Consider the following 71,391-nt stretch of genomic DNA (forward strand, 5'->3'; position numbering starts at 1 on the left):
TAGGTTTTGTTGTTTTGTGAATTGTTCAGAGAGGTACCTGGCAGGGAGACTTTGATGAAGTGCTTTCCTAGGGCTTTTTAAAAAATAAAAAACAACCTGATCAAAACTAATAAGCCTAGTATGCTGAAGAAAGAAAGCAAAATCACAAAAATCAGAATGAAGCAGACAAGATTAAGTACAGTGCTAGGAAACTTCCATAAGACTTTGGTATCGTGCTGTTTTGTGGAGGAATTTTAGACTGGAACTAGGGTTTTAGATGTCTTGTTCATGAAGCCTACACGTGTCATATCTAGGGGTCTGTGGACAATTCTGTGACAACTTTGGAAGAAAAACCAGGAACACTGAAACAATGCAAAATGTGTAGTTTTGTAATGGAGAAACCAGAAGAAATCACCACCAAGGAAATGGAAGACAGCAAATTCTTCAAAGGATTGGTTTTCCTCTGTGTTTCACTGGCAACATGCACCTAAGATCCAGGATGCGAGGATTAAGCCAAAAAAGGTAAGGCTTTAAGAGCCCAGTGAAAACACTGTGATCTTGGCTCAGCACCTCTTTTGAGGTGCTGGATCAGAGTTTCGGTCCTCTAGAATTGCTTTTATCTGAACAAATAAATATCTGTTTAAATTACGTCCTTGCTGGTGAAGGACACTGTATCTTTAAAACTCTAAGGAAAAATAGTGAAATAATCTTGCAGTCAGCCTACTAGCTGATGTGCATGTATCAAGGAGTTTTTAAATAAGCAGGTGCTCTCATGAGAAAAACCTCTGTGTGATGGATACTAGGTGGATGGCTATGCACAGAGGAAAGGAAATGGAGCTTTTTCTTGTCAATATTCGGTGAGGCATAGTTGGGAGAACCCCCCTCCTCCCCTGAAGTTTGCATTGTATTGCAAAATACAGTGAATTCCTGGCAGCCGTTGCAGTGGCACCCTGTGAGAGCCCTAAGCCTGGCAGTATAATCTAAAGGGAACGCAGCTGAATTGTGATCTATTGCTATATAAAAGGGGGCGGGTCACTCTGCTCGTTCCAGCTCCTTTTCTGTCATTACTGCTGCAGAAGCACCAACCAAACGCAGCTGGCACGCCTCTTCCTTGGCTCTTATATAATATGGGGTTTCACAGGGCAATGATGTAGAAATAAAGTCAAACATTCTTGAGGCAGACTCATATTACTTGTCGAATTGCTGGTGCTCACTTTGCTGTGGGGTGTAGGGCTGCTTTTGGAAGGGTGATCTGTGGCCCTGTTTGAGTGAATTTTGGAAGGTGTGCAGGATGGCTCCAAATGAGACAGGAGATGAACTTGTTTTCTTTGTGAATGGTAAAAAGGTAAGGAAGATTCCAGCTTTCTGTCCAGCTTGCTCCTGGGTTGTGACTTGATTACTTGTTTTTCTAGTAATCTTTTTCCTTCTCTGAAGTTTTCTAATATGAGCACAATTGCCATGACTTTTAAATATTAAATTGAAAAGATTGTTTATTGCTTTGCTAAATGGCTTTTTCTCTTCTTTGACTTTACCTTGTGAATTATTCAAAGCGTAACACAACTATATAATGTGCCTTTTCCTTTTAGATTTGTTGGCAATAATTTACTACAATTCTGAGGCAATTACTTTTAAATAAAGGTGCACTAACTTAGTATAGGCATTTCTACTAGAAATAATTTCAGTAATTACAACAGATCTGGAAAATGTAGCTCAAATGTAAGCATCCATATATAATTCACATTCAGTAAGTAATTCTGATATTTGATTTTTAAAAGGGATTTAAGTAAAATGTTCATTGCGTTTCCATCTTAGAAGCTATAAAACTTGTTAAAATCCAAGCCCATTAACTGGTACTGTTCCCCAGATCAACTGCTGACAATTACCTAAAGTGACTGTGTCTCACAGGAGGGCGGGGTGGTCCTTGCACATGCTGGACACCTTTGAACAGTTTGTCCCAGGGCCCCGTTTGTCAGTTTGGACTTCCCCCAGCGAGCATTGCAGCCTTGACTCTTCAAAAGCTTATAACAAGTCAGGGCTGCCTCTTTTTTGAACTATGAGTACTAAGTTAGTTCTATTTCTGAGCTCAGCTCAATGCTGATCTTGCCCTGCCACCTTCCTCTTGCCTAGATACTTGGGCAGGGAATGTCGTGCCAAAGCAGCTTCCAGCTGGGAAACTTGGAGAGGGGAGACTGTACTGTGCCACGAGCCACAAGGACCTTCCTTGTGCACTGCTTAGGGGTAAAACACATGCAGCACTAAGTTTGGGCTAGAGAAATAATTTTTTAATCCCTTGAGGGATCGCACAATATTCTTATTTGGTTAAAAAGCTCTGTGCCTTGCCCTACAGGCTGTCACAGAATTGCTATCAATTTTGCTTTTGTTGATCTTTCGTGCTAATTTAATCAAGTGTAAATGTGGATAAGATTGTTACTACAATTAGAGTGTTTTAGTTATGAATTTGGATCCCAAACTGGATTGGAATTCGAACTTCCAAAGTACTAGGGCATTTGATATCAAAGTTTTCTTTTATCTACATATCAATATTTAGGTGGAGAATTAAGTTTATCTGGTATGGATTATATGTTAGTCAAAGAGCTCTTTAGTGTAATACTGATGTATAACCCAGCCCTGGTTCTTAGGTTTTATGAAGAAGGATGACAACTGAAGCTTTGCTCACACAGATCAGTAATGGTTCGTATGTCAATGTTAATTGACATATCAGCCATTCATTGTTTCTAGAGGGAGGTGAAAACTTGAAGCTCCAAGTTAATCATGACTAGCTAATTGAGCCTGGTAATTGAGATTATGAAGCAGTGGCACAGGGTGATCTGTGAATTTATCTGATAAATTTTTGGTTATGGTGGGCACAGGTGGTATACCATGAACTTGTTCATGCTCTGCGACGGTTTTAGTGACTTCAGATCCCTCCCTGTGAACCCCACTTTTTAGAGGGCGAACTGGTAGCCTTTTGAGTCTTGCAGTAGGTGATTGCCACAAACATGTTGAGCAATCCAGACCCTGATACAGGCCAAGTGTACTGTCTTGTTTTCTTTCTCTGGTATGTTCTAATGGAAGACAATTGTAGTTTTGGTACCAGACCAGCTAAGGTTCAAAACCAGTATGCCACTCATGGTAGGTATGAAGAGTTTATAAACAAATTCCTCTGTACATTTACAGCTGGTGCTTCTGCATTGGTTGGTGCTCAGGTATTACAAGAGCACTGATTGCTCTGCGTAAATCAGTAGAAAAGCCCTTCTTCCTGAAGGAGACTCTTGGGTAACATATGAAAATATGTGTTAGTCAAAGCAAAAGAGAAGAGACTGAGCTGCAGAGAACTGGTTCTGTGGGACTTTTGTGCATACAGGGTGAGGTGGAGGAGAAGAGAAAGAGCAGCCTTAGACCCTGAAGGCTAGCAGTAGAAGACAACCAGTTCCTTTTGTATCTGCTGTCTGTTCTTGCTATGTCCTGGAGCTCATGAACATGTTGCAAAACGCCATCACCCTTGGTGCATTTCAGCAATTTTTATGGAACTGCTGTTCCTGTTTACAAAAGCCACATCTTGGAGCTGACCTTGTGCATGTGAAGGGGGCTTATCACAGTGGGATCTTGGTAGTTGTTGGCTAAAAAAAAACCACCAGGGAATGGTTAATACTACCAATGGTACCACCTCATTCCATGTGTCAAGGCTGTCTCAGCATTCTTCCCTGCTGCTCATGGAAGCAGCAGTGCTAGCAAAGGAGCAGGTTCCACCTGACCAGAGAGAAGAGGGCTTCCTGTGCCATGCTCTACCCAGAGCCTCCAATGACATTTTTTTTTCATATCCCGTTTTTGGATGTGCTGCCAAAGTGGCTTGAGGTACACCCCAACCAAATGCAGGTTTAAAGAGAGAGATAATTGGACTCATGGGGCAATCTGATCTGTGGCAGCAGCTGTGGTTTGTTGGGACATTTCTGCACATGAGAGGTTATGTGATAGAACGGGTGATGGGAAGTGCTTGGGCGATACTGCTGAAACAGCAGGTAGCAAGTCAGGGTATGGCTCCATCCATCTGGAGTCCTGACTACATATTCCAGTCAACTTGCTGCAAAGAATGTGATAGCATGGCCAGTGGGAAAGGTTACTGCTGTGTGAATTTGTGACAGTTTGACATTGCTAATGGGCTGCTGATATTCTGTCATAGTACAAAACTGCGTGATAAGAGGTGTTTGATAAGATAGGGACTTTCATGGCAGCAAATCCTTCTCTCTTGCTTTAGCTCAGTCTGCAATGTTAAGAAAAAGTCTCCTCAGAACAGCTGAGCATACTTCACATTCAGGATTGTTTATTTTAAGCACCTGTTTACTTCACTGGGCATAAAGCTTGGCACACAACTAACTCTGTTATCTTGATGGTCAGCCTAGGCTAGAATGGAAAACACCACATGCAATTTAAAGCTAATAGTGGCAATTTTGTCTTCCACAGCAGACAAGTCTGTCTCATGCATATGTAGCATGTAATTTTGGTTCAAACACGTGGAGTCAATATTTCTATTTTGTTCCTGAATGTTAAGAGGGGGTCTATGCTGGAAGCCACATTAGACATCTTTCAAAGCCTGTGCATGTTTGATTGCAGTTGGGACCAACCAAACTACAGGAGTTTTTTGAGCTTTGGGACCTGCTGCGTCCTATATAAGCAGTGAATTACAAGTTTTCAGTGTGCTGGTTTAAAGCAGAACAAAATATTCTCATGACCAATAGCAGATTTACATTGTGTGTTTATATGCAGTTTGTTCATCTGTGTTCTAGTCATTTTCCCTAGTAAATGAATTTGAAATTTCTCATTGACTTCAGAAGTACACATTCACAGATTTTAAGGTCCTAGGGGACCTTTACTGTTGACTGGTCTGATTTGCTGCATGGCAGTTTGGTTAAAACCTTTCACCTTCTCTTCTTGCAACTAATTGAGTGACTAGGGACTAATGATTAAATGGGAGCTTGTCATTCAGAAAAGCATATGTTTCTCATTTAAAGACCCTAGCTGATGGAAAGCTTAGCATGTCGTTTGGTAAACTAGTAAAGTTTCTGTTTTCTTTTCCTTTTTGTTCCTTTATTTACCTTGCTCAACTACTGTTCTTTTAAATTGAAAAATCCTTTCTTTAACTTGCTGGGAATACTAGTTTAAATATGACACTTCATGTTGTAAAGGCAAAGTTACCTGAGTTAGTGAAAGGCAGGTAGAGAAGACAGCAAACAAAATACTTAATTGAGGTCTGAGTTACATGAAATCATGGGCAAGTGAGCTCAACATGTCTCTGGACCAGCCCATGGGCTCTAAGAGTGTAGAGTACTGCTTAGGAACTTGTTCTGTGTAGTACTTAAGGCTTGAAGAACTGTAGGGCCAGGCTGGACTCCCTGCTGAGGTGATCTGAGTATGTAAGATTCATAGAATCAGTAGACAAATAGATGTATAGTACAAACACAGCAGTACAGAGCAAATTTGGGAGCCATTTGACTGTCACTGCCATCCTAACATTTCCAGCAAAGTTTCCTTCTGCATTTGATCAATATTTAAGCTACCACATGTGGTGAAGTTTGCAATTTTGAATCTGTCAAAACATAGTTATCAATCTGATGTATCTGGCATTATGGCATTTGGTTTAAAGAAATTTTGAAAAACCCTAAAAAACAGGAACTGAGCAAAAAGGAAACATTTCTTTGCAATATCTAAGTAGGCTGATCCAACTCCCACTGAAGGCAATGGCTATAATTCAGTTTCCTTCTGCACAAGGACACTGGGGGAAATGACCAAGAATTGTTTTGGTGGGTAAGATATTGAGCTGTGAATCATACTGTTCTGGGCATCAGACAAGAGAAGATGTTATCCCCACCCACAGAGTTTTAAAATATTTTAAGAACAAATCACAGCAGGTGATTGTAACAAACCACTGGAGGAACGACAAAAGGACTGACCACTGGAGGACAAAACCAGCATCAATGACAATGAACAAAAGGCAGGAAAAAGTTCTTACTCTGTGATCAGCAAGAGAGACTCGTAAACAAGCATCCCCCCACCAGGAATCTGAGTGCAAAGAAATGCCTCCTTGCTTTCTGACGTGTGAGATTTGGTTTAATCCAGAATGTCCTGCAAACTCTTCCCCCTTATCTCCCAAGTCTCTGCCAGCATTGCAGATACACAGCTACAGTGGAGTAGTTTGAAGTGACTGAAGTAGGAATTGGGGCTATTGGTTTGAACAGGATAAGAGTGTGGATTCTTCAGGACATGTTCTAACTGCATAGTGGGAGCCACTTTCTGATAAAGTTGAGCAAAGGTTTGACTTTGGGATGTAACATATGCTTAAGTACTTCACTAAAAGTGTGTGGAGCTGAGTGGCTAAATGTTTTGCTGAATGAAGGCTTAGGATCGTGTTTATTTTCTTACTTAACTTCCTGAAAAGGAGCCATTGAGCCAAACTTTTAATTACTTGGTTTGAGTACATAATGGTGTGCTGCTTGGATCCTTTCAAGAAAACTTCTTGAGACATTTTCTTTGATCTAAGCTTAGAATAATCTCAGTAGTCTTTAACCATCTGGAATACTATTCTCTGTGCCTGGCTCGCTTGGAAGCTGCTTTGGAAGCATTTGCAATGGCCATTGGCACAGCCCTGAAGAAGAAACTCAGCCTGACAGTGAGGGTGTGAGTTGCTGGGAAAGGCTCTTTGCCTGTGAAATGGCTGTGAAAGGCCTTTTGTCCATGGGACACTTGTAGTCACAAGCACTTTTTTGAATTATCTGCTCATGTCTGTCTGTTTACCAAACTACTGCAGAGTAGTGTGTGCTTGCTTTCAACTAGCTGGTCATGAGAGAGCCACTGTATGCTCTTGTTTCTATGTATCCAGAAGGATGCTCTGAACAGCAGCAGTATGAGTGCTGCATGATTTAGAGTAAGACATCCCCAAGCTAAAAGAATGAACTCTCTTTCCTTGTAGATTATCTCCAATGCAGGAATGAGTTGTGCAAAAAATGACCAGTTGTGTTTTGTAGCAGCAACTTTATCAGATAGTTCTGAAAACGTGGACTCAAATAGGAGGTATGAACCTTGTCTCTTTAGAATAACCCTGTCACGTGTCAAAGGCATAAAATTGAAGCAGTACAGAGATTGTGCAGGTTTCTTATCAGTAAGAAAAAAAGGCTTACACAAATCACCTTTGTTTCAATTTGCCCTTCAAACCGGGAGTGATTAATTTAAATAAACTGTAACTATTGTACTTAGGACTTGCACAATGTAAGAGCCAAGAACACATGATTACATCCTGGCACGGAGTGAATTTGGAAAAGTTTCTTGACACTCTATTAATAACAGAAAAAGGGGAAGACAAGCTCTGTGGCCATTTGGAGGCAAGGGCAGAACTTTGGTTTCTGACCATCGGGCAGAGGTTGAAGTAAAATCTAATTTTATGTCTAATAGGTAACTGCTAATAGTGTTGTTCACTAATAGTTGGAGGTGACTCAAAATGTGCAGAGAAAGTTTCTCCTTGGTTGGAATTTCACATTCCCACATTTAGGATGGCTACTAATGTAACACTGATTGATTTAACAGTAGCAGGGAAGAAAGAGAAACTTCAAGATGACTGATACTTTCTGTCTGTCCTGCAGCACCTGTATTGGCCATGTTAGGGTTTCCACTGTTGTTTTTTCTCTACAAAGTCTATTATTTATGCCACTCTGTCATTCTGTTTATCTGCTCATTTTCTCTGTCTCTTCTAGCAGTAGGAAGGAGAAGGGACAGAGGTCAGTTATGCATGGTCAATAAAGACGAGACACAATTTGGGGACATGTCAGGAATTCAAAACTTGAGTACAAAAACAAAATTCAAAACTTTCTCCTCTGCTCACTACTAATTCTGTTTGGCATTTTTGATGAAGTTGTTTTTAAGATTTGCCTCAGTGTGCCATGGCTGAAATACTCTCACGTGTGTAACGCATATACTTTTCTCTGTCACAATGAATTCAAGGAAACGTTGTGTCTGGTACCTGACCAACATTGCTGAACCTAATAGGAGGAGTTAATCAGTGGTTCTGCTTCTTGCTTTGGAAAAGAAGTTGCAGAAAGACTGAGCTTTCTCCTTCCAACTAACATGTCTGTGTTTTAAAGTGTTTTGTGTGTAACAGTACCTTTCCCTTCTTGCAGGTGGTGGAAAAAGATGTGGACCCAGAAACAACTCTGCTAACCTATCTAAGAAGAAAGTGTATCCAGTGTCAGAAGAAACTGCAGAAGGCTTTAAATGCCTACAGCATTTCATAATTGTTTACTGTTCTGCCTGTCACTTGAATGCTAGGCAGAGCTTGTGCACAGAGTATAAGAGGGAGTGCTCTGCATGGTCTGGTATTTCTTGCTGGCAAAGATTACAGCTGGTATTCCAAGCTTAAACGATAGCAAATTTTAAATAATATATGTTAAATAAACTTTGAATATTTTATTAATATTTTAAAGGGAAAACTCTCAGAATTGCTAGGAATTAGAATACTTTGGAAAGAAAGCTAGCTTGAGATGACAATAAAATTGAGGGGAATTTAGGTTTGTTCCACGCAAATGGTAAAAAATTTTCTGGCCAAAACACTACAGCCATTTGAGCTGCTTCCTGTATCATCCAATAATTTGGATATTACTGGATAGTTAATATCCAATAAGTTGATTATCTTGTGGCCTGTTTGTCAGATGATGCAGGGATGCAAACTCAGAGGCAGGGGTTCCCACCACGTACTGTGGGCATGTTTACAGGAGCAGATGCAAGCAGTCACATTTCACTCCTGTTTGAAACTGGTCAACACATGAGTCAGATTAGCTTCAGGAGCTGGGTAGCTATTACTGTGATGACCAGGCTGGCTATACCAGGTCCGGTTCAGTAGGTAGTGTCATTCCATGTTTTCTGAGTTTTTGTCTGACAAGCTGGGTGTGTACCTATGCCAACCTGTTCAGTGTTGGTGTATTCCTTAAGAAGAATCATGCATACTTATTTCACCATACTGCTGTGTTCTGATTGTCTGGGATCTGAAAGAAGTACAGAGATATAAATCACGCTCCTCTTTGGGGTTTCCAGCAGAACTATCAACAACCCTATTTTGTCTGACTGTACCTTGGGTGGATGAAGTTAAAGAGGAAAAATAAGTGGCATGACTCTTGTGCCTGTGTACACTTCTTACTGCTAGACCATTTATGTCGAAGCTTGTTAATATCTAATGCACATAGCTTTGTAAAGAGATAATTTGAGCTCTTCAAAACCTTCTGGTATTTTACATGAACATTCTGGTGAACTTATTTTGTAGATGTCTGGCTAGGATCAGACAAATACTTTGAGAAACATGTTTTATTGAGGCAGATTAGCACTGTTGTCAAGAGAAACGTTGGATGGCATAGGAATGTGTATTTCTGCTGAAGCAGGCACATGATTGTATGAAAAGTAGATGTGCTGCTTAGGGACATGGTTTAGCGGTGGACTTGGCAGTGACAGGTTTACGGTTGGACTCAATGATCTTAAAGGTCTTTTTCAACGTAAATGATTCTATGAAAATAGTCAGTTCCAGAATCTTTGCAGTGAAGGCAAAGATGATTTGAGTTCCCTACATCATGATGCCTGTTGCTTTTCCACAGGCCTAAGCTGATTATCTCAGCACAGACATGTGTCCATTGCCAATGAAAGCAGCTGTTCTTTTCCCACCAGAAGTCTCTCAACATTGGCCAATCCTCTTCACAATAAATAAGAGCATCTAATTACCTTCTAATGAGTGAAGGAACCCAAAGCAGAAGTGACTTGCGGAATTCTTTCCTGAAATCTCTTTGCAGAACATTTAATGTAATGCCTGATTGTAAAGTACAGATGTGCTCTGCAGCCTGTGGAGGAATCTGCTTAGGCTAGTCTGTACACTTTGTGAGTTCCCAAGTGTCTGTGCAGTGGTTCTGTGCCTCTCTGCTAGTTCTGGCTCGCAGTGTCTCCCTCCTGTGTTTTTTATGGGAACCAGGCTACTGGGGAGTGTACTTGGCTGGTTTTGTCCCTAGCAATGGGGAAGCCATCATAAATGGGGCCAAGAGAAGAAGCTAGTGTGGCCAGACCATGACTCTTGAGATGCAGGTAGTTTGTGAGCTGTTCAAGTGCAGCTCCCATGTCAGTGCTAAACTGTGTGACTTGTAGCACTGTGTGACTGCCCCGCCTGGGCACCTTCTAGGTGGTAGGAATCACCAGGTGTAGGAAGAGGTCAGCCGCCACTGGTGAGAGGTGCTGAAGGAGATGTCACCATGCATCTCAGGGATGTGGCTGCATGCCTGAACAGCTCCTGCTCAGCAATTACCGAGTGTTTCGTCTCCCTTATGCTATTTCCTTTTCTGAGAAAGTAGGAATTGTTGACGTTCAGAATTTTTTTGTTTATTCTAAGAGTCCAACATAACATAATATCATGGATTGCCTCCTTATCAGGGCTTTGGGTGTTGATCTCAAAGCTGACATACCAGCATTTGAAACTTTGCTAATGTTTCAAAAGTTATTAAGGAGAAAAAATAAGTGCGTGGTTTCCAGCAAGAACTTGTTGCTAAGCGTTGATTGACAACTGTTTGAGCAGGCTTTTGCCAACACTCTGTGTTTTCCTTGATTCCTGTTCTCTCAGTGGGCCTATGTGGAACCAAACTAGGCTGTGGAGAAGGTGGATGTGGTGCTTGCACTGTTATGATATCCAAGTATGATCACTTTCGGAAGAAAATCCTGTATCCTTTGCAATCTGAACTCTTCAACAGAGAAATGAAACTGGGCCAGATCCAAGTTCTTGACATTCCAGACATGCTACTATTTAAAAAAAAAAAAGTTATATAATGTATGTTTCTGCCAAAACATAATTTTTCACTTTCAAGAACATAAACTCAGAAGGCTAAAACAAGAAGGTATTTTTTTCCTACAGCATTGCACAGTGCTGATAGGGAACTATTTCATTGTGCCCTGAAATATCTGCACTGGCTGTAGCCTGCAAGCTATCTGCCTTTTCCCAATTCAGAAAACCTTTATGTTCCTTTCTTGCAATGTAATATAACTTTTTGCATGATGACCTAAGTGATGATTACTGTGATAAAATCTTTATTGCTATTGTACTACTACAATAATCTGGTTTCTGTATGCCACTTTAATTCTATTGTAACCTTCAGAATGGCTCTTATTTCCTGAGACAAACTTTTCTCTTGTTCCCTCTTTAATTAATGGAAGAGTGAAGCAATGGAATCAAACAAAAAGAGGAATAGAGAGACGATGAGGCAGAGGGACAGGCCCCAATTTATTTTTACTGTGGGGAATGGAAAGCACTGAAATCTTAGATATATTTGGAATAATGTTCAGAGATACTTTAACTTGGGATCATCTAACTTAGTGGTTCTGCTTAGTAACGTGGCCTTGAATAGGATATCTTTAGACAGAATATCTCATCATTCTGTCTTGGTAGAAATGGAGTAGCTAGTTCCTATAAGAATTTTTTCAATGTTATCCTATTTTGCCTTCAGCCTGGTCTTTTTCCCCCTGTGTACCCTCTAGAAACTGTTTCCTAGGTAAAAGGCCAAGAGCTCTGTGCTCTTATGTAACTTTGTGGGTTGGCCAGGCCAGCTGTATAACATCTTGGAATTTGTAGTCTGCCCCTATGAATTACTTACATGTGTTCTGTAGCTTAACATGCAAAGAGGATGTTTAAAGTTGTTATTTCTAGGTCAAATCCTATGGTGCATACTGAGTTTAAACTCCAAGTGAAGTTCATGAGAACTATGGCTGAGTAGGTGCTGTAGGATTTGGCTTGTAACTAATACCTGTATCACATCTGGTCTCCTGTTGTATCCATTGCTACATTTTCTGAGTACTCTTCAGTCCTTCTGTTCCCTTTTTCCTTTGTTGAGCAGCACTGTCAAATGAAATGACCTTAATTTATTATTTTAGCCACCATACTGCCAATGCTTGCCTCTTCCCTGTCTGTGCCCTGCATCATGTAGCTGTAACTACTGTTGAAGGCATAGGAAACACTAAATCCAGGCTGCACCCAGCCCAGGTAAGCTGTTAATACTGGTAACTTTAAACCCTCTACCCATTTTTTTCTTCTTATGTTAAGTAACCCTGTTCCAGGTGTTGGGACCTCCATCATACCGTTGAAGACAGGAGTTTGACTTTCCACATGAGTAGTCTTTACTTGCAGGAACGACTAAGTGACGGAATCAAACTCCCAGGTCAATGCTGCAACTCTGTTACGCCCTGACAAGTTAACTGCTGCTATCCTGGCTGACTTGCTAATGCTTTTGTTCTAGGGCTACGTGGCTGTATTTGGTCCACATCCTGGACCAAATCCCAGGAACTGGGAAGGCTGATGTTGTGGTGAAAGCCTATGTAATGACTTGGAGCCAGGAAATCTGAGTTAGGTTTTGGCTCTCCTATGGCCTCCCATGAGTGCCCTTGGTTTCTTGTCCTGCATAGTTAGGAACCTTCCCTGCAGTGGTGCAGTAAGGTTTGGTTCAGCAATGTTTCTGGAGTCCCAGAATATTCTTGTTGGGGAGGAGTGACAGGAATGTGAAGCCTTGCTCTTCTAGCAAGCTGTTATAATGCACTCTTTATGGAAGCAGACTTGCCTCACCTTTGTCAGAAATACTGCTCCTTTAAGGGAAACGATGATTCATCTCAGTTTGTACAGTGGGTAGGACTTGTGCCAATATCTATCTGAGACAGTAAACAACAAAGTGAAAAATAAGTTAGACACACATGAATGGATGGCAGCTAGTCTGACCTTTGTTTGCTTGTCGTCTTTTCCCTACCTCCCCTGAAGATTCTGACAGCTAAGTTTTGAAATTCAAACTTGGGTCTATACAGGTAGCCCCAACTTTTCTAGCATAGTGAATCTGAAGAATTCCTGATCTCCTTGGAGGGTTCTAGTCGCCTTCATTTACATTGGGAGTTCAAAGCCTAGATGCAAACTTTTCAGAGTGTTCTCTTTTAAGTCTACTTCAAAGATTAATTGACCATCTCATCAGAGAACATCTGATGATAGTCTTAGTTCCTCTGGTGAGATTGTGGTTTGTTTTTTTTAAGAGGTGTTACAGAAACAAGCACAACAATGAACTCACCTTGGTATTATGAGCTGATGGTCGTTGTTACTTTTTCTCAGGAGAGAATAGCAAAAAGTCATGGATCCCAATGTGGCTTTTGCACTCCAGGCATTGTCATGTCCATGTATACATTGCTTCGGAACAAACCTGAGCCCAAAATGGAGGACATAGAAGATGCTTTCCAAGGTAATACTCATACCCCTGCAGAGATGCAACCTGTTCTGCTTTCATTACATCAGCTTCACCAAGTGAGATGGAGGTGCACCTTTTATATTTAAATTTAAATTTATATTTATATTATGTTTAATATATTTTGTTAAAGATAGCTGATTGTTATGAGGTTAAGAACTAGCTTTTTCACTAGGAGACTGGCCAGGTGCTATGAAGTGAACAAAAATGGCTTGCAGAAAATCTCCCAGAAGCTCATTGTTTGTCCTGAAGCAGGGGCAAGTGGCCTCAGTCTTGGATTAGGACCCCACTAGGCTTAACACAGAAAAAAAGGTGGACTGTCCCTGGGGGGCTTATAAAAGCTGCCACATGTCCTTGTTCATTCATTGCTGTCACAAGAGCCTGCAGAGCTGACAGAGAGCATCTGGGCCAGCCAACCTCAAGTAAAGGACCAAGACAGCAATAAATATGATGGATTGGGGGAGAATCCAGCTGCATAAATCATCTGAGAGGCTGCTGTTACTGCTGAGGTTAGAGCTGCTACCATGCTTCTGGCAGTGACCTGAAAAGAAATCAGATGCAGAAGAAAGCAGCCTCTGTGTAATTCAGAAGCCTGTATAGTTGGTATACTGATTAGACTCACACAGTTGAGGTAAATGAATACTGAATAAGGCAGATTGCATTTTTTCTAAACTAATTTCAATTTAAAATTTCAACAAAAAGGGATTGTAGAATTGTTGCAAGATTAGTAATGAAAGTTTCCTCCTCCCAGTTTTTTCATTAGCTTTATCTAGTTTTGACAAGCTTTTGTGAGAAACAATAAAATCTTCTAAAAGAAGAGAAGTTCTCAGCCAAATGACACTAAACCTCTATCCTTTTGCTCTGGCAATGCAGGGAACTTGTGTCGGTGTACAGGGTACAGACCCATTCTGGAAGGATACAGGACATTTGCTAAAGTAAGTGGCTTCAGATAATGTTTAAAAAAATGTGCAAGGCTGGATGTCTTTCTGTTACTAAAATACACCATGAGCTGATATGGGGAGGAAGGAAATATGCATGCTACAATAACCCAGCTCCAACTCTTGACCCTTTTGTATGTGCTTCATGCATTAATAATGCAGAAAGACCAACTCCTTTACTCACTGCAGTTGCTGGCAATGAAGCACTTTATGATCCACCTGATGGTCCCTTTTTGGATCACAGGTAATCAGACTCTCTAATTCTTTTCCGTACGTCTCTGAAAACCTCAGTATCTCTGCATAGTACAGCTTGCAGATGATCCCTGATGTAGAAAAAGTGTAAAGGTATGGTGCAGAAATAGGGATATGCTGTGGGGGAATCTGATGAGAAAGTTGCTTTCTTGAAAGACCAGCTGCAGAGCTGAAATAGCTCTAATGAAGTTGAAGTCACTGCTATATAGCTCTTGCCCAGAACTCATCTGCTGGTTTGGGTGAGGTACAAAGCTTTGCCTTAAGTTTTCTGTAGTCCCCTTGTTCCTGAAAGACTGCTGGAGGCTGTGAAGTAAAGTAGATTGTTAGGTACTTCAGTGATTACTAGACACTTATGAGGCTACACTGGTATTAAATATCAAAAGTAAAGAATTTAGAATGCTGTCCATTAATTTCATTTTATTATCCAGAATTACGATCAACAAAAGAGAATTTTGCAGGAGTGAGATGCATTACAAATAGTTGATAAACCCAGTTGATACAGTGTGCTTGGATTTCCAACAGGCTTTCAACAGTGTCTTACCAAAGGCTTTTAAAAACAATAGGCAGCCATGGGGTAAGAGGGAAGATCTCTGTATGGATGAGAGATTGGTTAAAAGGCAGGAAATGGCAGGTAGGAGAAAATGGTATGTTTTTGCAACGGAGGGAGGTCACTGTGGAGTTGGGCTGGGACCTGTGGTGCAAGCAGGGCTGTTCAAAATATCGCTAAATGAGGTGGGAAAAAGTGAGCAGTGATGTGAGAAAAAAAGTTAATTGATGTCAAGTTAGTCTGGGTAGTGAAGACAGGAACAGACTTTGAGGAATTTCAGAAGGACTTTATGAACTTGAGAAACTGGAGAATAGAATGGGTTGCAAAATTAATGGCAAATAAATACAATGCAATTTACTGAGTGAAAGACAGTCCTCATTTCACATATGAAATGATAGACTGTGAGCAGACACAAGATCATCTTCCTGTTACCATGCAGGAAGATGACCTTGGAGGCGTGGTAGACAGTTCCACGGAAGCATCAGCTCAATGCTCACTGGCAGTCAAAATGACACTTCAAAGGGTAGAGAACAAACCAGAAAACACTGCCATGCCGCTGTCTGCATCATGACTCTTCCTACACTTGAGTAGTCTGTGCAGTTCTGGTCCTCTCATCTCTAGCAGGGTATAGCAGAATAGGAAAAGATTCAGAGAACTGCAATAAGGATCACATCTGTAGTAATCTGGCTTCCATGCAAGGAAGCACTGAGTAGGCTGGGCTGCTGCATCCTTGAAAAAATATGTCAGGGAGGGGAAAGAGCTCTACGTAGCCCATATAGTGGTTTGTGTTGACCTCTAATAGAGATCTACAAAATGTGACTGGCAGGTGGAATGTAGACAGGCATCTGCTGTTTGCTACCTCTTCCAATACAAGAGCAAGGTGTCAAGAAATGAAACTAGTAGGAGTCAGGTTGAAAACAAAGGCAGATGGTCTGCTGCGTACTGGGTATCTGACCTGCAGAACCCACTGAAGCGTGTTGTGGGCACCAAAAACTTAGACAGGCTCTGGGTGAGACTGAGCAGGTACTTGGACAAACAGCTACTGATGGTTACTAAAGAGACAGAAACAACACTGGGCTAAGGTAGTCCCCTGAGCTGAATGCAACTGGATTCTGGTAGAGTACTAGGTGTTGTACTGCATGTTTTTGTCCCTTTTACTCTTCTCCGGGTATCTCCTCACAGCTCTATCTGGACCAGAGATACTGGCTGAATGGTCAGAGTAGTTCTAAACAAGAACAAGAGGTCTATTAGTAGACTGGACATGACCTGGCCATCACACTGCAGGTTACTGCCTTCCGTTGGCAAGGGAAACACCTACTTGCTTGGCACTTTCCATCTCCCATTTCTGCTTTGGATATAATAAAAGTGGGATCAGTTTTTCTCAAAAGGGAATCAAGTCTACTTCATTTCCTTGGAGTCTGCACATTTTTCTCAGAACAGTTTTTGTCCCCCCAGGACATGAATTGCTGTGGCAGAGTAGCCAATGGCACTGGATGCTGTCGTACTGAGAGGGAAAATAGCATGGTAAGCTGAATTTTAAAAACCAATAACCTCAATTTGCAATATAGTATTAGATTTTTTATGTATTGGTCACCTCTCCAGCTCTACTGTGATGCAGATATTCAGAGCTCTCTGAGCTGGTTTGAATGTCTGTCTCTTGGAAGACAGTGTGGCTGTGTATGTTCTGGTTAGCATGACTAGCCATCATGACACAGGTTTTACAATAGTGAGCTAGATATGTTCCTTCAGAATCTATGAGATGCAACACTTCTATGAAATAGTGTGGTGACGATTGTAAGCAATGTGTTACCAGCATCTGGTATAGTGAAACAATCCATCTTTCTGTGAAAACAGATCTAGAAAACCGGTGAATTCCCCGTATGATCTTTCCCAAAGTTTGCAGTCCAGTGATGAATGAAGTAATTTAATCACCATTCCAATGAATTGTACAATTGGAACCTTTTGGAATATCTGGAGAAAAAAGCTGATCACATTTTATGTACCAGTTGAGTTACATCCCTCCATTGTTTGTCATGGAGGGGTGAAAACAAGGACTTGGGGCATAGGGTAGTGTGAGTATGAAATGAATTTAGGAAAGCGAGAATATAATTAAATTCTTTGCCAGGAAATTACAGTGAATTCCTGTGGATTCTTTGTTAGGAAACATCCAGTGTTGTGTAGAATACCCCAGCAATTAAGACTGCTTGGAGTTGTTTTGTCAAAGTAGTTTATGAATGAAAAACGTTACTGCAAATTTCTGCAATCCAGGGATTGATAAAAGGGGAGGAACATATCCTGTAAAAGCTGGAATGTTCTGACTTGGTGTAGAATAGCTGAAGTGTGCTTGTTTCTTCTTCAGAATGGAGGCTGCTGTGGGGGAAAAGCCAATGGCCCAGGCTGCTGCATGAATGGAAAAGAAGACAATGTGGTAAGGTGCTTCTCAACTACTAGTTTTTTCTCTATTTCTGATGTTTTGAAGTCTTAGCTCCGTCTTGTTCTATACCAGAGTCCCATACTTTTAATTTAGCTGTATTTATGCAAAGCAGCTTAGACTAATTTATATTTTATGCTGGTCTGACCTCAGAAAAGTTACCTTTAATGTAATTTAACATGCCAATGTGAAAGTGATGTCACTTGGCAAAAACCTGATACTGTGTTCAGGTTTCTGACCAGACATGCATTGTGATCAGAAAAATGTGACTAAAGAACCTGAAACACTGGATCAGGTGGCATCTTTTTGCTGTGTTTACCATTCTTTGCTCCATGAAATAGTAATAGGGATTTGAGTGGTTGTATGTGGATAGCTTTCTCTTCTGCCGCCCAGCTGTTTCCATTTTCTCTGTCATAGACAATGGTGTCCTCCAGCCTGTTCAATTCTTCTGAGTTCCAGCCGTTGGACCCTACACAGGAGCCAATCTTCCCACCAGAGTTAATGGTAAGTTCATTCAAAAAGAAATAGTATGTAGTTTGTTGGTTTCGTTGTTCTGCACAGGATTTGCGTGTCCGCAATGTCTCTGCCCTGAGGAAATGACAGTGTAAAAGATGGCTGCTGATAGGAGAATATGCAGGGGCATTAACGCTTCCATGTTTTATAAAAGGGAAGGCTGTTAAGGCAGGGTGGCTTAAAAGATGTGCAGGCCAAGCGCCTGCCCCAGATGACTGGCTTTCCTCTCTGTTTCTCACCATACATGCCTGCTCTTGTGTTGCCTTCCTTTCTGGACACTGACTGTCCAGGGGTGGAACAGTTGGTGACATCAAGATTTCAGTTTACTAGGTCAGATGTGAACCTTTACATTAAATACACCCGTATCTCAGCTAATTGCCCTGTGCTCCCTTTATAGTGTAGGAAGAGAAGTAGGAGTTATGGGATGTAGCTGAATACATGTTTCAGCTAGATGACTTCCCAAAGGCACCAACTTCTCTCCACTCAGTGTAGCAAGAGCAGAAGTTGGCTGGCTCACACTGACATCAAAATTTAGGTGAAATTAGTTTCTCCCCATCTTTCATTCCTGTCTTTTTTGGGGTAGTTTCCTCCTAAGCAATGTGTCCCAGACAGGAGTCTAGTCCAGCACGTGGCATGTTTGCAGCTTCCTTCACATTTAACAAACAACTGGAATTCAGTCGTTAGTTCTGCTGCTTCACCCAGCCTAAATGTGTCATGAGCTACAGCATGCGTAGGTTCTCATAGACCATAGCATCATAGCCAGAGGCATCTGCCAGAACTTATGTCAGATGGAGCTTTCTGGCAGAGGTCTTGCTAAGGAGATGAGGCAGCAGGATGCACCTGGCAATATCAGGAAAGGAAAACTTTTGTCAGCATGAAAAAGACTCTTGTCACTGCTAGCAGAAGGATGGGGAACGGCTAACTGCCAACAACAGTGTGGATATCACAGCCGCCTGCCAGTAACTTGACTGAGATGGGGCCTGGCCTGGCATAGGCAGCATGTGAGCAGGGATTCTTGGCTTGATATAGGGTCTGAGCTCTCTCTCATTTCACTTTTGCAGACTCAGAGTAACAAACAGCAGAAACAGCTATGTTTCAAAGGCGAGCGTGTGATGTGGATCCAGCCTACAACTCTCAAGGAACTGGTGGCTCTCAAATCCCAGTACCCCAACGCCAAGCTTGTTGTGGGGAACACAGAAGTGGGTAAGAGGAAAGCTGATGCTCATTATGAGCAGTTGGAAAACTTTCCATGGAGTATTTTGTGAGAACAGTGCAAATGTAAACCTCCTTCATGCCATTGCTGTTAAATAGCTGTTTAATCTTCAGGTTGTATGTAGGAACAAATTTTTCTCTTGGGCAGATTAATCTCATAGTGAATGTTTTTTCCCTGTTCTTTGCTGTGTTGGGTGAAGAAAAAAAAAAGCTTACCTAGACATCTGAGCGTTTCTGCTAGTTTTGTGGAATTTTGAGAAGAGGGGAGTGGCACAGTGTAAAATGTCCTCATAATCAAATTAATTTAGTTGTGAAACATGCATTTTGAAAGATTTTTTCAGTGAGTAAACTGTCAAGACTTGAAATCTTACTATTTTTTCCCCCTAAATATACACTTCTGCAAACATAAGTGCTGAGGAGGAGAGTTCAGACATACAGTAATTCTGTTATCCTGAGCAATTGGTTCAGGAGACAATCCCCACATTTTGTATGGTTCATCGTATTCATTGTTCTTTCTTGAAGGATTACGTACAACAATAGCCAGGTCACACAAGTACTAAACAATGTATTTAAGGTTATTGTAAGCCTAGAAAAGAGTCTCTAAAACTTCCCTGTGAGAATTCTGGTATTAGTAGAAAACAGCTTTTAGTTTGGTGTATCTGTGACCTTATATAATCTGTCAATGAACTGACTCTCTAATAGGCCTGCTGCCATTTTTTTGGCAAACAGTTAACTTAGGCTCTCTGTCACCTCTGTGTAACTGAAAGAATCTTACTTTTCCTTAAGGTATTGAGATGAGATTAAAGAACATGTTGTATCCAGTGATAATAGCACCAGCGTGGATCTCTGAAATGAACGCTGTTCAGCACACTGAAACAGGTGAGCAAAAAAGAGGCAGAATGCCTGTGAAGCGAGTGGGGACTCTGTGGAATAATAAAGAGGATATGAAGGAAAATACCCAGATTAAAAACTGTTTTCTGTATGCATTAATGCCTCTCCCATGCAAAGAATCAAGCGAGTGATATGTAAAAATAATTCGAGAATCAGAGGGCTTTCATTAGAAGGTATATTAGACATTTTATCTGTTTGATGCACAGTGTTTTACGTATATTAACTGGGTTAATAATAGGTTTCAATGGGCGATCTTTTTATTTAGAAAGATTTTAAAAATTAACTGGGGGAAAGATGCTAGATTTGACAGTCTAAGTGACGAAGTGAAGTATTGCATATATCTTCATGGTGGAAACAGGTCAACCTTACAAATAGAAGTAATTAGGATGATGTAGTGCATGTGGCCCAATGCCTGGTTTAAAGTGTGGAACCTGGAGAGGAGTTGGCGTTCACTTCTCAAAGGACAGACTAATACCTATAGGAGGGCAATATTGTTCATAATATACTGAGGCAAAAAGGCAGTGGGTTACTGTCATGTGAGAGGCAGTACCACCATGAACTGTGATTTAAAGGTGAATTTTGTTCTGAGGATGTGATGTTTACATGCAGTGCATACAAAATAGTCTAGTGTGACTGAATGTCTTCTCTAAACCCTGCTGTCTGTTTAAACTCAGTGGCATTTAAGGTTTGTAGGCACAGTTATAACCATCATCCTGTACCTTGAGGTTTGGGAGAACAACAATTCTTTTCATTTGTTTACAGGGGTCACCTTCGGTGCTGCCTGTACCCTGAGCTCAGTAGAGGAGGTGCTGAGAAAAGTTGTGGCAGAGCTTCCTCCTTACAAAACAGAGGTCTTCCAGGCTGTCCTTGAACAGCTGAGGTGGTTTGCAGGGCCACAGATCAGGAATGTTGCCGTAAGTGATTCAGGAGCATCAGGGACTGGAATTGAAAGCTCAGTCTGAGGAGCTGGCCTGCCTCATCCAATGCTGGTGTGCCTTGTGCTGATATCATAGATGCCAAGCGAGCAATGGCAGTTGCCCAGGTCTTCCATTGCTGTTATCAGGATAAGTGGGGGAAACTGTATTGAGATTTGACTAATTTAACAAAAATGCCTTTAGAGTGCTGGACAAACTTCACATAAGCAGGTTGGTAGATTTTTGCCAGCACAACTATGGTAGTCATAGTGTTAACGCATCAGATCTGGCAGATTTTCCTCTAGTTTTAAAGAGAAAGAGATGGGTTTAGTGTGTTCAAACTCTGTATACTAAAACTAAAAAATATCAAGCAAGCAGATGAACTAACCTACCAAACACAAATTTTATTTTCCATGCCATACATTTGTATTGCAGCCAAAAAACTTGGGTGCCAGAATGTTACTGAAAAGATGCTCTATACTTTCATGGATCTTCCCTTAACTGCAGCTACAATGATTGAATTTTGGCATTGTTGGGCATATGTGGTTTGAGCATAAGGTAGTTTTGATGCATTACCCGAAGACTGTTCCTAAAACTTGTTTCAGCCAAATGTTAGTATTGACTGGGGCAGCAACTGATTTCATGGGTTCTACATTTTCCCATTTCAATAAAGGCCTCAAATTGCTGAGTGAGCAAAATGAATTTATGAAAGCAAACTCAAGCAGAGCTAACTTCTAGTGCACTGTGTGTGGAGTAATGCAGGATAACAAGATGCTATGGCTGTATCTTCAAGTTTTTAACTATTTATCTGATGTGTATATTCTCACTCTAGGCTCTTGGTGGGAACATAATGACAGCAAGTCCAATTTCTGACTTAAATCCTGTGTTAATGGCAAGTGGAAGCAAACTGACTCTGGTATCAAATGGTAAGTTACACATTTCCTCGTGGCACTGAGGGGAATGGGATAGTCAACAGTCCCCTGCCATGGCTGGTTAGGTCAGGTCAGAACTTGAAAGTGGAAGTTAACATTATGTAAAATAGGCTTAGTCTGAGTCTTCAGGGGTTTTGCCCTTTTTGAGGCTGAAGTCCTAAGGCTAGGCCTAAGGTTGGCTTCCTAAAGAATTTTGAACTTCTGTGCCAGAATGGATCTCTGGTACTGTGTATGTACTTACAGACATGGCCTTGTGAAGGGCTGGTTGAAGATGTCTATTCATGAAAAACAATAGGCATGAAATTGTTTCTGTCACTGTCATATTTTGATTCTTGGGGATTTTTTCAGATAAAGATTGAAACTTGTTTTGTTTTTTTTTTCCATGAAGAAAGCCAAGTGTCTCAATTTGTATTTGCTCTTAGGAAGAATTTTTTTGAAATAGGATCCTTGAAGCAAGTGGACTGTCTGATCAATGACTTTCTCTTGTACTGGTTTCTGTGCAGACTAAGGAAAGGGGAAAAAGGGAATTACATTAGGATGTTGGAAACTGGTTCGCCTCGAGGCTCAGCTTGAATTAGATAAAGGAGGAGGGAGGTCTCTGGTTCCTGTGCAAATAAAACTTTGTATATAGGCAGAAGCTGTCATAGAGTTCGTAAGGACCAAAGTAAATCTGAGAAAATCCTTCCTGATTTGGTGAAAGAGGGTGGAAAAATGAAAACTGATATCATGAGTGATTTGTGTAGGTTGAAGGCTCTTTCACACATACTATTGCTATTCTTCATCTGAGTTATTTGTTCATCTGCCATTGATCTCTCCTTGCTCTACAGAGGGCAAAAGGACTATCACGATGGATGAGAAGTTCTTCACCGGATACAGAAAGACAATAGTTAAACCTGAAGAAATACTTCTCGCTGTTGAAATACCCTACAGCAGGAAGGTAAGCTTGTAGGAAAAGACTTCAGTGTCCATGGAGCTAAAATGCTGTTGTTTGAGTGTTGTTTTTGACGTTAGGCAATTTTTTCCTTGGAGACTTGACATCTTAGGTAGTCAAATGCTTATGTAGTCCCAAATGGATCAGAAAACAAGTAAATTATTTGGTGAAAATCTAGCAACATACACTTTTTGACAAGCAAGGGAAGCTGTGCTCTATGATAAAGTGTGGTAAGCCCAAGAAGTTTTCTAGTGCAAGAAATATAAATTTCACTTTGGTGCATTTTGAGTGCATTTGGTAATGATGAAAGGTCACAAAGTGACATTCCCAGAGGTCTAAGTTCTGTTTGCAAAACAATACAGCAAAGATGCTAGCAGTTCCTGAAGTAAAGTGAAGTTAAGGTTCTTAAGGCTTCTGCTTCATTTCTGTGAACTGAAATGGGAAAAGAAGTGGGGAAAAGTGTGTACAGATAAGAAGGAAGTTCAGTTTCTGCATCCTTGCCTTGTAAGACTGAAACCACAAGGACTGATTATTAGAGCATTTTGGCAATGTGGACTTGCAACTTCAAATGAGCCTGCAAAACTTCCTTCAAATAGAACAATGAACACTTCTCTTCTGTAGCAGCATGAACCATAACTGATTCAGAGTGTCTAAGAGGTAAAACTCTCATTTTTCCCTTTAGGGCTAAGAACATCAGACTAATTTTATGACTGTGAAGGTGCTTACCTTTTTAGGGCTTGAGGCTACAAATTATAAGATGCAAGGATTCACAGTGTAGTGACACATTTTCTTTATATATGGAAAACACTGATTTACTTGAAATGTTATGGGATAGAACCAATAAATCCTTTGTCTATTCTCTGTAATTTTTGTATCTAACTGTTAAGGGAATAGAGCTCTTTTTTAATGGTGTTTTCCCATCTATTTCTGAGTGATTCTTATTTGATCTTGTGATAATTGCAGGAAGCATCACTTTTTGACAAAATGAGAAACACGCTTGAGGTAGTCAACGTAAACCACCATATTCCTCCATCATATGACAGTCATATGATGGCAATTTCACAAAACAAACAAATGTTTATCAGCAGAGCAATGGCTTCATCCTTAGGTTATATGCAGCTCAGTGATCTGAAAAACTAAAACAACTTTTGAACTCTCAACTTGATGGTTTCTTTGGCTGATCTTTGCTCACAAACATGAAGTCAGGCAGACTAAAGTTCTCAGGGGATGTCTGAAGGTGTTGGCATGTGGCAGGCAAAGTCTTCTGGAACTGGAATCAGGGCTGTGTCAGCACACAGCTAGATTGCATTTTTTTGGTTTACGTTTGCTTAAAACTGATGTTACCTTTTGCATTGATGTGACTTGTCACACCAAGGGTAAGACTGGCCAAACAAGAGAAAGAGTTAGTCTAAAGAGGTTTAGCAGTTTACATGATTCAGTGTTATTATAGGGGACATTGAGCTCAGAGTAGGCTTTATCACAGAGTGGCTGCTAAGGGAGAGGAGGTAACACGTTTTTCTTCTGCTAGTTTGTGTGTCAGATACTTAAGATATTCAGGGAATAAAGATTTTTGAGCCTCTACTTCTAAGGGGATTGCAGCTGAGCAAAGACAGTATTTAGAAAAGGGAACAGCTCACTGGATTAAAGATAAAATACAAACAGATTCCAGACAAGAAAACTGCTTAACTTTTTGTATATAACAAGGCATTCCTAGGACAGGACATACCCTTTATTTAAAAACCCTCTTTCTCTTCTGGACTACAAAAACATTCCTTGTGTTCCAGATAATGTTCACAAATGGTATGCACCACTTGCATTATTAGTGACCATCAGTTTTTCATGTCCTTTCTCTTGCATACATCTTTATCACATTTGTCACTGTTACTTAATTTTTGTGATAATAGTGTTCTGTATCACATAGACATTTACTGGTTTTCAAATAGAAAAAGCCTGACAACACAATGCCTATATGTTTCTATCTTTGGGAAACAATCTTAACCTCCTGTTTGCTCAGTATTGCCATCGTAGGCTCATAGTATCACAATTTTTGCCTTGCTGAAGAGACAGAAAGTGGTCATGAAGTCTTACTTCATCCACTTCATCCTTTAAATTAGTATCCTCCAACCTTCATCCGTTACTGATATCTATTCCGTGGTGGTGGACTGAAAAAATTGACATGGAAACAACATTTTTGCAATTGTGAATATTGCCCATCACTCTTTTAGAGTGGGTTTCTTAATGTGCTCCTACCTGGTATTGCATCTTGTCCAGAAGGGGAGAGGGGAGACTAATCTGTCCCTAATATGCAGCCCTTAAGAGTAAGAGTTGCTTGCTTTTCAGGTGAGAATAACTAACACCTAGAAACTTTCACTGTGATAGTTTAGAGGGGACATGCTCTGTTATACCAAGAGGTAGGACAGACATGGGCGGCTGATGTGATGATTACCTTACCTATACTTCTAGTGAGGAAAAATGGTGAGTGCCTTTTCGCCCACAAGACTCTGTACCCAGAAAATTAAGGTGTCTTGTGAGGACTGAAGGCAAGTGTTGCCCTCTTGTTGCAATCATGTTATTGGAAATCTTCTCTGAAGTGTGCAGTAAGAGAAGAGGCTGCTGCTTCTCCTTTTTGAAAGCTGATTGGTTTAACAAGCAGAGTGAAAGAATGTCCTCATTGGGAGGATGCTATTGATGCTCCTCTGCTATTATCTGCTGGCTGTGCACTAATTACTTGAATTCAGGAAATGAAACACACCCTTCAGTTATATCTCCAGTAACAAGTTCTCGATGCGCTAAAGGGGCCTCTTGTGAAACTGTTCTCATTGACAACAATAGAGGAATTGTTCTTTACAATAATGAAAGAGTTGCTGTGCACTTCTAATTAGAAATAATTAATGGAACAGACTGCTGTGCTGTGCAGAGTCACTTGGCTAAGCTATTAGAGAAGAAACTTGGCAGAAAACTCTCAAGAAGGACTGTGCAAAGACATTGGATCTGATTCCTCTCTTAGTCTGCAGGATGCCAGAACAGCAATTTGTCATAATCTGCAGGACAAGTAGGGGCAAAAAATGACTGTACTGTGACTCCAGGGTGACACCATCACTCGGTGTATACTGGTAGAGTGTTAATCTCATATTTACTGCCACTCTTTGTAGAAGAGCTGCTGAATTTTGTGAGTTGTAGTTGCTGTTGCAGTTAAAAGAATTTCCTCACTCTGTGGAGACCAGCAGAGGATTCAGGATAGTTACTGAGAATTGTATTTGCAGGAACAGATTGAAATTGTCTTATATTAATTAGTCTGATCTATGCTAGAACTGTGAGACATTTGTGATTTCAGTTCTTGCAGAGTTCAAAGACTTCTGAAGGGAAGGGGTTTAGGATATGAATTTTACTGATTAGGCTTCCAGCTTAGCAGCCTTGGAGAAAAAAAAAAGTCGCTAAGGAACTGTAAACTTGTTTATGTACAAAAAATTTGTCCTGTTTCTTCCTTTCGAGATACGGAAAAAATGTGACAGGTACAATCAAATTTCTGTCAAAGCTTACTTCCCACACAGGCTTAGGTTGGCTAATAACCACTGATCTAATACATTAGAATTAATTGTTGAATCATGTGTAAATATACAGAGCTGCCTGAACAAACATGTCCTGCTTGCCCCTGCAAGATGAATCAACCAGATACAGTTCCCTGGAATAGCTCATCCATGTAGAAATAGGTTAACAGCTTGTCCACATTTATACTCCAAAGCATGCCAAGGTAGAGAATAAAGAAATATTTTCCTGTCTTCTAGGGTGAATACTTCTCGGCTTTCAAGCAGGCTTCCCGTCGGGAGGATGACATTGCTATTGTGACCTGTGGGATGAGAGTCCTGTTCCAAGATGGCAGTAGCCGAGTGGAGGAGATAAAACTAAGCTATGGGGGAATGGCTCCTACAACAGTCCTGGCACTAAAAACATGCCAGGAGCTCACTGGCAGGTAGGAATTTTTCTGTAATAAAAAGGCTGTCTAATGGAAGGGCACTGATTTTTACAGGAACAGTTCAAATACCCCAGATCTTCTCTGATAGTACACAGAAGGAGACAGGGTACGAGTTGTAGATAAACTTCTGCAGCAGTCTATGTTTTGTGTGATGCCTTGCTTCCTCCAGTACTCCTTACCCTCAAAGATCCATGTCAGTCTCTGACTGAGAGCCATTTCTTTGCTAAATTCACTCATCAGCCTGGAGGAGGCTGAGGGGAGACCTTATCGCTCTCTACAACTACCTGACAGGGGTTTGTGGTGAGGTGGGTGTTGGTCTCTTCTCCCAAGTAACTAGCGATAGGACGAGAGGAAATGGCCTCAAGTTGCACCAGGGGAGGTTTAGACTAGCTATTAGGAAAAATTTCTTTACGGACGGAGTGGTCAAGCATTGGAACAGGCTGCCCAGGGAGGTGGTGGAGTCACCATCACTGGAAGTGTTCAAAAAACATGTGGATGTGGCACTTTGGGACATGATTTAGAGGGCATGGTGGTGTTGGGTTGATGGTTGGACTTGATCTTGAAGGTCTTTTCCAACCTTAATGATTGTGTGATTCTGTGATCTGTTGAAGTGGGCAGAAGCTAGATGTGGGCACGACCTACAAAACTGATTTTCTTTCAAACTAGACTGAGAAATCTGCACTCTTATCATTTAATAGCTTTGCCACATCTTTAGCCACATGAGCCCAAGATGAGAGCAAAGCTGACACATGTACTATAAACAGAGATAGAACAGGTGGCTGTTGCTTGAGAGCTTGTGGGTCTGCCGTGTCAGAAGAGTTAGTCTGATATTTAGGGCTGAGCAAGGGCTCGGTGTCACTTCTGTTCCCTTGCAGAGACTGGAATGAGAAGCTGCTGCAGGATGCCTGCCACTTACTGGCAGGTGAGATGGATCTGTCTCCTTCTGCACCTGGTGGAATGGTGGATTTCCGACGCACGCTCACTCTCAGCTTCTTCTTCAAGTTCTACCTGACAGTCCTTCAGAAATTGAGCAAGAGCCACAATGGCACTGTGAGTGCTGCTAGGGAAGGCAGATTTGGGGAAGGGGGACCTGTACATGCCATCTTGGTGGGGAAGGCATGGGGAGGGTTCAGATTCAAGCAGTGTGATACCTCATAACAAACTCCATGTCGCAATAGCTGCCATAGCTACTGTACTCCTTACCTGCATGAGAGTGACTAGTGTATCTTCCCACTTACTTCCTTGTGGCATCCCCACCTTGCTGTGGAAGGATGTTCATCTGTGGGTTCACAGGAGGATTCCTGGACTATTTCTCTTTGTTGCATTACAACTTGCTGTTGTGGGTCTGTGGCTATTCTTTGCACAGAGCCTGAGCCCTGTTTGCCTTTCACCCAGTAAAAGATGAATTATCTTCACTGGAGGATGGAGAATGGAGAATATTGTGGACGGCTGGGGAATGTGAGAAAGGGACTGGCAGGGAAGATGATTGTTCTTTAATATGTCTCTGGCAGAACAATCTGTGTGAGCCCATCCCCTCGAACTACATCAGTGCTACAGAGCTGTTTCACAAAGATCCCATTGCAAATGCCCAGCTTTTCCAAGTAAGTAGCAGTACCTGCATGACATAGACCTGGGCTTTCCTGTAGCTCAAACTGTGCTTCTTATCTTGTTGTCTCTCTGAGTATGGGCAATACATGAACTTATATAATGCCGTTCCTGAGGCTTGTATTTGGGTCTCAGTCCCTTCCTTGCTTAGGGTACAATGTTCTTTCCTGTTATTGCCCAAGACTGTACATTGCTGACGTGTACAGCTGTGTAAAAATCACTGTGGGTAGCACTTTCCTCCTGCAGCCAGCTCCATATCCAAGCTGAAATTGCCCTTTTGCTTTCCTCAGTTACAGCCTGCCTGCCTTTGCATCTCCCAGGCGTCAGATTCGGGATACATCTTCTTCCTTATTTCTCCATTAATGACTTGTTGTCTTCAGCTTTGAGAGTAGAAGCCAGCTTCAGAACTTGATGCAAGCTGTCACATCAAACCCTTCTCTTCCACAGCAGTTTCAAAAACCAAATCCCTTTCACTTCATTCTCTATATCTCCCTCTGTGTAGCCACTCCATCTTGTTTACCTTCCTTTCCCAAAGGACTGAGCCCCTATCCCATTCCCCATCTTACTAGAATGTCTCACGGTGCTTTTTGCTCTCCCATCCATGCTTCTGTCCCCTGCAATCTAAGCAGTAGTAGTCAGCCATGTGTTTTACTCCAGGAAGTGCCCAGGGGGCAGGCAGTTGAAGATACGGTGGGCCGGCCTTTGATGCATGTTTCAGCAGCCAAACAAGCGTGTGGAGAAGCTGTTTACTGCGATGATATCCCTCGCTATGAGAATGAGCTGTATCTAACACTGGTGACCAGCACCAAAGCCCACGCTAAGATCCTGTAAGTGTTGTGTCTGACTTTCAGCTGTTGAAAGCATCCAGTGCCTGGTGGCTTAGAAAACATTGACCTGTCAAGTTGCAGGTGAGGGAAAGATTTTGGTAGTAGTGGGAACTCCAGTTCATTGCACGTTGTTACATGGAGGCGAGCTGTGTATTACAGCTGCCTTGCAAGTCTGTGTCAGTGGGAATATGAGGGGATTAACACCAAACTCGGAGCTTTGCTGAAGCACAAAGCCCTCAGCCTTAGGCAACCTTCTTGCATGTCCCACCTCTTGTACATAAGCATGCAGGATTAAAAAGGAGCAAGGTAGGAGAGCACCACAATGTCTGAGGAGGTGTCATTTTAATATCGCTACTCAGAGCATGCAGCTTGAACATACTCTTTCCTATCTGCCTAAAAATTTAGGTTGTAACATGCAGTTCCACCACAGCACTCCTGCTGGTGAGTTAGCTGTGTGTGTTCTGGCTGCTGGTTTTTGCCTTGCATGGTGCTTGCTTGCACTTGCTATGATCAAGCCCTCTGCATAACAGTCCTATGTGAGTTAGCTTCAGCTATTAGATGTACATCTGTTTGTGCTTGTCTGTAGCAAAGTGGATAGGTCAGTACTTGGAAGTGCAGCTGTCTCTGAAAACATCTTGTCCATGCAGGGCATGACTGCATAATTTATCACAATAGTGACTAACCAATGCTAAGACACCTATCCTGGCAGGTAATGCCATCTACATTCTCATATGAGTTTTACTGCTGTTATATTACAGAACTGACTGCCCTCCACAATCCCTAATTGTGCTTACATTGTGGTGGCTCTGCAGGGTCTCATCTGCCCTCAACTGCTTTGATGTGGGACACTCTGCATTACATTGCCTGGTGTCATCCTCAATAGCCTTGTGATGTGCTATTTGTTCCTTAGGCAACACTTCCTGCCTATTTAGGCTTCCTGGCCAGAGGTTTCCCACAGTGGTCTAACAAGGGCCAGGCAGCGCCATGGTCACAGATGCGCAGATGTAGTAGTCAACTCCCAGGTTATGAAAGACATTTCTGTGTAATCATAGTTAAATCTTAGGTGTTGCAACGTGGTCGTTGATGAGGGCTGCAAACGCGTAAGCATTGTTACTACTACCCGTGCAAGTTGTGACAATAGAGAAAGCATCGCATCTGTGCCTGTGACCAACAATAAGCAGTATTTTTCGAGAGGTTGCTGCACACATTCTCTTGCATTTGCGTTGCGCACTCACATTTCAATCTGTGAGCCTGTATTGTTCTGTAGAGGAAGTAGTAGAATATTTCATCAGGTGACAAAAGTATCTCAGCCTATGATTTTGTTGGTCAAAATATTGGCTCTGAAAACTTCCACTTCACCCGAGTCAGATTTTAACCACCACGTATAAACTGGAAATCATTTGCCTCTGTATTTCTAACTAATGGTAACTGTCAGAGAATTGTTTCTGAGGCATTACTGCAGAAGCCAGGGAAAGTGAACTTTCAAAAGAAAAAAAGCATTGTTTTCAGTTCCTGGTGTCTAAGAGTTCATGTGGGCAAGTTCATTCATACATTTAATGTCTTTTTAAAAAAAAGGCTGTAGCTCACTGGGATGTATAAACAGCTACTTTCAGGCACAGTTTCTATCAATTTCAGGAATCTAAACAAGCATGCTGAAAAAAATTGCAGCAATTTACAGAAGACAATAAATCATTCAGTTAGCAGAAACAAAGCCACAGCTTTTCTATTCGCAACAGTTCCCTTGTAAACGAAGCCAATTACATAGCCAATGTACAAAATACTGCAAAAGGAGCTTGAAAGTCTTCTGTAATACATTTTTTTATTAAGTGCTCCATATAAAAATCAAACTATATTGCACTTTTCTAGTTACTTTCTGTCCTGCTTGTCACTTAGTTTTAAATTGATACATGATTCAAGCAGACAAACATTTTTGTTAGATACCTCCTTGCTGATTGCCAAAGAAAGCCTTTCACGAAGCTTTTTGTCTTTTGGAGCGTCATTTCTTTTGCATCCGTTTAAGTATCCTGTAGCTTCCTTGTGATTGGTAACAACTTCTCCCTGACTCGCAGCCACATTTTTCCCTAGAGGTGAACCCACAGTAGATTATATGTGTCTGCAGTAAAATTTCATGTTTATCAATAGGCAGGGAGGAATCTTGCCTTCACAGAATCATGGCAGCTAAGAAGACAGTGGAGGCATACCACCACTAACACCAATCTGTCTTTGGTAAAGGATGTCAAGGCATCTTGTGTACACGTGGCAATTGGATCAAGTTCAGATATGTCTTAGGGAAAAGATGTATGATACAGTGTGGTCCAAAGAAGCAGACTGGTGTTCAGACTCACAGTCAGGATTTAGATTATTATATAGATCCCAAATGCTTTTAGTCAAATATATTGCCCTTTCTGCCTCGGTCTCACATGATATTCATGTGACAAACTCCTTCTCTTTTGCATAGCCAGACTTCAGGGAATCAGGCCTGAAAATGTATTGGTATTTCATAAGCAGTGGCAAAAAGAAAAATGAGAAATAATAACGATGCCTCTCCTTCTTTCTTTCTTTCTTTCTTTAGTTCTGTAGATGCATCTGAAGCCCAGAGTGTTCCTGGGTTTGTGTGTTTTGTCTCTGCCAAGGATGTTCCTGGCAGTAATATCACTGGCGTCGCTAATGACGAGACTGTCTTTGCTGAGAATGTGGTATGTGTTTAAAAATAGCCTTTTTCAATCATGCTGCTCAGGAGATAAGATTTCTCATATTGTCCAGTGAAGTCCTCTACCATATCCAGAGATAAATCCTAACTGTGCTGGAGTCAATAGAAGTCTTGGTGCCAAATTGAATAAGGGCCGAGTCCCTTTGCCCCATGCTCCTCTCCACTCTGTTATCTGCACTATTCTCCTCTAAGCTGCAGGCCGCTGGGGTAGGCTCGCTCACTCAGTTACTATCCAAAGTTGTTTGTGATCATTTTCCCAGTTGTAAGTAGACCAGTCTGAACAAACAGATGAAAAACTGCACAAAGGAGCAGATTAAGAGAATTATCCTGAGCCTCTCAGTTACTGCATATATACACACCAAATGATGGTGCATCCTAATCTTGCCTGTAGGTCACTTGTGTTGGTCATATCATCGGTGCAGTTCTTGCAGACACACAAGAACATTCTAGAAGAGCAGCTAAAGCTGTGAAGGTTAAGTATGAAGAACTCAAACCTATTGTCACAATTCAGGTAAGATGGCTCAGATCTGCTTTTGCAGTTAGGTTGGGACCCCTTCATGTCTAGTTAACTTCTACTCTCACACATGGGATTAGCCACATGTTTTGTTAGTCTTCGTGGGTGCAGCAGGATACGGATAGAAGGAATAATCTGTATATTTAAATATGAAGAGGACACTCCTTTGAAGTGGTACTGATTGGGAGTACATTAACTTGTTCTGTGGTTTTTAAAGCTAAAACAAATAAACCAAACTCTGGTGGATATATTGTGCTCAGCACAAATCTATTCAAATTAACAAGGTCACTGTTAATTACTTACCCACTTACTGTTACTTACCCACTTGCTTGCTTTCAATATTCTCTGGTATGACCCTGCTGTCTTCACTGGTATTCACTCATTCGTCATTCTCTGATTTATAACACTCAATAATAGGGTGTGAAAACATCTCTTCTAGCTCTGTCACTGCACTGATTCTCTGAGATTTCTGCAGATCACTTGTCTGGTTTCTAAGCTGATGAGATTAATTTTCAGGAGTTCACTCTCCACTGTGAGCATTTCCACTGACTGCATGGACACAGCCATGCAGTGGCTTTTCTCAAAGCTGAAGAAATTAATGTCAACAATTTGTGATCATTTCATGCCTTTTTTTTTTTTTTTACTAGAAGGCTTCTTGACAAGATTTCCCTATGTGACAGTAAAAGCAAATTATAATAATATCTAATACAGCATTCACATCTAGAAATGAGAAAAAATGTATGAAGCCATTCTCATTGGGGAGAAATTAGAACAATGGGATTCTAATTAATTTCTTTAATGGTCAGTAATTTGTACCATGTGTTTTGTAATGTGAATTGTATTCATATAAATACAAGGAGTCTGTGCATTGTCTGGTACAGACATTGCTACTGTCATCTGTGGGCGGAGGTTTTGGGTTGTTTGTATGATATGTGGGTTCACAAACAACGTGTGAGAACTTTCCCTTTTCTGAGGCTTCTAGTTGTTTATTCAACCAGGAAAGATGAGAGTGGAGCCAAAAATGTGCTGATTTTGTTGTTGTTTGATCATTCTGTGGTTTTTTTTTTTTTCATTATGGAAAGCTTCGGTTTTGGCAAAAATGAAATGCATTTGTAAACTGCCCCAATAAAGAATATTGTATATTAGCTCAGAAGTAAAATATTTCTGCAGAAGTTCTCATCCCGTCAGAGAGATTCAGTTTTCTCCTTCTGTCTCTTTTCTTTTTATCTTTTTTTTCTTTCCCCCTGCTTCTGGACCACAGATTATAGTTAACATATTTTGTAAGTCATAGCTCTGGTGGCTACAGACCTTGAGGTTCTGGGTCCATAATGTAAAATGGGTCACAAGGAGCAATCTAAGATTGTCCAGTTATGGTGTTTATTGTGAAATTGCTGTGTTGCCCAAAATTATCTTGTACTGCTTTAAGTCAAGACACTTGGCTATTACCGTAGTTAGTGTCTGATAAGTTCTTGTGCTTTTTATCTTGGATATTTCTTCTTCAGTCAGAGGAAGCTTTGTTTTTACTCTGCTTCCCCAAAAATTCATTGTGTCATTATGTTTCCTAGGAAGCTATTGAGAAACGATCCTTTCTTAAATCTATAAAGAGGATTAATAAGGGAGACGTGAAGAAAGGATTTGATGAATCTGATCACATTTTGGAAGGTGAGAATAAGCATTAATATTTCTTTGAAAATAGGATAGTCTGCAACAAAAGAAGTCAAGCTATCAGCCTCCTTTTTAAGTATATGACACTGAACTCATGTAAGTAAGACTTGCAGGGCTAAATTAATTTCATATTAAGTTTCAGCTAACTGTTTATATATAAACAGCTTGTGAAAGATTTCACTTCAGTTTAAAACAGACTTGGATACTCCCTGCTGTGCCCCTGTAAACACTCTTTTTCCGATGTAAGGACACATTTTTCTTAAGCAAATGTTCTACAAAGTGATTTTTTTTTTTTCCCCTGATATGTATCCATATAGGAGCTTTTCCCCGTCCAGACATAATCTTATAGACAGTCAGTTTCCTTTAACTTGGCATATGACTGTATCTGATGAAAATGGGACGTACATGCATGTGAAAACCTGATACACCAACACTGGTGGCTGTAGGTGTCATGAAGAACATGGCAGTGCCCTGTAACACTTTCTCAGCATTGACTGTTGGTCTGTCTTTGAGGATGGGTTTTTTTTGGTGTCCTTCTTGGTTTCATTCTGTTGGAGTCTGCCAAGCAGATTGTAGAGACATGGGTAAACATAGGAATTATCAACAACTGTTTAAGACCTCTATGAGTTAGGAGGGGAGGGTGCCAGAGCTGTGAACTGGAATTTTCTCAGACCCATGTCGTCGCTTGGTGTATTACCGATCAGTAACTCCTGAGAGGAAGAGTCTCAAACATCAGACCTTTGTAGGACTATGTATTTATTGATAAGAAGGTGGTGTATCCCTCTTACAGATCTGAGAGGGAAGTTAAATCAGTTATAGACACAAAGCCTTGTGTGAAGGGATTATTCTCGAAGATCACAGAGAATCGTGCTCCCCTTACCTCCCCATGAGGGAAGGAGGGAGTTATTTAACTGAAACACCCATTTCCAGGTCTGTCATTTGTTGTATTTCGGTATGCATTGCTGAGATTTTTCCTCTGCAGTCAGTGATTGGCACGGGCGCTTCAAAGGTGTCATAAGCTGTTGTTTAACTGTTTCTTATAGTGTACTATAGTATACAAAATTAAAACACTGTGCCAGGCAAGACAGAAATTGTTCTGAGCTAGAAGAATAGGTTATTTAAAAGGCTGCAATACTGTGTGAATGCCAGGCCAACCCCCTCGAGGAGACAAGAGAAAGGCCCCTGCTATGTAGCGGAGTAGGAGTTGTCCCACGCAAATGTGCATTTCCCACTGATGTACCTAATGAAGGCAGCTATTTTGTTGTTTCTGAATTGAATAAAAGGAAGAGAGGAAGAAGATTTTGAGAACTGCTCTGAATGTTAATTTTCATGGTAGCTGAATAGACATGGGCCATGACTGAGAAAAAGGAGGCTGATTCTGACATTTAATAGTGTGTATCATTACTGGAAATTGTACCCTCAGTGCTGCCAGGTAAGATGTCCTGGGAAAGAGCCACGTGCAGTGACAGGGAGTTGATTCTCAGTTAGATCTTCTCAAGGCATTTTGGGCTTTTGTTTTTGTTCCCCTTTTTCAAAGTCTGTAACCTTGTATTTGATCTGCTCAGCTAGACTATCCTTGATTTATCGTTATCCTTCATCTCAGTGGTGTTATCAGGACAGTCTGAAAGGCACCAAACACTGCATCTTCAAGGATGCTTGGTCAATGGCATGGTGTGCAGGCTTGTTTTTGAAATGCCAGCCACTTGTGTTTTGGATTGAAAATTTCTAGAAAGTGCAGGTGGGTCATGTCTGATTTTTGGTTTTGTGGGTTGTTTGGGGTTTTTTTAAACACTGAACCAGAAATGTCAATTTTAGAGCTAGGGATATCTAGTGCTGGGCAGTGCAAAGGGTTGTTATTTAACATATGTAAAAGGGCAGTAGCTTGCAGGCAGCACATGATGGGAGACACCTGATAACACCAAGGACACCTGGGCCCTATGTTTGGGGCATTTCTTTCAATTTTCTAGGGGAGATGTACCTTGGTGGGCAGGAGCATTTCTATCTGGAAACTCACTGTACTGTGGCTGTGCCAAGGGGGGAAGATGGTGAGATGGAACTCTTTGTGTCGACCCAAAACCCAACGAAGACACAGGTATTGTCTCATTGACCTGCTGCCTAAAAGGCATTTGTTTCTCAGTTTCAGACTAGATAAAAGGTTGTTTTACAGTTGGTCCTACCTTGTCTTGAATAAAAAAACCCCACATAGGCTTAGAGTTGGGTATGGGATCTAAAGTCCGTATCCATCCTACTGGTGTCCTGAATCTGCTTGCAGGTGACAGAGATGCTTCTGTTGGCAGCACATCTTTGTCACCAGGGATTACATGCTTAACCTCTTCTGGAGAGGTGCCAGCTGGTCAGTAGGCATGGCTGTTGAATGACATGTCAGAAAGAGAGGTGATGTAAACACTGACTGTATATACTAACTCTGCCATCTTGTGAGATAGGCTACTGGCACTATGGGGCGTCTTTGGCCTGTTTACTGACTCACCAAGACTGTCCAAAGGTCTCATAATAGAGTGAGGAGAATGGACAGAGTGGTAGGGATGTCAAACCCCGTGCTAAATCAGACCCATGTCTTGGTAACCTCATCTCATGTCAGTCTCTTCCTGAATCTGGTGCTGTCTCCCACCTCAGAGGCGAAATACTGGGCTCATTGGTTGCATTTGCAACAAATCAATTGCAGGACCGATAGGACCTGAAACGTAACAGAGTATTCACACTGTTGCAGTGGTTGCAGAAAGGCGCTGTGTTCCTGTTTAGATCTTAGCAACAGCTCAGCTCTGTACACGTTCTGCTGTTCTGTTTTGCTTTAGGAGTTTGCTGCTAATGCATTGGGACTCCCTTCAAATCGAGTTGTGGTTAGAGTGAAAAGAATGGGAGGAGGATTTGGAGGAAAAGAGACTAGGAATACTATTTTGACAACTGCAGTGGCTGTTGCAGCCTTCAAGTAAGTTTGGGTGTGGGGAACAGCGTTTTTTCCTTTCAGGCTGTCCCAGCCTGCCTCTTTCTGGAGCACCATTTGTGCTGGAGCACTTTCAAGACTCTTCATGTCTTGTTACTGTACAGCTTATAGCAAGCTTGGGATTTCCCAAAGGAGATGTCTAATGGGCCACTATCTGGTAGGATGAATTGAACCTGCTCAGAGGGGCTAAGCTTATGCAGGAATGACAGCTTTTAATAGGAAAGGGGGAAAACCCCTTACTCTGCTGTTCCTTTGGTGCTCTGTGAAAACTCCTGTATCTCAAATTATCTGCTTCTCCCCTTCACTTTACTCCAAACCCTTTCAAAATCCAGCACTCGCCATGCTTGTTTTTTTGTATAATAGAGGTATGAGAGTATCTTCCTTGCTCAAAACTCTACTACACCATCCTTGCACCACCGTTTCTCTGCTCTTCTGCAAACTCTCTCTTTGGATTTTTCCCTAGGAAGGATGGCAGGCCACTGACCAGAAACCCACACTTTTCAAACCCCCAAAACCTCAGGGAATGAATCTAGAACCATTTGTGAAGTGTAGATTGGAAATGTGCTTCTGGTTTCTGGAGTTTTGATATGGGCAAGTTTCTGTGGTTGTGAGTGAACATGGCCTCTGAGATGACATCTGTGCACTGCATGTAACACTGCCCTTCCCAATATTGCCCTTGTAAGTGAGGATGCACCCTGCTGGCGGTGCTAGATGGATCTTGCAAGGTGGCAGCCATTTGATAAAATACCTTTGGAAGAGAACAGCCAAAATGAAGCTCCTGTACTTAAATTAGCTTTCTTTTTCCTGTTCTGAGCAAACCACCTGCTTTCTCTAATTAATCAATAATACATATGTATTTTTTTCTTCCCTTCATCTCTGCCAGGAAAACCACTGTTTTATATCCCAGAGCTTATGAAATAACATCTATGGCATTCCCTAGATATTTTTATAACCTGAAGAGAGGCACTAGGAAGGCAGAATTTTTACAAAATGAAAAGCAGCAACTCCTTTCCTCTTTGTTTTCCTCCTTGGATAATAAATAAACAAATACAAATCAAGGTCAAATTGAAGGCTAGTTAGTACTTTACTTAGTATTATTATATAATTCATACGGCATTCTCTCTTGCAAAGCCAAGAGTGTGCCTTGAGAAAGTCTGGAAAACAGTGGTTGCTCAGTTATCAGCATGTGCCTCTTTAAGAAACTGTCCTTTTTACTATAAGGGTCTCCACAAGAGTTTTCATGAACGGGTCCCAGCTTCTAAGATCTTAATTTTTTTTTTATTCGATCTTACCCTTTTCTTAAGAGGAAGATGTATAGACCAAGCAGTTTACCCCTAACTCCCCATTGCCACTCTGGAATGCCACTCACAATGCTCTCCAAAAAGAGGACAGTCTTGCTCTATAGGAACTGTATTGTACGTTTCAGGCTTTGTCTGATAAATGTATCCTTTAACAGAACTGGCCGACCAGTAAGGTGCATGCTGGATCGAGATGAGGACATGCTGCTAACTGGTGGGAGACATCCCTTCCTGGGGAAGTACAAGGTATGCATACATCGAAATGAATGCATATTGTCTCAGTGTTGTCACCCGAAACATCAGCAAGTAGTAAAATACTGTGACAAAACTTGCTGCTCTGGTTGTTTCACTGCTGATCTTCCCTGCTGCAAATGGATCACGTCAGCTGGGTTATAGTATTTTTCCTGTTAAATCCTGCAGAAGTTCCTTTGGCTCGGATGAGTCCCTTCTTGTGACCTCAGCATAAATACTTCCCTCCTTTTTGCAACCAAGACTTTGCCCCTGTTGACAGTCGTGTTGCTTTTAGATGCTCTCCCATTTGTTTACAGTATCACACTACTGTTTGTTTTGTTAAGTTCCTTTCCTCTTCAATCCCCATCCAACTGTTTCTGCTTTTCAAAGCCAAAGCCTGTTAAGGAAGGTGTGGTTGTGACAAGTGGCCAGCACTTAGTTTAGAAGAGTTCTCTGGAGCAAGATTAAGATGCATACATGGACCCTTTACTGGGAAGCTTCTTCAGTTGCTGCCTGTGGTTGTCCTGTGCTGCAGCAGAGGACAGATTTTTGCATGTATGAGGTCCATTCAATTTTTGTAGGGAAGCATGAAACAGAACATTTTGTAGAAAACTGATTACTGAGGAGACTCTCTTGTGACAGGTTGGTTTCATGAAGAATGGGAAAATCAAGAGTCTGGAAGTGTCATACTACAGCAATGGGGGCAACTCTGTAGACCTCTCTTACGGCGTAAGTAAAATTTTCTGATGGTTAACTAGGCAGAACACATTTCCCTGTGCAACTTTTTGTTCTGACTTCAAAGAGTTGTCTACCGCATTGCTTGCTCTCTGACATGACTGAAAACAGACCTTGTGGGTTTTTGGAGCTTCTACAATTGCTCTCTGAGCCAACTGACCTGCCTTGGCATGTGCCACATAATTCTTATTGATTCTGTAATAACTTGGATTAGGCAAAAGGGACAAGAAAGTTTAAGTTTGCTTTGCATTACAGAGGGCTGTGATGGGAAACCTGTTGCACAATGCAAGATACTCATAGTTCCCCAGCTTTGGGGAAAGCTAGTTCCTTGGAATAAGAAACATCCATCTCAATAGGCTGATCAGGGCAGAGTGCCCAAATCAACAAGCTTGTTAAGGACTGGCTAAAGCTAACATCGGGTTCACAAGCACTAGGGACAAGAATGGGCCTGAATTTGGAGTTTGTCTCCAAGAATTTTTGTGCTGATGAGTAAAAAAATGTCCTTTTCCTGTTGTGGGAGTGACCAACCCAATAGCCTAGAGCCTTTATTCTAGCTCTCTTTCTCTAGTGCACTGAGTCTTTGATAATTTTCTGTAAAAATGAGTCCCTTTCAGTAGGAGAGAACTGCAAGAGCTCTCTACCAGAGCCACATTCAATGCTAGTAATGTGGTTGGTGCTGTGCAGAGCAGAACGGCAGGCAAGTGTCTTTGCATAAACTAAGGGCCTGATTGAAAGTACAGCTATGTGAATTGGATTTTTTTTGACTGTGTCTGAATCAGATGACTGGAAAGTGCTCTGTATTGAAATAAAGTTGGGATGTGCATAATCTCCTCTGTGCTGCTGCTGGAAGGGAAATGTGGCAACACAAGCCAGAAAGAAGCTCTGGCCCTTTCCCAATTTGGACAATTAGTGGACAAAGCTCTCAAATCTTACAGGTTAGATGTAGCTATCGAAAATTCTTTACTTCACATAGTTGCCCTTACTGCCATAGCCCAGCTGCTGAGTCACTTGATGTCACTGAGACTTCTTTTCCAGTAACAGATTACTCAATATAATTAAAAGAAGATTCTGGTTCTTCCAGGTGGGTAATGGCATTTAGTAGCAGTTTGGCTCAGCATGAGCCCAGGGCCAACAAAGGACTTTGAAGCTCAATCTGCCCCGGGGTCATAAGTATTAAGACAGACCTGTGTTTACTGTGCTGTCCTTCAGGAGGATACCATGTGACAGCCCATTGCAAATGGGGGGGAGTACTGGCTGCACCTCAGTGTTCATCCAGCTGTGTTGACTGCGGAACTGCAGGGTGCAAGAGAAAGTGCTGGTGGTTGTAAGAGCTTTCCAGCCTGGCTTTGGCAGCTAGTGAGAAGTCTGACATGTGATTCATGTAAAATATGTCCACCCCCACGCCTTCTTTTCACCAGGTTATAGACAGAGCCCTGTTACATTTGGATAACTCCTACAACATCCCCAATGTCAGCAGCGTCGGCATTGTTTGCAAGACCAACTTGCCTTCCAACACAGCCTTCCGTGGCTTTGGAGGGCCCCAAGGAATGATGATTGCTGAGTGCTGGATGAGTGACCTTGCTCGGAAGTGTGGCCTGCCACCTGAGGAGGTACAGATCCACTGACATGTTTCAGAGCAGTGCTGCCTTTGAACAAGCTCTGAGAACTGGACACAACCATAGAAAATCATTAAGCATAAGAACTTTTGCTTCATTTTTGCTAAGCCATCTCAAACTTTCTGTATGACAGCAACATTATAGCATGGATTATCTTCTGCTTCATTAAATTCCCTCATTAACCTCAATTGTGTAACACTTGCTTTAAGGATAGATATTAAAAAAAAAAAAAGAAGTCCAAAGGCACTAGGTACCTTAATCTTACTAACAATGTGCTTAAGCCCTAATCTGTCTTGAAAATTCCCAGCCTTAATGTCTTAGTCCCCATTTCCCCATAAACAGATATACGTCTGTTAATTCTATTGTTCTGTAGAGTAAGCAGAGGACTAAGACTAGGAACCAACATGCTTTTGTTGTCATCCATTAAAGACCTAGTCTGAAGCATTAAACTTGGCATGTCCTTTATATGTCTCTTTGGGAAGGTGCGGAAGCTCAATCTTTATAATGAAGGAGACCTGACTCATTTTAACCAAAAGTTGGAGGGATTTACTCTTCGAAGATGCTGGGATGAATGTTTGTCAAGCTCTAGCTATCATGCCAGGAAGAAACTAATTGAAGAATTCAACAAGTAGGTGTTCTGGAGTTATTGGGTGCACCTGTTGCCTACTAACATCTGAAGTTTTCTTAGCAACTTGAGTGATGTGACATCAGACCTTATATTTGCAGAGTGACTTCTAAAAACTTCTCTTTCTGAAATACCTTCATGCTCACTGTGTGAAGAAACCTCTATCAGTGAGCTCTGGTAGCTTAAATAAGGCAGGAATCAGACTTAGCATGACATGATTTTGTAAGGGAAATGTAACAAAGGAGAGGGGGTCTGTTAAGTCCAAGCTAGGCTTTTCAAATGGCTAAGGCAATTTGTTTAGGCTTTCCACTGCCTCATAGTCTTTTTTAGTGGGTTTGTATATACAACTGAATAGTTAATAGGCCAGGTAATTGCTTCTATGATGCCTGGGGGACCATCTTCAGTTTGGATTTCTTCGTGTTGGGACCCATAAACAAAGCTAATCTTCCATAAAAGTTACTGATTAAATCAGTCTATACTGTATTCAGGTATTTCATTTCCTCTTTGATACCCAAGCTGTTGGAGAGAAGCATAGTATTGAGTTGCGATGAAAGCCTCATGAGTATACGAATAATGTTCTTTCCTTGCAGGCAGAATCGCTGGAAGAAGAGAGGGATATGCATCATTCCTACCAAATTTGGGATCAGTTTCACTATCCCATTTCTGAACCAGGTCCGTAAGTGTCATTCATCTTTTCAGTAGAGAAGCTAGATTTATGCTGTCTCTCCCAGGTCCTCTTCCATTTGTACCAACTGGAGCTTTTCAGAGAAGAGAAAATTAGTTAAGAAAGAGCACACATTTTTCAAACCAAAATGAGCAACACAACAGTTACCAGTTTATACTGTCCAAAAAGTCACCACAGTGCAGCTATGTTTCCATGGTATTGTGTTACGTTAATTTCTCAGCCTGTTCCCTCTTCCTAAACAGTCAAAACACTGTTCCTGTGTTTGACCTGACTTGATGGACTGTCAGTGGTGTTAGCAAGTTCAGGTGAAGGGTGCATCTCGGTTTCAGAGCGGCAGGTTTGGGTTGCTTCACCTGCTTTCTGAGCTGAAAATACTGACGGAGGTTTGTTATGTCATTGGATCTTCTACTGAGTCAGTGAGGCTAAACCAAACTCACCTCAAGTGTAAACTAGTGGCTTTAATTATACTGAAGAACAACATTGGTCTAGTTCCAAATTAATTCTCTCTCTAGTTTGTAACTGAAATCTGCTAAGTACTTCACTCGCTCATTTATGATGACTCTTGGATTAACGTTCCCTTTTATAGGCTGGAGCTCTGGTCCATGTGTATACAGATGGTTCTGTGTTACTTACACATGGGGGAACTGAGATGGGTCAAGGACTTCACACCAAAATGATTCAGGTAATAAAGAGTCTGGACTTAACTGAATGAGAATCTTTTCAGGAAAATTACACTCACTCTATAGTATTACTTCAGACAGCTTGATACTTCCTCTGTGTGCATGTGTAGGGTAATGAATCATGACTAATTCCTTTTAATTGTTTCAGCAGTAGTGCTAGATTTCCAGAGTATTATCACAATTGAGTATGAGAATTAGATTCTTCACCATCTTAACTCTTATTATGTAGATAACACAGGTTATGCTTACAATCCAGCTTCTGTGGCAATTTCATTAAATCCCATAAAACTACCATTTACATATATTTTATACAAAAAATAGTCATATTGCAAACATATTTATATATGCCAACGCCTTTGTAGTTAAAAAGGCCTAAGGGAGCAATATTGCTTTGGCAGGGGAATGAAAGGGAAATTTAATAGGGCTCTTTATCCTCTGATTCTTATAATTGTTGAGAGAAGAATTTAGTCTCACAATAGTGAAGTGAATGTCTGTCATTGTGGCATAAGTGTACATGTATGTGCTTGCACACATTCAGTCTGTGAAGGTTAAACTTAAAAATGTGCTGGCTAGCTCTCAGTCACCGAATCAACTGAGTCTTCAAGAAAAATGAAATTTAGGATGGGAGAGGGTGGAAGTTGCAATGTAAGCAATGAATGATAATGCCCATGTATAAGACGAGCTGCTTACCAATTGTTTACCTTTGCTCTGCAGGTTGCTAGCAGATCACTGGGAATCCCAACCTCCAAAATTTACATCAGTGAGACCAGCACAAACACTGTCCCAAATACCTCCCCGACAGCTGCCTCTGTCAGTGCAGACATCAATGGAATGGCTGTCCATGTATGGAAACCAAGATATTTAAACTAGTGGGTTATAAGCTAGGATTCCAGAACATGAAAAGTTGGTGTGTATTTATCTATTACTTAAGGAAAACGTCACCATCAAAAGGCAATTCCAGGCTAAGGATACCTCATAACTTCTTTACCTGCCGGTGGGGGTAGATCAGATGAATGACCATATTTTTTTCAAGTTGTTCAAAACTCTCCTTCAGTCCTTCTGTAGTTCTAAAATGGAGCGTTTGTGATTACTCAAAATGAACAGAACAAAGCATCCATTTAGCTAGCTTTTTAGTAATTAATGCAACCTTATCTGTAACAAATATCTTGTACTGCAAATATTAATAGCTTATGGTTTCTGGGCTGTGCTCCAGAACCAAAGACCTCTTAAGTGTTTATACACTCACCACAAACATCCTTCTGTAACATGGCGTGGTCATGACTGTCTCTGACATGATGGAGTTACCAATGCATATATGCACAGGGTATGTGCCTTTTCCATTGAAAACAGGAATTTAGTACTGGTCATTCTCAGGCTTAAAGAGGGGAAGTGTAACCTGTAAAATAAAATCATCAAGCTGTTTTTATTCTCTGCACAGCTTGTCTGAGTAGGTTGAATTTTGGCAAGAATATTTTTTTCAGTGTTACAGGATCATCTTGCTAGATATGCTAAGATGTCCTGCTATGACTTGGTACAGATAAATACCGTATAAATGGGTGGACTTAAGATATTTTGTGTCATGGTCTGGAAAGTTCTGTGCTGTATTTGGGGTTCCCTTCTGCTATCAGGACAGCCAATCTGCTTTAAAATCCTTTTCAGTCAATATTTATTCCTATATAGCAAGACATCTGTTAGTGAACTTTGTTCCTTTTTATGATATGCCAAAGTCCGAAAGGCAATATTGATTTAAACAGAAGGTTCTTTTAAACTCTTATAGGGCTCTTAATACTGACTTTTCAAATCTTAAAATATTGCTTCTCTCTTTCTTTGTTTCTAGAATGCATGTCAGACTATCTTAAAAAGACTTGAGCCGATCAAACAGTCTAATCCCAAAGGATCCTGGGAAGACTGGGTAAGCTGTTTTTATCTGTTGTGAGACAAGTCGATGTTGTCAGAGATTGTTTTAATTGGCAAACCCTGTATGCAGATATATCCTCTAGGCTGCCTGCATCTTGCTAGCAAAGACAGTGAAACAGAAACCTGGCAAGGGAAGTAACCAAATCTTGCAAGGTGTCATCCCCAGAACATCAGTTATGACTCCAATACTGAGTTGGATACAGGATCTCCGGATCCTGGGGCCTGCCTATGACAAACTTGACCAAATAAAAGTCTTCAGTGGTTACATATATACATAGCCTTTCTAGTCAGGCTACAGTCTGGGACAGGAAGAAACCTGATTTGTAGTGCAGGGATTCTGTGACACAGATGAGTCTTTGTTGAGCTGCCATCCACCTCTTGTAGTGTTCCTTGGCTGCAATATCTCTGTACCCTCAATAATAAGAGATTGGTCTGCTGTAAGGCTCTCAGGCCATTTTCAGATCCAAGCTCTCGTCTTCAGGGGAGGAACTTTGACTTTGTGATTTGGAAGTCAGGATAGGATTTCCCCTGGCCTCACTGAAGTCAAGATGACTGTCAGTTTAACCTTTGTCTCTGAGGCTGAAAGTCTAACCTGTAGCTGAAAGCCAAATAAACAAGAGCAAGTCTTAATCCCTCTGTCGGTGGACAAGTTCTGCCCTTGGTAGCTGCTGACGGGGCTATTTGGGGAAGCAGCTGCATCATGATGTTTCCCTTGGCCCGCTGGTGCTGGGTAGCGTGCCAGCCGTCTGTCACTGGACACCTTCTATTCATGCTCTCCTGGAAATGTTTTTGGGGTAGCTATTTTGCAGGGACTGGTTGGACAATTAATTACTGTTTTCAAACGCATGTTCACTTTGCCAGATTAAAGCTGCCTACGAGAACTGTGTTAGCCTGTCGGCCACAGGGTTTTATAGGTGAGTGAATATTCATACTGCAGAGGCACAGCTCTTGCTCGATTGCATGGATTGCATCCAGGGAAATTCTGAGAGGATTTACAGCCACTATCCCGCTTTCACTGCTCTAATGTAAGGCTGCATTCCCTTTCCTACCTAGAAATGTTAAGCTGAGGTTAACTCTTCTGGCTGGGGAGAATCTGTTCCTGATAGAGTGCAGCTTTCGGAGCCAAGTTCAGATCTCATGTAAACCTGAAGTAGATCTAACTTTACTCTAGCTGACCTAGGTCTGAGGAGGCATAAATGAAATCAGAGCTTTGCCTGGGGCTCTGCTCTGTGTCAACCTCGTGACTTAGTTTTGCACTGTAACCGTCATGTAGGGAAAAAGGGGTCAGGGCTGTCCTTGAGGACAAAGCTACTTATGGCAATTGGCTGGAGCAGTATCTTGTCTGTTGTGGCATGAGCAGATACCAATGTTTTCAATTTCATTCTCCCACTTTAAACTCTTGCTGGTTCCTGTGCAGTTCTGAAATGAGGCACTTTTCTTAGCTTTACTGCTGGAGGAAAACAGAGATCCATCATCTTTGACGCAGAGAGGTTGACATAAAAAACTAAACACAGTGTTGAGAATAGCCTATTTAGGACTAACATACAATATGAGCTCATTTCTGTTGCATCTCTGAAATGTGGTTTTTTTCTCTTAAGCAAGTGACTGCCAGTATTTTAATAAACCATTTTTCAGATAAAGTATAAGTAACCAGATACAAAGTTTGCCATGAACTCTGCTTAAAATCAGTTCTTAGCTTAATCCAGTTTCTGGTTCAACTTGATTATGCTCTGAAATTTAATGACCTACAAGAAATGTTCAACTGCCCTCTAAAAGCAAAAGATTTGCTACTGGGTTGGTGGGAATGAGTTTCACAAGCCCTGAGATTCACGGGAAAATAAAGATGGCTAAAATAGTTTGATAGTTTCAGTCAGGTTTTGGAATACAGAGCAGATTTAGCAGATTTCTATTTATAGTTGTTTACAATTTTCATTTCTGTATGGGCTTGACGGAAGGGATGAAACAAAAGTGAATAAGGATTTCGATAAGTTGCAATGTGTTTGTATTCATTTGGACTGTTCCTTCAATGAAATGTGGTTTTGTTTTTCATTGTATCAAGAATTCCTGACCTTGGCTACGACTTTGAAAAGAACGAAGGGAAACCATTCTGCTACTTCAGTTATGGCGTTGCTTGCTCTGAGGTTGAGATAGATTGCCTGACAGGTGATCACAAGGTGAGGGGGTCAGCAGTGAAATAGCCTTCTGTGTTTAGATGAAGGAAACATTCACAAGGAGTTACAACAAATACTGGGTGTCAGCCTGTCCCTAGCTCTGTCATTGGTCTGGTGTGACCTTCAGTAAATTTCTTAACTCCTCTGTTCCACAGTGCAACAATCTGTAAAGTATAATAAAATGATAATTATCTACCCTGCAGGGATATTAGGAGGCTTAATGAATGATTGCAAAAGTTACTGGATTTGCTTAAGTAAGAGATAGCAGCACTCTGTTAGCACAAAAGAACAGAAACATACTGGAATTGAGTTAATCATTAAAAATAGCACTGAAGACTCTTAGAAAGAAAGAAAAAAGGAAAAAAAAAATTAATCAGAATCTGAGCTAGTTGGTTACACTCAGGTACAGAGCACTGATGCTAGCAGCTGGGAACTAGTATAAATTGGGTCCACGGGATCTCTGTGGAAAACTGCAGTGAGTTCCTTTGATTTACTTTAGGGATGAACTCAGATTAAAAATCAGTATGAAGAGTTGAACTGAGATAGGTTGTTGAACGCTGGCCAAGTGTGGGTAGTGGTTGGATACATTACTCCTCATACAAGACCATGCTGTACCAGTTTCAGTGTTCTGTGATGATTTATTATTTATTTCTGCCTTTTAGAACATTCGCACAGACATTGTTATGGATGTTGGTACCAGTCTGAACCCAGCCATAGATATAGGACAGGTAAGTGAAATAGTGTTGCTATTTCCAGTATATTAAAGTGATCACACTACTCTCAGGCTTTTCTAGAGCCATTATCCCTCTCCAGGTTGTGCCTTTGCAAACAGAGCATTGTAAATTTGGGTATCCAGTAAGGCATTTTAGGCTAGCTATGAAAACCAGTTTGACCTACACTATGCAATAGGCACTGAATTAATTATATTGGGGAATATCCTGCTGGGGTTTTTTTTGCCTTGGATATTAAGACTACAGGATATTCTTCAGTTACCACCACAATGGTGCTTTTCAGCATCTGCCTTGCCTAAGGAATGAATCCAGATAATACTAATATGATGGAATAACCTCATTCCAGGCTTAGTTTCTACAATGTAACATGTGAGGCTAAATCCTACACCTGATTTTTATATTCCTATCTATCAATATCAAGGCCCTTTTAATTCCGTGAGTAAAGAGTTGGGGTAATAGATTCTGTCCTCCAGCTACTGCTATGTAGGGATCTCAATAGGAAGTTGAACCAGTTGCTTAACTTACGAATTCCTTGGGCAGAGAAAAGCTTACTTCTATACTTCATGCAGTAATAATCGCAATGATACTTCTCAGCAAAGAAAGGTAATAAACACAGGGTTGTTTGATATACCAAAAGATGAATTGTTAGGCATTTGCACATGCTCATCTAGCCTTCTTAGGTCCCTTGCAAACTCTAGGTGTTGATATACTGGAACCCCGGTGAAACTGCTGCAGGATTTGGGGTTTACAGGAGGGCACAAGTTGCAGAGCTCTGCTGTAGTTAAAATGAAACTTCTCTCAAAGCAACATTTTTTCTGAAAGACACCTTTTTTGGAAGTCGCCAAGGAGAGAAGGAGCCTTTCTGTCTTTGCAGCCTGTCAGTTTGGGTCTGGGAATAAAGAGATGGGCTATACAGAGCCTGTCAAAGAGATCTCAATTTCCTTTGTCCTTCCATGAATCACTGCAGGGGATCTGAGGGCACAGGAGAGAAAGGGTGTTGTATGACTGCAGAAACCCAAGTACACAGAGCTGGGTTAATGAATGTTTGTGCCAAATCTTTAGACTGCTCTGCCTGTCAGATCTCTCTACGGGCACAGTGAGCAGAGCTTCTTCATGTTGGGTTGTTCAAGCACATCCTCCTCTCATAGTTGCTCCCCTTGTGGTTTTTGGTTTTGTTTTTTTTTCCCCCCTCCTAAAATTTAGAGTAGAAAAATTATGCAAAGAAGTCTTTAGTACTTGAATGGATATGGGAGTGTTTTTTGTGGGTGTCTGTGCTGGTGACCTAAGAATATGCACACTTAAGAAAGCATTTATACTGAAATAGAAAGCATAAAGTAGTTTGTCTTCAGATATGTCATCTTCAATCCTTTTAGTCTTCTTGTCCTTTGAAGTAGCAGCAAGTACAACTCATTCATTGGATGAAAAACTGGACATGAGCTGGCAATGTGTGCTCGTAGCCCAGAAGGCCAACTATATCCTGGGCTGCATCAAAAGCAGCGTGGCCAGCAGGTCGAGGGATGGGATTCTGCCCCTCTACTCCTCTCTGGTGAGACCCCACCAGGAGTCCTGCACCCAGCTCTGGAGCCCTCAGCACAGGAAAGACATGGACCTTTGGAACACATCCAGTGGATACCACAAAAATGCTCAGACGGATGGAACACCTCTCCCATGCTGAAAGGCTGAGAGAGTTGAGGTGGTTCAGCCTGGAGAAGAGAAGGCTCCAGAGACACCTTATTGTAGCCTTCCAGGACTTAAAGGGGGCTTCTAAGAAAGGTGGAGACAGGCTTTTTTAGCAGGTCTTGTTGCGATAGGACAAGGGGTAATGGTTTTAAACCAAAAGAGGGTAGATTTAGACTAGATCTAAGGAAGAAATTTCTCACGTTGAGGGTGATGAAACACTGGCACAGGTTGCCCGGAGAGGTGGTAGATGCCCCATCCCTGGAAACATTCAAGGTCAGGCTGGACGGGGCTCTGAGCAACCTGATCTAGCTACAGATGTCCCTGCTCACTGCAGGGGGATTGGACTAGATGACCTTAAAAGGTCCCTTCCAACCCAAACTATTCTATGATTCAGTGTCAATCTGCCTATGAAGGAATCAGTATTTGGCGTTGAGGGGTTTTTTTCCTTACTTCATCAGGAAATCTGTCCACTGTGTTTACAGCATATCTGTTTGCATGTATTTGTAAGTTGCTTCATCTGCCAGGGAAATGCAGCCACATCTATATGGGAACACAGGAATTGTGCAAATGTGCCAAGCTGTACTCAGCAGAGGGGACAAGGTTTAGAGATGAAAAATAGGAAATTAGTCAGGAGGAGAGGGCTGAAAACTTTGGTGGAAGTCATCACTGTTTGTTCTTGTGCAGGGAAGAACAACAAAAAGAATGTAACCTTGTTTGGATGTGTTTGTAGATAGAAGGAGCATTTGTCCAAGGCCTTGGGCTCTTCACCATGGAGGAGCTGCGCTATTCTCCTGAAGGGAACTTGTACACTCGAGGGCCTGGGATGTACAAAATCCCAGCGTTTGGAGACATCCCAACAGAATTCTATGTGTCCCTTCTCCGTGACTGTCCAAACAGCAAGGCGGTTTATTCATCCAAGGTATTCCTGCGAGATCTGCAGGCCTCTTACTGCTCTATAATTCTGTGAAGCCGAGTGTGATAAAGTAATGATGCATGTGTCTAAATAGTTAATTTTGTCATGCTGGCTTTATTCCGGGGTCAGAATGTTTTCCCATTCCTTACCAGAAATATGTGTACTATCCTTTATAGTTAGGAAGAACTGAAATAACCTGCCATTAGAGGAGAACTGAAGTGGCTTTGCTGTGCCAGTCCTGCTGTAAACAGAGGCTGCCAGCCTTCCCTGGCACCAGAGCCACCACTGCTGGTAACATTTCCAGCAGTGTCATTTCCCCAGACCTGGTATACCAAGATCTTGTGTGAGTTTTCATCTTTTGCTTGCTTTACTGTTTCACAGTGCTCATATCACTCTTAAAGGTCCGTTATTAATCCATGTGTCCTTCAGCTGTTTCCGCTGCAGTCAGTGCTGCTCTCTGCAGTGAGGGCTGCACAGAGTGGGGCTGGATGTACAGCATCAATAAATTTGCTTTACTTGTCATTCAACAAAGCATTTAGAGAGGCCACCCAGCATCCTTATTTGTATATGCCTGTCCTGTGTCCTTACACTTTCCCATTTCCCCTCCATCCACAGGAACACCTTCATCAATGAGGAGAACTTTTTGGGTGATTAGTGCTGATGACTGAATTAAGAAAAAAGGGGCTGGCAGGGACCTCAGTACTAGATAATACCTGTGTAATCCCTGAGGGAGGCATTCCTGCTGGTTTGCAAGGACCTCCAGTGATGGAGCATGATGCTCTGTGCCGAGACAGCTCACCACTGCCTTATCTGTATTCCCTTTGCTGCAATTTTAGCAGCATCCAAAAGGTTATGGGAATGGGTTAGTCCCTTTTTCCTTCATAACAGTCTTGCTGTGTCAGAAAGCTTGTGTTTTCCTACTGTCTCTTCTTTAAATGGACTGGAGGCTGTTTTAGCTCAGTCTTCCCTCACTGATCACACCTAGCAGACTGGAGGCTGTTTTAGCTTCGTGTTTCCTCGCTGGTAGACTGAGGTTCACATCTGGAAGGCAAGGGGCTTGTTTTGGCTTGTCCTTTCCTTCCTGATCGCATCTGGGAGACTGAGAAGTTACAAAGAGGGAATGAGGAATGCAAACAATACCTGATTGTCACGTAGGGCTTGCTCATCTTTCTGTTAGCCTCATTAGTCTTTCCAGGGCCAGGACTGTTCTGGGCTGCAGCCTCACTATTGTTTGTGCTCTGTTTAGGCTGTGGGAGAGCCACCTCTCTTCCTGTCTGCCTCAGTGTTTTACGCCATTAAAGATGCCATCTACTCAGCAAGAAAGGACTCTGGCCTGACCGAACCATTCAGGCTAGACAGCCCTGCCACCCCAGAGAGGATCCGCAATGCTTGTGTGGACATCTTCACCAAAATGGTAAACAGCTTGTGGTTTCATAGCCTGCTCCCTAACCAGCCTGCCCACACAGCGTGCGTGTGCTGGTCACAGTGGCCCAGGTCTGGGATTAGGGCAGGATGGGGAGGCGGTGGCCCTGCTTAAGCAGATGGTTTTTATTTCATGGGTGTTATCCTTTGTTTAACATGCCACCAAGTGAGAGACAAATCCACAGACCAGCATTGCTGGGGCTCCCATTGCCAAGCACAGCCTCTAACAGCAGTGCTTGAGACAGACATCTCTGTGTTTTGAAAGACTGGGATATGAGCTCAGATCTTCAACAGTACAAAGCCACCCATCTCAAAGGGAGCCTGGTGGGGTATGCTGAACCCAGGCTGGGACCCTCATTTGTTTGTAACTTAATTTTTTTTTCTCTTTACAGTGCCCTTCTGCTGAGCCAGGGACCTTTAAGCCATGGTCTGTGCGTGTGTAAAAGGGAAGTTTGAGGAGCAAGCTCCACTCATGAAACTGAGCTTACACCAGAGGGATGACAAGGCAGTAGGACTATAATGAAAAAAAAAAAAATCTGTGTTCATGTGGCTCATCCACTGATTCATGGAGCTTTCACATTTAATTGTCCAATCATTGTTTTCTCTAGGAGAGGGAATTGCTGCCAGATTATAACTGTGATGTAAATTCAAATGAAGAGTAAGTGGAAGGTGATGTTATCCAGATTGATAATTGAAAAATCTTACAGGTTTCATTTAAAATTGCTGCAAGGATGGAAGACGTGCTTATTACCAGCCAGTGTGAAATGGCAGGGTGGTTGGTTGTTGGGGTTTTTTTTTTCTGGTCTGGGGGAAAGGTGGATCACCTTGTGATGCTATGCCAAGAAGGACTTAAATGCATTAAACCCAGACAACCAGTCCTCTAGCTGAGATAAGGGAAGACATGAGAGGCACTGAGGGCTGGACCCCATTGTGTCCCCTCTTCACACAAAGCCAGATATACACTAGAGGAAGATGAGGAGGAATTGTGATGTTAGCTAATGAAGATAGTCTTACCTATGTAACAAAAGTGGTTCAGAGAAAAACCCTACAATATGACTGATAGCTGATTTATCCGAAGTTAAATGACGATTGCTTTGTCTGCACCAGGGCTTTAACAAATTCTTAGTTCACGTGCTACCTTGTCTTCTCTGATTAAACATAAAAACTAGAGATACCAAGAGGACTTCCAGCAAGATGCTGCTTCGTTTGACACAGCCTTTTCCCGCCCCACACCTCCACGTCTTTCCCCATCTTTTAAATAGGAAAGGACATCAGAGACCTTGGAGTAACAGAAAGAATTACTCGTTGTTGTTCCCAAGGCAATTTATACCAGCCCAGGCAAGGGACCTGAGGAGGATGGACACAGCTGGGGATTAGCTGGCTCTGGGAGCCCTCTAGGGTCAATCCCTTGCTGTCATGCTATGACCTTGACTTGTTTTCAAGACAACTGTTAGTTTTGCTGTATGTAAGAGAATGGGTACGTTTTGCTACAGGGACTGCTCGTCTCAAAAATGTGCTGACTATGTGATGACCTCAAGCCTTCTGGGTTGAATGCATTTTTTCATGTTGGATTTACTGCTGGGCATCCCTCTTCACAGGTTTTGTCACTGTCAGATTTAACACTGTAGCATAATGTTATCTTTAGATGTCAGCTATGTACTGTACCTGCTCATCATATGCAAACTTTTATCCGTTTCTCTGGCCCACAGCTTTATGAAAATGTCCTTTTTCTATTTGTGCACTCCTAGGGCCATCAAAAAAATATGGTGCAAGAGGATGTAACTCCATTGCCTTATATAAAATTTTGCTCACATAAACTCTTAAGCAAACTCTCACAAACCGCTTAAAATTGGCCTCCATCTTAGGACTTACCAATGTATGCACAGTTTGAAATACTTTTTTTGAAGCACTCCAGGGTATATAGCTTGGAAACATGTAAATTTATTTCTCAGCTTAAAATATTATGGTTCTACCATCTAGAAGAAGGGCGTTTCTATATGTGAGTTGCAGAAAGTATTTTGTGCCTGCTGGTCTTGCTATGTAATTGTTTTATTAATTGAAATACAATATTGGTGTTTCTTAAGCTCTGAGGTACTGGGCAAGAACACATTTTTGTTTTCTCCTGCAAGTTGACAATATGTAAAAAAACCTCTTAGAGAAGGATATGTCATCATTTGTGTGCAAGAGCAGCTGTTGGAGCCTGTGTATTCACATTCTTGAATGTCCAGGAAGGGATGCAAAATACAAAGTCTGTAAGGTAGATTGGTATCGGCATTGTTTCTGCGGCATCCACCTCACGGGGTCGCTGGACTTGCTTATTCAGACCAGGCCAAGAGGAAGTACAATGGGAACATAATGTGTATTAATGCAAAACACGGGGAGCTACAAGCAAAGAGTGTGATATCGAGAAGCTTCCAGCATCATCTCGGGGAAAGCCGCCAGCGTTTATGAGAGGCCTGCTCCCTGGGAGGGTCCTGGGACGTGACGGGATGTCACTAGCAGGATGAGTAAGTGCTCTTTATCCCCTGTGGGTCTGGGAGCACCTTCTTCTTCTATTTCAGAATGGGTTTGCAGTGTCTCAGCCACAGTGCCTGCCTGGTCAGGTGAAATTTTTTAAAAATTAGATGTATCAAGTCTCTCTTTTGTTATTCGCTTTGTGCATTAATTTGAAATGCATTTGCCAAGTTATGTGTACATGCAATGGTCAGAGCAGGCTAGTTCAGGGCAGGCCTTAGCCTGTGGAGCCATTTTTGCTGCAGCATCAGTGAGCCACTGTTTCCCAGGCACCAGTCCTTGCACTCGAGCCCAGCTCAGGGCCCTCTTACTACCCTTCCATGGCCACTAGCTGATGGAAGGAGGAAACACCTTCCTTTTGGGGTGCACTGGAATTGAATGTAAATTGTATCAATGATATCAAACACCCAAGGAGGGGGGCAATGGTATAAAATCAGGGTTGCAAAGTAATTACCGAAACTGGTTTTGAGGGTGTAGGAAAATGGGAAGCTTGGAGACTAATAGGAATTTGCAGAGATATACACGTAATACCTGGCTGGGCTGTGGGTGAGACCGCGGACCCTGAGGAACTTGAAGCTGAGGTTTTCATTTCACCTCTCGGTGTCTTAACATTTCATACATTGCTTTCCCATGTAACTCGGTGCCAGGCGCCTTCGGGAAGGACCGGGACCCGCTGCGGAGGGCTGGCAGGAAGAGATGGTACTGTTGTAGGATAGCCCCACTTAAAAAGCGGTCTGCACTACACAGCTGTCCGAGAACACCTCTCCTGTTGTGAGTGCACAGCACTGTCCTCTGCTAGGTGCTGCGTCGGGTCTCTTCACGCACGTCTCGCTGCGTGGGATTTCAGCTGGCAATCGCTGAAGGGAAAGCTAGTTACGAAGAGAAAAATGTTCCTTTCCTAGTACTTTTCAGTGAAATACAGCATGGATGCATGACTAATGTTCTATACAATTGGAAATTTGCTGCTTCTCTCCTTCCAGAACTGTATCCTCAGAAGAGGAACTACGCCATCTTGCTAGACTGTAAAGTATTACGCACAATAATGGCACTTAAGTAATAATTGCTGTAGCTGGATAGTTTGTGGGAGGGTGGAAGGAGGCCATCTGATCTGATGTCTTAACGCTGTTAATCGCATGTCCCTCGGTGAAAGAGGGAGGCCAAGTTTTTGGTAATTGTTTTAGGTCAGTTCTAATCAGCAGCTTTCATTATTGTTCTGTAATGAGTGTTGTCAAATCAGTGTCTTTGTCACATGGATGTATGTGGAATTCTCTGTGAATGTCACAACGTTGCAAAATAAAGCTAAAAGATATTCTGGAAACTAGTATGCTATGGTAAAAGTCTGTCATGGTTTGAAAGCTGGACAACTTCAGCTCATCCTTGGCGTTTGGCAAGGATGGACCCTTCCCAGAGGCTACAAAGCAGATCCAGCTCAGTGGCCAAGGCTGGGCGAGGGCTGGTGGTTGCCCAGATGGAGGGGCCGGGCCTCCACCCAGCCATGCGGGCAGCAAAATCCGAAAGCAAGCAGAGTCAGTCCTTGCAGTCCGCTGCCGGGAGGATCTTAACAATAGCCACATGGTGTTTCCCACAGCAGCACTGTGATGCATCTTGATGCTCCTAACCACCTCCACCGGGCCCACCAGACAAGGTGGAAGGCTGGCTGGCTGCGTAGTCCCAGTCCAGGCTGCCATATCCTTGTCTCATTGCTAGTGAGTAGAGCTGAAAGCTAGGCTTGGCCCATTTGAGTCGGCCCTGTAAAGGGGGGAACCTCACTCAAAACTTGCAAATGGAGCAAGCAGCTTGCCTCATCCCCAGGGCCCTCTTGAGCCTAAACACACAGATGCGAGATCCTAAAGCAAGAACAGTTCACACAGAACAGATAAGACCAAATGATGGGCCGGGCCTGGCCTTCCCTCAGCGTGGGAAGATCACCAGTGGTTCCCCGGGAGGGTCTGCCACCCTGTGTCATATCTCACCTACTTTTGCAGAGTAGAGGGACTCAAGATGATGTGCTCCTTTGGGAGGGCTTCTTGTATCTGTGTGGGGAGATTTGTCACGAAGAAGCCATTTGCCAAACCTCTTGGCCCAAAAGGGAGCCCAGAACATAAAATGGCAGTGCAGGCAGAGCATGTGTGGATGCTGCTGTGGGTCCAACACAACCTACCCCAAAATAGTTCTGCTGAGAGCTGTTTACCCCATGACAGTTCAGTTCATGCAGTTTTCCAAGCCCCAAAGCCATGCCTTTCCCTAGAGCTTGATCCTGCCATATTTAAACGTAACACAGCCACATGAGGAGCCTTGATACCCTGTCCCTGCCAGTGGTCCGTCACGGCTCTCTGGCGTGCCTTTTGGAGCGGTGACATGGACAAGCGTGCAGCACGCAGCCACGGAGCGAGGGTCTGTCTATAACCCAGCTGGTATCTCAAAGTGCTTGCGTTTGGATTAAGGCTCTCTGAAACAGTCCCTCCAGCCAGGGTAAAGCTACCAGGTCTCTGGGGTGCTGAGGAGGTCTGACAGAAAACTGCTAGAAAACGGGAAAGCAGAAAGGTCCCGGCGGTAGAAATGAGAGAGTTGCTGCTTCTGTTGGAGGGACAGCTCGCTGAACATCTGCTCTGATAACCAGCTGTAGGTCCAGCTCGCCTGGGTGTCGGTGAACTCGGGGAGGAGGCTGTCAGCGGGCAGCCCGGCCTGCCGCAGCAGATGACCAAGCTCCTGCCTGAGGAAGCCGAACACCACCACGTAGTCATACCGAACGAGGCAGGGCCGGCAGAGGCTGACGAGCGGTTTCCACGTCACGCTGGCGTTGTGCTGTCCGCTGTCTAAAACGTCCTGAACAAAGCTGCTGAAGGAAGGGCTGCTGCCCATGCCTTGCATGAACGCGGAGATCAGCCTCTGGAAAGGGTCCCTGACAAACAGCACTTTGGTGTAAGACCCTAACATGGTCTCTGTCGCTGTCAGGTTGAACTCGCTCAGCTGCGTCTCCAGAGCGTGCCGCCGAGGGTAGGGAAGCAGCACCGGGAGCGTCACGTTTTCCTTCTCCTCTAGCTTCTCCAAAAGCTGCTGCCATTCCTCCGTCCCCGTCGATGGCACTTGGCAGTAGAGGAGGTCCAGCTTGGTGCTTACCCTCAAACTGGAGAGCAGGCGGGCTCTCTCCTCTCGGCTCCTCGGCAGTGTGGTGACTTTGCCTGATCGGCTGCAGAAAGCTCTCAGTCTCTTCTTCCTGAGCTGCTGAACGTGAAGGAAGGTGTCCAGCGTCAAAGTGAAGCCCTCCTCTGCCTTGGGGGCCAGGTCGCCTGGGAAACACCATTTGAAGATGGAGACGAGGAAAGCTCATAGCAGACCTCTGCCCCAAGCCGGCACCCCAGCGCGGGACGCTGTTGGCAGGCTCTTTTCCAGCTATTCCAGCGTGGAAAGGATATAAGGGTGAACAAAGAGGGGTAGGAGAGGGGAGACCAGCCCTGCCTGGCGAAAAGCTCGCTTTTCCTGGGAAACAGGTTTCTGTCGCCATGAATGTGTCAGCTCATGGGCACCCGGACACTGCTTTCCCCAAACCGCCGTGCCTGAGCACTGATCTCAGCTGTAGCTGTGTGCCACGGGCCCCATTCTCCACTAAATCATAATTTTTGCTTTTAACTCCTCACTTTTGACTGAGCTTAACCGAGGTGGGTTTAGCAAAGAGAGTCAGAAACACTCTGAGAGACCAAGGAGCAGTAAATTGGTTTGTAGCTACAAATACACAACCCCCTGCAAACCCTTTTGCATCTGTTAATTGGTTAACATCAGCTATCAAATATACGCGAAAGCAAGACATTATTCTTAATGGCTCGGGGTGATTTAGGAACCCAAATGATGTAACTTCTTGCGTCACTTACATATGTAAATTTTTTTCTCCTGCAGATAAAAAGGCAAAAGCAAACAAAAAGCAAAAAGCAAATAAAACCCAAAAGCAAATAGAAGCGAGAAGACAACAAAGCAAATACAAAAGGCAAAAGCAAATATAAAGACTCTATGACAGTCGGTTTAATTTCTCAAATTTCAGCTTTGCTTCTTATTCCTTATCTTCTTATTTTTGATGTGAAGAGGCCATAGCGGGTGTGAATGCAGAAGATGAATGCCTGCCTCACTACTTCAGGATTTTTTTTAGCAGCAGCACATGTCTGCCTCATCTGCTGAGCGCAGGCATTCGGCAGCCCGGGGAGACAGTTTGATGGTTTCTCCCGGGTCCTTGGGAAGTTAAATATTTCCCACTGATTCGGGGAGGCTGTCGCACACGGAGGAGAAGCACAGTTAAAATTAGGCAAAGGACACCGGCAGCGCAGGAAGAAATGCAGCGGTGCCTGAAGCTACCCTGGGCTGCCCTTCGCCCAGACTGACAACGTCTGCAAAATCTAGTGATGACTTTGCCCTGGATTGACTGGGACTAGAGGGGAAGGGTGCATTTTTTAGGCAAGAGAGGCATTGATGACTGATTTCCCTGCTCCTGCCTCCCCAACAGCATTTCACCCTTCCCAGCAAAGGTTTTGGGAGTCACCTCCAGCAGTCTGACACCTGGTTTCCTCACCACACCTGAGATCAATGACCCCACTAAGGACATAAAGCTGCAGAACCCCACAGCAAGGGCTTTCTCTGGAGGTTATCCTGCCTCTGGGGCTGTGCAAACAGTATTTTCTGTGCCATAGGCATTTGCCTACCAAGAACCTCCCAAAAAAGCTGCGGGTCATTTCTCCCACGGCACAGAAATGCTGCCAGCCGTGCAGAACCGCCTCGGTGCCCAGGTGTTACCTCCTCGGCCGGCGGCCGGGCTCCGGAGAAGCAGCCTCCAGCTCAGGAAGGTGGCGATGCCCAGGGCAGCCGCGATGGCGAGGCGGGGAAGGAAGCGCATTTCTCGGGTGCCGCTGCGGCGCTGGGAGCCGAATGCCGTGCCGGCAGGCAGGTGGGGACCCGGAGGAAGGGTGTTGGGGAACCTCCTGTGTTTATTTAAGAGTGAGCACACCCAGAGCTGGGCTAAAGTGCTGTTTGGGCAGTAGCTCGGCTAGGGGCAGGGAAACAGCCTGAGGCACGAAAGGTGCCTCCTGCCCTATGTTTACAGCGTCAGCTTTTGAGGCAGAACCTGCCTTTTAATTCGACGTCCCTGCCGACCTCAGCACTCGGCCACACCGGATGGCTGCGGTCCCTGTGAGAAACGAGCCCTGCGCCCACAGTCCCCGTGCAGGGTCCTGCAGAGCCACATGGGGTGAGATGTCCCTGGTCCCCCGATACTGCTTAGGGGAAGGCTGCTGCGAGGAGCCCTGTGTCCCAGGACTGGGGATGAACAAGCGAGTGCTGGGCCATGGGTCCCGCCTCTGTGGCGCCGGTGGGTCTTTTAAGGTGGAAGCTGGGGCAGGGGAGGGGATGTGATGGGGCGCGTCGGGTGTCATGTGGCAGGTCTGTGACTAAACCAGGGACTGGAAGGGCTGAACTGCTGCCTGTGCCCTTTTCCTGGGGGCTGCTTAAAATTTGTGACTGCCGCTTGTTTTGCGAGAGCAGCTGGAGACCCCAGGCAGAGCAGAGGCCCCATCATACCAAAAAGAGGGTGCACACACATGCAGGCACTCCTTCCCTAAGGAGCCGCAGCCTGACCGGGGAGTGTGATGACCGTGAAGACCAAGGCAAAGGGGACTGCAGCAGCCTGGGGTGCATGACCCGCTCCCGTCCAGCCCCATGGCTTTCACAGCTACAAAGACTTCAAAACTGGGGAGTGATTATTTACAAATCGCCTTTTCGTGGCGAGAGCCGCTGCCAGCAGCGTCCCTCCGGCAGCCAGGCCCTGGGCTGGCACATGGCAGGGATGTGGCCTGGTTGAAAGACCCTGCAGCCATGAGGGGCTGTAGTGGCCAAAGGAGAAGGGATCGCTGCCTCGAAGCTCGGGGAGAGCAAGCGGGCACGCCGGGCACACAGAGCAGGGCAGGGTACCGAGCCAGGCAGTGCCCAGCGGGCACGGGGGCGAGGGCTGTGTTGCGTGGGGGCCTGCCAGTGAAGCAACCCTGCGTGGTGGAAACCCACCTGCGGGGAGGTCTTGACAGAGCCCAGTCTTGTGCCGTGGGTGGATTTGGTCTCGTCTGGACAACCGTGATTTTCCCACCAGAGGGTGCTCCACGCCCGAGGAAACCCTGCCTTGCCTCCGGCCGCGATGGAGCTGGGCTGTACCCAACGCTTCCCTACCGCGGTTTAAAGAACTACCTTCAGGGCCATCGTGGCCACATTTGTGACTTTTCAAGTCTGCTGGCTTTCCCTCGAGCCTTGGGAAAGCTGCTGGGCTCTGGGAAAGGCTGTAAAATGCTTTCCATCTTTCAGCGAGAAGGGTACGTTTCCTCGAGGTGATGAGATCCCCATGTTGGGAGGTCAGGTCTTGCGGCCAGGCCCTGTTGCATGTGTCCCTGCAACCTGTCCCCCCAAATCAGGAGAAGCACGGTACAGCCTGAGGTTGGGGTGCATGGGGGCAGGAGCAAATGACCACCCTTTGCTTCCCTTCCCAGCAGAAGACGTGCGTTTTACTTCGAGCTGCGGTGCCGTGCTTACTCCTCCCAGACTGATGGGTCTTGGGGCAGCAAGGTGCCTGAGTGGAGGATAAATATTAACTGAAAATAAGAGTTTCTTGTGTTACTGTAGTGCTGACCACCCCACAAGGGCTGCATGAGCCTCGGGAAATGACTGCAGTGCAGGGCTCCGTCCAAGGCAGCAGACCCTGTTTTTTCCCCAGCGCAGGTTGGCTGGTGCGGTGGGCAGCACCGGGCGCCTTCACTGCTCCGGGTGGCCAAACCGGTGCCCAGCAGCGCTTCTCCTCCGCAGCTCCCAAAGCCGCTCTTAGGCAGCCGGGCAGCAGCATTCGTGGCCTGGCCGCACACCCGGGCAGCTGCCGCAGGAGCCCGTCCAGCCGCCAGCCGACCCTGCTCAAGCACAAGGAGGTCCTTTTTATTAATGGTCTGCAGTAAGGTTAATTAATAAAAGGGCAGAAGGAACTCTGAGTTCTGTTAGTTAAGCGGGTGGCAGCAGCATGTGCCTTCCCGCATTAAAATATAACATTTCAGCAGGGACTGTCCCAACCGCAGCCCTGGTGAGCAAAAGTGCAGCTGAAACTGGTAGGAAGAAATGCAGTTTATTCTTATTTTACAGTCATAAGGTGAAAGCAAGGAGATGTTCTCTGTCTGAGGGGCAGAAAAAAAAACAGTGAAAAACCCCCTTTGCTTTGCGTTGCAAGGGAACAGCACTTACAAATGTTCATCAGTATGGGTCTCTTCAGAGGAGCATGAGAGACAGCGTCTGCTGTGTGTCTGTGACCTGCAAGCAGGAGGAAACTGCTCCTGAGCTGCTTGGGGCTGGTCCTGGGCAGCAGCTGCCTTGCCATGGCTGCGTCAGCTGAGGGGCTGCCGGGGGGCTTGTGCCCCGAATGCAGATTTGCCTTCGTTAGCAGAGCATAACTGGTTAAGTTCGTTCACTGGAGATCAAACTCCCTCTCGGTGGCTGGCGCTGCCGGGGCTGTGCTAAGCCCGGCCGGTCATGGATGCCCCGTGGGGCCCCGTGGCTGTTAACATCCACACACCGACTGACAGATGCCCATGTGAAACCCATGTGGCGGTCTCTGTCCTCCTCCTAATCAACAGCAGCGCTAACGGGCCGGGGGGTGCAAGGACATCGCACAGCTAGCATTGCCCTTGGGCCGCAGAGCCACCTCCCGAATACGCCCGAGACTGCTGTGGAGGTGGGTACAGGGAAGAAGCTGGGAATCTCTTCTCTTGCTCTCTAATCTGTATCTGCCCTTTAAATGGTTAACACAGTGATTTTTTTTTTTCCTGCCCCCCAGGCTTTTTTTTTTTTTTGTGTGCTGAAAAGTTTTGTCAAGGTGTCTGTAGGCACTCTAAATCTAAACTTACTGCCAGGCTTTCCTTGCTCATCTTCCATTGACCACTTAGAAGTGGTCAACAAGGCTGAGACTGCAATTCTTGGACTGAAAGGCTTCCTGCTCTATGCTGTAGGGAGCAGCACCCTTTTTGGGAGCAGAGGCTGTGCCAGGTGTGGGAATGCACTTGCATCCTACTATTTAATGCAGTTACACAAGGGAAATAATTGGGGAATTCATTTGAAGTTTCACCTTATTTAGGAAAACTCTTACTGCCGTGAATGTTTCAAAAACCTTGTTTGTCTTTACACCAGCAATAGGATCGCCTGAACAAGGATTTCCAGATTTAGCCCCACTGATGGCTTGAGCTGGTTTGCCTCGGCCTCCCTTTTTTTTTCCCCTCATAGAACGCAAACCCTTTGGAGATATTCTTATATGTTAATAAACATCCTCGTCTTCAGCCTTGCCGCATTCCTCCCACACTTCCAAATTTTGCAAAGTATTGTCTTGTGTGACCGTGACCCGCGGGTGCTGGGGTGCTGGTCCCCGCCTTGTTCCTTGTTCCTCCTCGTGCCCGCCTGCGCCTGTGGGAATGTGAACTTTGCGAAGTGATGGCAAACGCCGCCCCATTCGGCGAGGGATGTTTTTACATTGTGAGTAAAGGAAGAGCAGATAGGAAACCTTCTTCTTCTCCCGCTTCTTGTTTGGAAACTCGGATACGATGTCTATGTTTTGCATGTGAAGCCAGGCCCGTCGCTCAGTAGAAGCGTGGGAGCAGCCAGAGGAGGAACGAGCTGCCCCGCTCCCAAAGCATAGTTTAATGTGGGAAGAGTCTCTCGCCTTTTGGGAAGGACGGTCCTGAGAGCAGGGCTGCTGGACTGCTGGCTGGTGATGCGTTTCACCAAGTGGAGAGGGATTCCTCAAAATCAAACCAGAAAAAGTTGAGGGGGGCGGAGGGAGTGGATATTAGTGGATAAACTGGGGGTTAAGCTGAGTGGATGGCCTCTTCTCCATCACAACTCCTGGTTACCGGAGGTCCTCTTCGTGTGCTTGCGGAGAAGTTTGGCTGCCCAGCTTGCTTTGACACCAGGGCACAGGCTTACCCCATCGCCTGCCCGTAGGACTGCCTTAATCACAGGGGCTGCTTGGGATGAAGTTTAGCACTTTAATGCATGAACCAGAGCACGTCTGTAAACATCAGCTCCTTTAGTCTTGTGGTCATTTAAGAGATTTGGCCCAAAGCATCCATTCTTGGCAGCGTTTGGGCTTGCCTGGTAGGGAAGATTTAGGATTTTCTTCTATCTAGTTCCTGCCAGATGTGGGCAGCTGTGGGGTGAATCAATCTGCCCTGGGCCTGTGTCTATCTCCTGCGGCGCTTGCATTCAGCGCTGCCGCCAAGCTAGCAGTGCTAGTGGTGGGTTAGAAAGGTGGACGTTTGTCCTTCTGCGTCGGAGGGAGGCTGGCTTTAGGCGGGCAGGGAGAAGCCGGAGGCCATGGGGACTGTCCCGTGCAGCAGCATCCCGGGACCAGCCAGCGCTGGACCAGAAATAGTTACGCAAGGCGGAAAGGAAAAGAAAGCGAGTTCACATCGCACCCAAGGAGAGGAGCAGGTAGGACAATGTTTGGAGTGGTTGTACAACTCTGGCGCTTCCTGTTTTCCCGTGGGCAGGAGCTGTGATTGTCACTTCTTATTCAGCTCCTCATCCTGGGAGGAAGACGGTATCGGGCTGTCTGGGGGCAGCAGGATGTTTATGTGGTAGGCTGAGTCAAGGTGCTGCTTTTAATACTCCCTAGAGCAGAGTCATTGGGGGAAACGTACACTTTAGATTTTTATTTTTATTAAAAAAAAAAAAGGCTCATAAACATCCAAAGCGCTTTGCAATTGCCGTGCGGGCTGTGTGGCTTGCCGCCAGCGCTGTGTCATTTTTTGCCTAAGGCTATTACACAAGGATTTTACAGGGTGCCATGAACTATTGGTAATTTAGTGAGGATTCGTGTAATTAGTGATGCTATATTCAGAGGCTTTGCTTAATTACTACATAAGCTGTTAAACTTCGCATGGACTCAGCTGGGCCCGCATCAACATGAACACCTAACCGTGGGGGAGAGAGGCTGAGGCAGCCGTGCAACCTCCACTGCGTGCCCACCCGGAGGACCCCTCTCTCCCTGCTTTATCACAGACAAGGGCGTTTTCCTTGGGAGAGGTGGGCCAGGGGACTCAGCCTCAACGCCTTAAACTAAGGGGATTACAGCCATCATCTCTCTGCAGAAGCAGACGGGAATCTCATGGGGGGAAAAAAACGATATGTGTTATTTGGATCCATGCATGCAGGGGAAGGATGCTCATGGGACTCGCAGCCATCACCTCCATCCCATCACCTGCCATGGGACTAGCAGCCCTCCACCCTGTCACCTCCACCCCATTACCTGCTGTGGGACTAGTGTCCCCTCCACCCCGTCCCCTCCACCCCAGCCATGGGACTAGCAGCCATCACCTCCATCCCAGCAGCTCCTCATAGAGCTTCACAGTGCTACCCAAACAGCACAGGACCTTTTACCACCGAGCATTTCTCTAACCAGATCCCGGTCTTGCTTTGCATCCCAGGCATCTCCCAGCTTCTCCTGGCTGCCTTCTCTCTTCCTCTGACTTTTAAGATGCAGTAGCACCACAGGGTCCTGGGAGGAACCTGAAGCGCTCACAGACAAATCAGGCAGTGCTGGTGCATGTGTGTTAATTTAGAAAATCTAGTCCTTTACTTTTTCTTTCTAATTTATTTTTAATATGAAGCAAGTCTTGTCCTGGCTGTTGCGTTCCTTAATAACATGTGCTTTAGGGTGTGACTCTCAGCTATCCTTTATATTTTAGGGCCCTGACTGCAAGAAAATAGTGTAGGCAGATGCTTATTTATTCCATCCAGACACTTCTCTCTGGAGCACTGTTCCTTTTGGGACCAGAGAAAGAGGGGGATCCACAAATCACCCTTAGAAACCACTTCACTGCACCAGCATGAGGGCAAGGCCTGTGCTTTGAACCCCAGCTTCAACTTCATGGAGATTGCCTTTTTTTTTTTTCCCCCTTGAGTGGCCACAGCGGCACTGCTGGGGGCTGCGCAGAGGAGACTTAGATCTGAAACGCTTCAGGACCTCCTGGAAAAGAGGTGGTGCTGGTGAGAAACGTTGGGATGACGGAAAGGAAATCTCAGATGTAAAACATCCCGTACTGGAGCCAGACCTTGATCTCTCTCCTGTGGTCCCTGAAGAGAAGGGGGGTGCGGGGGGGCTGGACTGGGAGGAGATGGGCAAAGCAAGATGGGATCTTACGGGCTTTGGGCTTGTGTCTCCCATGGGTCCTCCTTTCCTGAGCCTCGGGTCCCTCACTGCAAAATGGGGACCCCTTCCCCAAGGCTTCATACCCAGACCTCCGCTGCTGGCTGGCAGGTTTGTCCAGGCTGCTGCCTCCCCTCACTCAGGGCACGCAGCGCAGCGGGGCAAAGCCAGCGCGGAGGCAGCATGCCGCCCTTCAGCCTCGCTGGGCATCACCCGGCAGCGACCCGGCCCCGGTCCTCCAGCCCCTCGCCCAGTGCAGCCCCTGCTCCACACGCAGCGGCAGGGCACGATTGCTCCCCGTGAAAAGCCTCCGGGCTGTCTGTCCACCGCAGTGGTTCTGTGCCTGCCCTGTTTTTTTTGGGGGGGAGGCAGTTTTGCTTTACATTTACATCAGCGTTTCCCCCTTTTGGCCTTACGGTTTTTGTGCCGCTGCCTGGCCGGGCGAGGAAGGCTCTCACACGTGCGTGTTGCTGGGCACGTGGGCGTTTCTCAGCAGGCAGCTTTTGGCCAAGGGACCAGATTCTGCTGATGCTCCCCGAAAGCTGAGCTTGTTCAAGGGGGCACCCAGAACACCTGCCCGCCACTCCTGGCCTCTCCCGAGGGAGCGCTGCTACGTTACGCCACTGGCTTTCCCATTTTCTTGGTTGCTGGTTGTTTCCATTATTCATGTAGCAACTTTCAACTATTTGGAGATCTCTGACTTCTTTTTTTTTTTTTGAGTGACTTTCAGAGGAGGCGGCAGCATGGCTGGCTTGGGCTGCCTCTGCACCTGGCTTTGCGGGATGTTATTTCTGATGAGCGAGGTTTTCGGGAACTCTGGAGTCTCTGGTCCCAACTGTTTTACTATACCAGAAGTGGCAGGGGGAAAAGGGTTTACAGTTGTTTGTTTTACTTTTTTGTCCAGACAATAAGCCAGCAAATACTCCCGGGTTGTTTATATTTGGATAAGGCTGCTCTGTGTCCTGTGAAAGGAAAATGACACATCTGCTTCTCCCGGGGAGAGGCGGTGTGGGACAAACGGACCCGGCTGCAGGCAGGCGCGGCTGCCAGAAGCCTCTTGATGCGGCTGGCGCGACGCAGGGGGTGGCCCGGGCGCCTCGGTCCGGCCGGGGAGGGCACGGCAGCGGCACGACTGCCTGGTTTGTGCCCTGCGGGTGGCATGGCTGTGGGGGGCAGATGCGCGGGGAGGGCAGAGCTTGGCCCCCAGCGCTGGCTCTGCTTCGCTCCCCAACTCCCCCGGGGCAGCGGGCGCCTGAGCCCACCCGGGGACGCCCAGCTGGTCGCGCCTGCGTGCCCCCATCCCTCGCCGTCCCCGAGCCTCGCGCCTTCCCGCGGCTAACGGGGTTAGGGACCGCACACTGGCAGCGAAGCTGGGGCTGAGCCAGTGAGGGTCGGTGCCCGGCCCCGTCCGGCTGGCTGGCGGAGCCCCTTGCCTGGACACAAGCCTCCTCTGAGCGTAAGCGACTGCAGGATTCCCCCCGGGGGTACGCCAGATACAGCGTACCCCTCCGCGATACCTCCCGTGGGTGTCGAGCCTCTCACCCCGTCCGGCCGCGCGGAGCAGGGGGATGCTCTGCCCTCCTCTCCTCTATGCTGACGCGCTCCTGCAAACCAAACGCATACCTGAGATGTTTTCACAGGGGCTGGGCAGCCCAGTTTCATGGCCAGGGACAAACAGGAAGGTTATAAAAACAATCCCAAAACATTTTGCTTTTTTAAATTTATTTTTTTAAATTACTCATGGAGAGCACTAGCTGCTTGCCCGACAGGGAGAGGTCGGGCAGGGGGAAAAACGCGCGACCCTGAGGCTCCACAGCACTATCGGTGCTGGGACACGTCAGGGGAGAGGAATTTTCGTGGCTGGGGGGATCGAGCGCCGGTTTTACCACTGTGGAGCCTCGTCAGCTCCCAGGGCTGCTCTGCTGGCTTCACCCTGGGGCAGGCGCTTCAAGAAAGCGCCAGGAGCTCACAGCTCCAATGCAGCCTGTAGCTCCAGCTCAATCCAACATCCTCCTTCTTGATGTCATAACTGGTCAGAAATATTCTTTTTTTTTTTTTTTATTTCCTCGGGGTTATTTTTATCTAAAAGTGAAGAAAAGAGAAACTTACTTCTCTTCCTATTGTTTTTTTTCCCAGCATTTTTGGATTTGAGAAGGAGGAAGAGGGGAAATGACTTTCCTCCCTCATTCAAAGCTGGCAAACACAGCCAAAAATTGCTGCCTCTTCCCATTATTTTACCTGTGTGAGTAAACCTTGCCTAACTGTCTGTAAATTGGGCATTTCTGCAGATATTTTCATTCTGTGGAAAAACATCCCTCCCCTCGTCCTTGTCTCTGAGGAGCCTATGTGGCAGGTATAAGTTGAGGGAACTGCTCTCCATGAGTTCAGGACCCATCTGGAGGTATTTGAGGAGACAGGGAGCTCAGGGTTTTGATGGACCCATCTAGAGGTACTTGGTGAGATGGGAATGTGAGAGCCCTGCACTTCTGTCACCCTTGTTTATCCACATCTTCATCTGTACATCAGTTGACAAGAAGAGTTGCCTCATTGCAAAATCTTCCATCACCCTGCTACCTACCACCCTCCTAGCCACCTCCACCACTCCGTGAAGGACACCGCTTTTGGTGACCAGCCTTGCCACTGACAATGGCACACGACCTCCTCCTTGGTGGTGCCCCCTCCATTTTGGGGTGCAGCGATTGCGGCATGGCAATGTAATGTGTTAAATTACATTGATTCAAATATTAATTTTTTTTCCCCCTCAAATGATTGTTCTCAAACAGTTGTGACGATGTTATTCAGCGGGATCACATCTGTGTCTCTGCAGGTGCTGAGGCACATTTGATTTCAATCTCTCCAAACAGGCTGGATACAAGGGAAACAGCTACTTGTCACCCGCAGCACCGCATTTCTATGAAAAAAAAAATGTGATGTTAGGAATGAGAGGGCCTAGAAACACTGAAAAATCACTTGAGAAGAAAAATTACGCCAACGAGCACATCATCCCACAATTAAAGAAGCAGCAGCCTCTGGTGTCGAGACAGTTTTGGTCTGAAAAAGCCCAAAGGATCTCAGCTGTGCTTGCTGGTGAAGGGCATAAAATGTGGCAGGTGTTAGAAGTCACGCTCTGATGCTCCACCTGCCCCGTGTGCTGAATTCAAAAGCAGGCAATGAAACTCTTAACTAGCAGGGCAAGAAAATCGTAAAATGGAAGACCAGAGACCTCTGTGCCTGAAGAAAAGGGTTGAACCGGCTGTTTCACCCCAGCAGCCGTCTGACTCTATGAGCCTTCCTCTTCCCCTACACCTATTGCCACTGAATGCGGCCTGTGGGAACAAATCACATTTTGGGAACTCTGGAAGCAGAGATTTTGGATGCACTGTTGCTAACTCTTACCTAAGACCTTGTGGCAGGTTTTGCCTCTGGGAGCTCGTGACCCCAACCGGTTGCTGCACCCTGGTTGAGCATCCTCAGCTGATTCTCCTGGCGAAGATGAAGAAGGAGGCAAAGAACATGAGTGATGGAGAGGCAGCACCAGGTTCTCCCCCGTGCGAGCCCTACACCCTGCACAGACCTTGGGAAAGGCACCCGCAAGCAGGCACCTTGTCACTCGCTTCGGCCCCTGAGGGACGGCAAGCCAGCAGGGGATGGGTGGGAAGATGCTGTAGACCCCATGCCGAAACAGCACTTTCAACAGCTCCCAAGTGGTGGGAACTGGCATCGCTGCTGGGATCCACATGTGGGAGTGCTGCCCCAGCCCCGGCCCTTGGGGTTTAACTGCAGCAGAGCATTGAAATGCCCCCGAGGACCTGGCTCTCGGGTCCTCCTGAGGCTTTTTTAGACCCTTGGCTGGTGGTTTGGTCTTGCTCCAGCACATTCCCACTCCCTTACTCCTTCCCCAGCAGCCCCGTTGCGGAAGACCATGCTGGTGTCCCAGGAGAGCTGCCAGTGCCAGCTGCCTCTATAAATACCTCTGCTATAAATTCAGAGAGCTCGGTCCCTGGCAGGCACAGCCCTGCCTCCGATCACCGCGTTGTGGGGTGCCGGGCTGGAAACTCGCAGGCTGTGAGCACTGCCACAAGGGAAACGGCTATTAACGCCTTGTTAGAAGGCTTATGTTTTGATTTTCAATTGATTAATAAAAGTGGTGCAATAGTGGCTCTCTGGTACCGCAGCATTTCCATTTCCTTTAGTCGCAATTTAAATAAAATATTTTAATTTTTGTACTGGGATACATCGGTTTTTGAACGCAAACTACAACGTACATGCAAAGGCGGTGCAGGGGCTGTGGCGACGAGCCTGGGAGCTGGGCTCAGATGTCGGTGTGCTGGGGTCAGACCTGTGGGTCTTTGCTTTGCCATTTCATGGAGGATCAGCTGGTTCCCACCAGCATGAAACTGCCCACGGTTGCAGGATACGTCCTTCCATTTTGAGGGCTCGAGCTTCCCCACCGACAGCGGGCTGAAGGCAGCCCTCACCCCCCTGATCCCCCTCGCTCTCCCCAGCTTGGGGAATAGCAGCAGTGGTATTTCTCAGGTTGACCTAAAGGGACATTTTTTGTGCTGCCCTTGTCCAGATGATTTATTTTCTGAGCCTTTTTGTGTGATGAGGCTGCGTCCCCGGGAATGGCCCCATCGGATTCAAGCCCTTGCGAGGAGGAGGAAAGCCTCGCCTGCCTGCGCGTCTCTGGCAGCCCCCGCAATATTAAAGGACGTCTCAGGGATGGGCTGCAGCGGGAGCTGCTTTCGGTCCCGAGTGCCACATCGTCTACATCCACTCCTCCAGTGAGAGAACTGAGATTTATTCTTAAAAGGAAAAAGATATGCACTTTTCCTCCTCTCGGGGAAAACCATCACCCCCTTTCACTCGCTTGCCAGGAGGAACAGCTTGCTGGGGGTTGAGGGAAGCTTCTGCTCGAGACCCAGGAAACGCGTGAATTCCTCTTCGCGTTCCTCTTGGTGCATCTCCTTTTAGCACTTGAGGATTTCTTCCCTGGTCGCAGGGAAAAGCAGGCAAATAGGAGCTGGTGGGTGGCAGAGCCCGTGCCAGCATTTTCCTTTCATAAAAGATGCCAGTGACCTTGGTGGCTTTTGAATAAGGTTTCGGTGTGTGACTACTTGCCCAGGGCAGGCACAGCTAAGAAGAGCGATGCTTTTGCTTTATGGGAGACTGGAAGTCATTGGCATTCAGGCTTGAAACAGCCTGTCCTGAAATTGTGGTATTCCTGTGTCCTGCAGAGCGCAGGTGAAGGTGGGGAGCAACCCCCCGAGGCAGTCCCATATGTACTGCTCCTCCACGCAGCATCAGGAGCTGCTGGGGGAGCATGGGGAGATGTCTGCTGGGCACCGTGTCGTGGGGGAGCTGAGGAATGACTGCTCTCCCACGCTTATATTTATCTGCCGGTTGATGAACAGGCTCTAAAGGCAGGATACGCCTCAATGCGCTCCGTTTTTCACAAACATCTACCTGGGAAGGATGCAAACCCTAACTCAGCTACTAAAAATATTCAGGCAAACAGTGATTTTTCCAAAACAGAGTTCCGGAAATGCTAAATTTGGTGCCGATTTGTCGGCAGGGGGGAAAACGGCTTTATTTTTTTTTTTTCCCCTAAGGCAAGCAGGAACAATGTAAATCCCAAACGCTGTTCGTCCTACCCCCTCGGCCGGGCTGCTGTGCTTTGAAGCGCCCATCAATAACCCCGTAGGCACCGGCTTCCCAAGAAGGGAGACCTGCTGCAAAAACAGGAATCTCTTATCGGGCGCCAGGAAATTCTATTTTTACATGAAGTTCGGATTAAAAATAAAAGGGAAAGATACGCACCAGGGGTGCGGGCTAAAATTAAACCTTGAGCTTCTCCCCTGATGGCTGGCTCCTGCTGCTCCCCCGATTGAGAAACCAAG

The 71,391-nt window shown here is 44.5% G+C and overlaps 2 protein-coding genes across 2 annotated transcripts; one reads left to right on the plus strand and one right to left on the minus strand.

Moving 5' to 3' along the window:
* Window positions 1-1,270: 1,270 nt before the first annotated feature.
* On the plus strand, window positions 1,271-52,220 carry XDH (xanthine dehydrogenase; the record flags this gene model as incomplete). The annotated part of the gene is made up of 36 exons (XM_081997670.1): window positions 1,271-1,324; window positions 8,145-8,202; window positions 10,613-10,709; window positions 11,914-12,022; window positions 13,127-13,253; window positions 14,130-14,191; window positions 17,353-17,421; window positions 17,842-17,928; window positions 18,999-19,140; window positions 19,936-20,028; window positions 20,803-20,954; window positions 21,787-21,880; window positions 22,714-22,823; window positions 26,603-26,787; window positions 27,666-27,840; window positions 28,302-28,391; window positions 29,053-29,222; window positions 31,795-31,918; window positions 32,324-32,443; window positions 34,012-34,108; window positions 36,079-36,203; window positions 36,925-37,058; window positions 38,530-38,617; window positions 39,245-39,331; window positions 40,756-40,947; window positions 41,436-41,581; window positions 42,169-42,250; window positions 42,850-42,945; window positions 43,658-43,786; window positions 44,781-44,855; window positions 45,722-45,774; window positions 46,920-47,034; window positions 47,694-47,759; window positions 50,173-50,361; window positions 51,602-51,769; window positions 52,170-52,220. The coding sequence occupies 36 exons, from the start codon at window positions 1,271-1,273 to the stop codon at window positions 52,218-52,220; spliced, it is 4,011 nt and encodes a 1,336-aa protein (XP_081853796.1).
* A 4,549-nt stretch (window positions 52,221-56,769) lies between these two features.
* LOC309404216 (carbohydrate sulfotransferase 9-like) lies at window positions 56,770-59,170 on the minus strand (the record flags this gene model as incomplete). Its single annotated transcript, XM_081998604.1, has 2 exons — window positions 56,770-57,581; window positions 59,071-59,170. 2 exons carry the CDS (start codon window positions 59,168-59,170, stop codon window positions 56,770-56,772), a joined length of 912 nt encoding a protein of 303 aa, XP_081854730.1.
* Window positions 59,171-71,391: the final 12,221 nt, after the last annotated feature.

Source organism: Phaethon aethereus, assembly GCF_964289735.1.
Source record: "Phaethon aethereus genome assembly, chromosome: 3".
NCBI lineage: Eukaryota > Metazoa > Chordata > Aves > Phaethontiformes > Phaethontidae > Phaethon > Phaethon aethereus.